At 39.9% G+C, this 72,089-nt stretch overlaps 4 protein-coding genes and 1 long non-coding RNA gene across 5 annotated transcripts; 1 reads left to right on the forward strand and 4 right to left on the reverse strand.

The window, feature by feature from the left end:
• Positions 1–10,410: 10,410 nt before the first annotated feature.
• LOC123038050 lies at positions 10,411–13,534 on the reverse strand. Its single transcript, XM_044461509.1, has 2 exons — positions 10,766–13,534; positions 10,411–10,735 (listed from the first exon to the last, which is right to left on the reverse strand). Exons 1-2 carry the CDS (start codon positions 13,505–13,507, stop codon positions 10,679–10,681), a joined length of 2,799 nt encoding a protein of 932 aa, XP_044317444.1. The 5' UTR covers positions 13,508–13,534; the 3' UTR covers positions 10,411–10,678.
• Positions 13,535–13,552: 18 nt separating this feature from the next.
• On the reverse strand, positions 13,553–14,182 carry LOC123038060. The gene has a single exon (XM_044461519.1). It carries the CDS (start codon positions 14,180–14,182, stop codon positions 13,553–13,555), a length of 630 nt encoding a protein of 209 aa, XP_044317454.1.
• Positions 14,183–34,091: 19,909 nt separating this feature from the next.
• Positions 34,092–34,697, reverse strand: LOC123038051. Its single transcript, XR_006417736.1, has 3 exons — positions 34,423–34,697; positions 34,184–34,358; positions 34,092–34,127 (listed from the first exon to the last, which is right to left on the reverse strand). It is a non-coding gene; the product is annotated as an uncharacterized LOC123038051 (long non-coding RNA).
• Positions 34,698–39,205: 4,508 nt separating this feature from the next.
• LOC123038061 lies at positions 39,206–44,480 on the reverse strand. The gene is made up of 9 exons (XM_044461520.1): positions 44,162–44,480; positions 43,675–43,858; positions 42,610–43,044; positions 42,316–42,525; positions 42,045–42,257; positions 41,266–42,003; positions 40,337–41,091; positions 39,984–40,258; positions 39,206–39,361 (listed from the first exon to the last, which is right to left on the reverse strand). Exons 1-9 carry the CDS (start codon positions 44,478–44,480, stop codon positions 39,206–39,208), a joined length of 3,285 nt encoding a protein of 1,094 aa, XP_044317455.1.
• An 11,108-nt stretch (positions 44,481–55,588) lies between these two features.
• On the forward strand, positions 55,589–56,044 carry LOC123038062. The gene has a single exon (XM_044461521.1). The coding sequence runs from the start codon at positions 55,589–55,591 to the stop codon at positions 56,042–56,044; it is 456 nt and encodes a 151-aa protein (XP_044317456.1).
• Positions 56,045–72,089: the final 16,045 nt, after the last annotated feature.

The following is a 72,089-nucleotide window of genomic DNA, read 5'->3' on the forward strand; positions in this document are numbered from 1 at the left end:
TCGTCAGAGAAGAGATAGCGCAAATCACAACAAAGTACTACAACAGGCTATCAGTACATCCAAATCATCCCGCGAGAGACATCACGCGAGTTTCCAGCAGTTCTCGTCTTCGCCGCAACGACCTTCCAATCCAGCGCTAATTATTAGGTCCATGTAGTCTCTATTCAGTTAAAATTTAACTGTTATGTATTATTTTAAGATATGCAACTTTATTGTTAGACTCATAAAGAGAAGATGCAATAAATAAAACCAAGCTTTAATTAAAAAAAAAAAAAAAAATCATTTAAATCAGCTATTATCTTGGGTGTTTTAATGAATTATGCGCCTTATGAAGTTTGACAGGATATTTAAGGTATACTTCTAGCATGTACCTATCGTCCCCGTTTGCTGGCATATTTTTTATATCTAACTACATAATTTCCTGTTCATCTAAAAATTTAAATTCTGATAAGGGAAAGGGTTGACTCCTGGCCCATATTCAATTGGAGTAAGTTCTGTTTCATTAAATTTCTCAAAGCTATCAAAAAATCATAAGGGAATACCCCCTTTCACATACTTTGGTTGAATTTCTCCTCTTGAAATTTAGTTTTTAATAGGCTGAAATTTGGCAGTTTTCCTAATCTTGAATTTAAGAAACAATTTCTATAAATTTAATTTTATATCGACAAGTAGCATTTATTCTAAAAGTTTGGGTGAGGGCAATATACAATTCTTGATTGCAAGGTATTGGTTTTAAATTATCTACTAATTCTCCTCATCCTATTTGTGAACTGCAGAAGCACCCATCTGAGCACCCATCAACACTTTAAAAGCATTTTTAGGTGCGAGACACCTTTTATAATGCTTACTAAATTTTCCCCTATCAACGGACATAAAACACAAATCACAAATAATTTGGTTTTTTGATGCACTTGTATTACAAGGCATTGAACAATCCTCGTAATGCGTTTTAAGGACTGAAAGATTAATAACTTTGATGCAAACATCACACTGAACTAAAGCCATGGTGATAGTTTTTTTTTAGTAAGCAGCAAATATAAACAAAAAGAGAGTTTACAAAATTGAGCGTAGAAAACCGACGATGTCTATACCTTCCTAAATACAGAAAAACTAACTTTACACCTTATTCATAAATTTGAATAAAACATTTTAAACCTGTAGTATAGGAAGGGGATGGGGAATTGCATGCAAATTAAATTTATTAGTTGATTGATTTTTGAAAAAAATAATTTTTATTTCATTATGGAATTCACTTTCACAAGTCACTTATATTTTAACATATGTAGATTTTCGCGACCGATCGTGTCGTCTCCAAAAAAGAACTGCCCTTGGTTTGATAAGAGAGAATCTTGCTGAGAAGAGATTAGGCAAAGTTAAGAGAGTAGGACAATTGGCTGATCAAATAATTTAGAGGTAATTGAAACTCAATAAATCGATTATTTGACAAAATTTTGGTTAGCAACTGGCTCGGACTAGATCGGACCCTAAGTGGAAAATTTGGAAGCTTTGTTTATGACTGGAGTCATTTGTTTACAGTAGCCCGGATGTGGTTCTCACAGAGCTCGGTTTGAGTGAGGGGAGATTCTGTTAACGAAGCTAGAATTTTCAGCTCTTGCTAGGATTGGAAAAGGTCAATTGTTTACAATAGCCCGAATGTGGCCGGTTTGAGTGAGGGGAGATTTTGCTAGCGAAGCTTAGATTTTTCAGCGATTGCTACGATTGAAAAATAGTTTATAAAACTTATAAACTGAGAGTATGGGTTGAATAACATGCATACAATATATATAGAATATTGTGTCTGTGTATGTCTATATATATATATCTATAAAGACAAGGTCGCCAAACACTTGTGATGGCGACTGAATTGTTGTACGTATATATATGTATATTTCTTTACTTGGGTGTGATCAAACCGCTAGAGATCAGATGGATGTGGGTATGTTCTAGAGATTTCATACCATTAATTAAATGACTTTACAACCTCAAGTCTCGGGTATGAATACAACTGCAGCTTAAAGTAGCTACAACTAATGCATTCGACCTATTTTATAGGTTTTAAAGAGGCATTTGCGCAAGCAATGGGCGGAACGTTTATTTGTTCTGTATCCCAGATTTCGGTCTACAAAAAAGATAAAAGCAGTGAATTCGTTTAAAAGACTTTTCGTATTTTTTATTTAGCTCCGTTCTCGCATCCACAGTCATTTCTAGAGTTGGGTGATAGGGATCCTCCGCGTGTTTAAGTGGTGATGTCCTTAATAGACAAACGCCTTCTGGATTTGAAAAAAACACAAGTTCAGTAAACCTCCTAAGGAGTTTTTAACATGGTTAAAAGTCATGCTGCGCTAAAAAAAGTAAAATATAAGAGTTTTCGTCTGGTGACCATGTCGAGTTATATTGAAATATTATATATTATTCTGACAGTTTTTTGGAAATGGACTGGACTTTCGTCTTTGATTTTCAAAGTGAACGGTCGTGTTCTTTTTTTTTGCGCCCAATTTTGTGTTCGTTTAATCCCATCGGTGGGTTGTATTAAAACGATTTAAATTTACATTTAAATTCCGTTCGCTTCGCGAGTGATCATTGAATCTTTGTGCACTAATAACAATCAAAAATTGTTTCAATTTCGTAATTCTATTCTGTGTTTTCTTTTCTTGTAACCCCGTCGTTTCTCTTTTGTGCGTTGTTCGTCGTAAGTCGTAGTGCTGTTTCTAGTGCTGCTTTTGCGTGCACTTAACCTAAATTACGCTCCCGCGCTCTCGCTTTCTTTGTTTTGAAAGTTCTAAGCGTGCAGTTTCTGCGCTCTTGCGGTACTAACAATTGCTCGCTTATAAATTTCAATTCGTTTTTTTGGTACAGTGGTTTCAATAGGTAAAATGAGTAGCAATAATTTAGTCTGCTTCTGCAAAAAATGCAGCCTCGTAATCAGGGCTGACCAATCTATTATGACTTGCTAGCTGTGTGAAAACATGGTGCACCCAAGTGCGCCGGTTTCACTGGCCGGACAAGTGATGACCCTTCAAAAGGGCCTAATTTGCAGTTATGTTGTTATGCTTGTGTTGAGGTTGCGAACGAGATGAAATCGTTCATGCGCCAAACTAAAGGCGGCCTGATGGGGCTGATTAGCTGTCTCGGAGTTGCTAGAGATAGTTTTCGCCGAGCAAAAAGGCCGCTGGTGGTAAGAAGCAAAAGGGGAACACTCCGCAACCGAAATTAAAAGAACAACAGAGCATGCCGGCGGATCAGACGCTGACTGCAGCAAATCCACAAATGTTGCTAAGATCAGCAGATAAAAAGGATTCGGTATCCGAACAATCCGTAACAATCCTCAAGGCAGCGTGTTAGGACCAACACTCTACCTTATCTACACTGCGGACATCCCAACGAGCATGCAACTAACCACATCCACTTTTGCTGATGACACAGCGATCCTAAGCCGCTCGAGATGCTAAACACCTAGTGGCAGTGGAGAAATGGCTATCCGACTGGCGAATAAAAGTTAACAAACAAAAATGCAAACGTTCACACTTAACAGGCAAGACTGCCCTCCACTTACACAAATCACAACAAAGTACTACAACAGGCTATCAGTACATCCAAATCATCTCGCGAGAGCCCTCACGCGAGTTTCCAGCAGTTCTCGTCTTCGCCGCAACGACCTTCCAATCCAGCGCTAATTACTAGGACCATGTAGTCTCTATTCAGTTAAAATTAAACTGTTAGATAATGTATTATTTTAAGATATGCAACTTTATTGTTAGACTCATAAAGAGAAGATGCAATAAATAAAACCAAGCTTTAATTAAAAAAAAAAAAAAAAAATCATTTAAATCAGCTATTATTTTGGGTGTTTTAATGAATTATGCGCCTTATGAAGTTTGACAGGATATTTAAGGTATACTTCTAGCATGTACCTATCGTCCCCGTTTGCTGGCATATTTTTTATATCTAACTACATAATTTCCTGTTCATCTAAAAATTTAAATTCTGATAAGGGAAGGGGTTGACTCATGGCCCATATTCAATTGGAGTAAGTTCTGTTTCATTAAATTTCTCAAAGCTATCAAAAAATCATAAGGGAATACCCCCTTTCACATACTTTGGTTGAATTTCTCCTCTAGAAATTTAGTTTTTAATAGGCTGAAATTTGGCATTTTTCCTAAGCTTGAATTTAAGAAACAATTTCTATAAATTTAATTTTATATCGACAAGTAGCATTTATTCTAAAAGTTTGGGTGAGGGCAATATACAATTCTTGATTGCAAGGTATTGGTTTTAAATTATCTACTAATTCTCCTCCTCTTATTTGTGAACCGCAGAAAATGAATCCGCGCAAGCAATATGCTTTTGCGAATAGCAAAGAGTTCTTATACAGGTAATGTATGAGAATTTTCATTTTCAATTAACAACAAATTTATATGTGAGGGCCTGGACTTAAAATCAGTCCTGTGGGGCCCGTTGCCCTACAATTTGTTTTCCTGTTAAGTCAATTTCATACACATTTACGCTGAAATTGGGAATTAATTTGTAGAACATCTCCCTTTTTTTGTTATAGGAAACTCTGTTCCAGAACAAATTATTGTGGCTTCCATGTATTTAATAATTTCTTGTGAAATATTACAATTTCTATAGAAGGCAGAAAATTGTTGTTTTTCTCTAGCAGCCCTTATTTGTCTTGGAGTTGGAAATTGATTAAAGCAATAGAAGCCAGTCAACTCCACTTAAAACAATAGTCATCATTGTTTTTAACATTAATAAAGCATTTTTAGCTTTATTTGTCGGGAATGTGTTCCAGTTTGATTACTGTAATATCGAAATATTTAAATGCTTTTATAGCCCATTCTGAGTCTCTATCCTGAAACTCGCTACTAGCATTAGCTTAATAATCAATATCTTCCTCAATTCAAGGAAGTAAGTAATCAACATCATAAACTGAAAGGTATGCAGTCCCAAAATGTTTAAATGTTTCAATACAATCTCCATCATCGGTGTATTTTACATATTTACATAAATTTGAATACTACATTTTATAGTTTTAAATTGCTCCATCCCAAGAGTAAGAATTTGTAAAATGTTGCCTTGACATTGTTTTTAAAATTCTTTGATGTCTAAAATCTTTTGTTTTGGAGGATTGTATCTGATCTAATTGGGAATTCTGTTTCCGACGACAGGTGATTAACTTCAACATTTTGGATTTTTCCTGCAATTGCATTCTTGTGCTTTTAGACTTAATATGTTTTATTTTTCCTGTTTGCAGGTAAGTTTCTCCACACAGTTTACAATTAATTTCAATCGAAGTCTTCATCTTTTTTACATGGGTATCTTGCGTGGAAATACCTTCAGTCCTAATCCGTTTAATTGCAACTCCCGATGTAGAGGGTTGGTCATCATAATTTTGGCATTCAGAAATAGGCTGATAAATAGATCAACTTCGGCTGCGTGCAGACGTGTTTTCTTAACGCTCCGGAAAAACAATTAGTCAATCAGTCGAAAACATTCGAAAAATTAATAAACGCGAGGTTTTGCGTTTCGCTATGCAAATCGCATATCGTAAACTAAAGCTTTAATTAATTAAATGACTAATCTTTACGCGCTAACTATAAACAAATGAGTATGAACGTGGATCAGCGCACTCAACGACAAAAACAACAAGACGAAGCCCGTGAAAAATTTCAGAGAGAGCAAGACAAACGTCGTCTTTCTTTGGCCCTTAACAATGCTTATTTTACGGTGACGAGTAATACTCTAGAACCGAAAGTGCTTGAACGTGCAAGTTTACTGACCGCCGAAAACCAGAGAGCTAGCTCTTGCTCTCCCGCCCTGCTCTTCACCGCTCAAACGCCATGGAGTAAGCAATGCAAGACTCCAACAGAGCTTGTGCCGCCTAGCGCAACAACAACAGCAACTACTACGACTACTACAACGGTCGCCAATAATACTATAACGACTCCACCCTCTTCTTGTGCTGCAGGTAAAGCAACAACACAACCAAGTGCAAAAATCGGTGCAAACGGCAAAAACAAAGCTACGGTAGAAGAAATTACAATTCTGCGGGTTCGGCCATGGAGACAGGCATGGATCGCTACATTAATGTCTCCAAGCGCAAGCTAACACCCCCAAAAAACTCGCACGGCAATAAGCCTAAAATAAATCGTTCCAACAAAGGCCCTGTAAGTCCCGGGCCATTAGATGAAAATAGATTTTCCATTCTGGCGGAGCCTGAAACAGAACAATTAGCCCCAAGGAAACTAAAGCCCCCACCTATTTTTATTCGTGAGAAGATCTCGAATGCCCTAGTCAACAAAATAGTTGAGCTTGTCGGAAAGGATAACTTTTATGTTATTCCGATTATGAAAGGGAATAGTCAACAAAATAGTTGAGCTTGTCGGAAAGGATAACTTTTATGTTATTCCGATTATGAAAGGGAATATAAGCGAAACTAAACTCCAAACCAAAACCGAAGACTATTTCCGAGCAGTGTTGAAGTACTTAAACGATGCCAAAAAGAATTATTACACGTACCAGCTGAAAAGTAGTAAAGGTTTGCAAGTTGTGCTCAAGGGAATAGAACCCGATGTGACGCCCTCCGAAATTACAGAAGCCTTAAAAGAAAACGGTTTTTGCGCAAAAAATGTTATAAACATTATGAACAAAAACAAGAAGCCGCAACCACTCTTCAAGGTCGAGCTGGAGCCAGACAGCAAAACTTTTGAAAAAAAAAACGCAGTGCACCCGATCTACAATTTCAGTACCTTTTGCACCGTAGGATCACAGTGGAAGAGCCGCACAAACGAACTGGGCCAGTGCAATGCACAAATTGCCAGGAATACGGTCATACCAGGGCTTACTGCACCCTCAGGTCAGTATGTGTAGCTTGTGGAAACTGCCACGGCTCCGAACCCTGCCTTGCCAACAAGGAAGACTCTCTCACTAAAAAGTGTGTAAACTGCCAAGGAAACCACACCGCAAGCTGCAGAGGCTGTCCAGTCTACAAGATGATGAAAAGTCAGATGCAACGAGCGACAACGGCACGCTCCCTGAACACACAAAACACTTACATGAGATCACAAACGACACCGGAAGTTTTCTTCGCAAAAGCAGCCAGATCATCATTTGGCTCTTCAATTACCACCAACGGAATGTCTTACGCCAGTGCTTTAAGATCAGGCATAGCTTACATAGAGCCGAAAATTGATAACATCCAGCAGACCATGGGAAAGCCACAAAGTAACATAGAATCTATGATGATTACTTTGCAACATTCCTTCATGAAAACCACAATGCAAACCCTTATGCAAAACCAAAATATCTTGTTACAAATGCTTGCAGCTCAGCAGTCCAAATAAACCATGCCTAGCCTTCGAATAACTCTGTGGAACGCCAACGGTGTTTCACGGCATAAACCTGATATAAGTCAATTTCTGAACGAAAACCACATCAACGTTTTGTTGCTGGCAGAAACGCATCTCACCAGCAAATATAACTTTAAAATACGGGGATACACGTTCTACGGCACCGATCATCCAGATGGTAAAGCGCATGGCGGAACTGGCATCTTAATAAGAGACCGCGTCAAACACCACTTTCACCAACGGTTTGCAAAAAATCATCTACAAGCTACTTCGATAAAATTACAGTTGGGCAACTGCAACCTTGCCATTGCCGCTGTCTACTGCCCACCCCGCTTTACAGTCTCCGAAGACCAATTCATGGACTTCTACAATTCATTTGGTGAGCGATTCATAGCAGCAGGAGATTACAACGCCAAGCACACGCACTGGGGATCCCACCTTGTGACCGCCAAAGGAAGGCAATTATATAATGCACTCATTAAAAATTACAACAAACTGGACTACGTTTCACCAGACAGCCCTACATACTGGCCTACAGAATCTAGAAAACTACCTGATTCAATTGATTTTGCTGTGACAAAAAACATTTCTCGTAATCTAATATCAGCAAAATCGCTTTTGGATCTATCATCGGACCACTCACCTGTGCTAATAACTCTTCTTCAAAGCCCGGAATTAATCGAGCACCCTCGCAGGCTGACGTCGCATCGAACCAACTGGCTGCAGTTCAAAAAGTACGTAAGTTCCCACATTGAACTAACTCCACAGCTCAACATCAAGGAGGACATCGACTGCTGTGCCGATGCACTGGAGTCTATACTCGACGCAGCAGCCAAAGTCTAAACACTGCAAGGGTAGGATATGCACACACACCAACACAAAACTAACCTTGAAATCGAACAGCTTGTTCTGGAGAAAAGACGTTTGAGACGTGCTTGGCAAACCAGAAGATCGCCATCCTCTAAACAAAGTCTTAAGGAAGCTGGTCGCAGACTGACCAGGGCTCTAAGGCAAGAAGAAGTAAAAGCAAAACTTTCACCCACCAGCACTAAGCATCCCTTGTGGAGGGCCCACCCAAATCTAAGTGCGCCGGCCGAAACAGTAATTCCCATAAGAGACTCTTCAGGCAGCTGGGCCAGAAGCGACTAAGACAGAGCTTGTACATTTGCTTTACACCTTCGAAATGTTTTCCAGCCAAACCCTGCAACTAATTCATTCGCACTACCGTCGCCGTCAATTCGATTCGAATCTGAGGCGGAGCCAATTTCGTTTCAACCAAATGAAGTTGCCAAAGTAATCAGCGAGCAATTGAAACCAAAAAAGGCTCCAGGCGGTGATCAAATAACTCCCAAAATGTTAATCGAACTTCAGAACTGTGCAGTTGAGGTTATTTGTAAACTCTTTAACGGGATTACACGACTTGGCTATTTTCCAAAAAAATGGGAAACATCGGTAATCATAATGATCCCAAAGCCAGAAAAAGATCACACAATACCAGCTTTGCACAGACCGATAAGTTTACTCTCGTGTCTGTCAAAACTGCTCAAAAAATGCCTTTTGACGCGCATAATCCCATATCTGAAAGAGCACAACGTTATTCCAGCACACCAATTTGGCTTTCGAGAAAGCCATGGAACAATACAGCAAGTCAAAAGACTAACAACAGAAATACGGTCTGCATTCGAGCTTCGGGAATACTGCAGTGCGGTATTCCTCGACGTTGCACAGGCTTTCGACCGAGTCTGGCTTGATGGCCTTATGCATAAAATCAGAACGATCCTGCCGGGAAACACTCACAGGATACTTGAATCGTACCTTTACAACAGAGCCTTCGTCGTGAGATGCAACACTACAACATCCGACGACTACGCTATAGAGGCTGGAGTTCGCCAAGGTAGCGCCCTTGGTCCAACTCTATTTCTCCTCTACACCGCAGATATCCCCACGAACGAGCGGCTAACTACTTCTACATTCGCAGACGATACCGCGATCATAAGTCGGTCCAAATCCCCAATTAAGGCAACAGCACTACTAGCTGATCATCTCGTTGTAGTGGAGAGGTGGTTATCAGACTGGCGTATAAAAATAAATGCGCAAAAGTGTAAAAACATAACGTTACTCTTAACAGACAAACGTGTCCCCCGCTAACCCTGAATAACACGCCACTTCCACAAGCTGACGATGTAACGTACCTTGGCTTCCACGTAGACTGGAGACTTACATGGTGGAGACATATCGAAGCTTAGAAAGTTCACCTAAAACTAAAATCAAACAGTCTCCATTGGCTTATAAACGCGCGCTCCCCCCTCTGCCTGAACTTCAAGGTCCTGCTCTACAATTCAACGCTTAAGCCAGTCTGGACCTACGGCTCCCAATTGTGGGGAAACGCGATCAGCAGCAACATCGACATTATTCAGCGAGCATAATCAAAAATCCTGAGAACTATCACTGGGGCACCTTGGTATGTTCGGAACGAACATCCAACATCCACAGAGATCTTGGCATTCTACCCGTAAAAGATGAAATATCAAAACAAAAAGCGTCCTACCACACCAAGCTAACTTCTCATCCAAACCAGCTCGCCAGGGGCCCAGCCAGGGTTTCCAACCGGACCCGGTTACAACGCAATGACCTTCCAGCTCAGCCATAGTTATTAGAGCCCCTAAATCTCGCGCCAGTCACCTTGACTGTCAGATAGTTTTTTTTAATTTAAGATTCTATATACTTATTATTAGTCTCAATTCAGAGAAGATCCAATAAATAAAATGCTTATTTTTGATCTGAGCACCCATCAACACTTTAAAAGCATTTTTAGGTGCGAGACACCTTTTATAATGCTTACTAAATTTTCCCCTATCAACGGACATAAAACACAAATCACAAATAATTTTGTATTTTGATGCACTTGTATTACAAGGTGTTGGGTCAGTGAGCTTTTTCACTAACGCTAACCTTTGATGGTGCCCAATTAAAACAAAACCGCACAAGATTTCAATTAAATATGCACTAATTTTATTCTAAATGACACCAAGTCCTTAATTACAAAGTTTAATGTTTATGTTTAAGATTATTTGGTTGGGCAGGCAGACCGATTTGTCTGTGCCTTTTAACAGCGAAAGTATAAACGAAGAGAATGGGCAGGCGATCTGCGACCGTGCCTTCAGCGAGCGAGTACAAAATCGAAACTAAACTTAAGTAGATGCTTGCCGTGGACAAAGGGCCAGGCAGCGATCGGCGAAGGAATTCAAAAGGAGTAGCAATTACAGTAATTGAAAGAGATGCCACGCAGGGCAAATAGAAAAGGCAAAAACAAACATCGAGAATTCAATTTACGTTAAGATTAGAAACTTTAAGAATTTATTTAGGCTGCGGCATGACCGAACATTCTCCCCCGTTGGAAGACCAGGGCTTTCAACCAGATCTTGCTTCGGCAGGACGCACAACTTGCGGACAGCTCTTCGAGTGGTTCCAGTTGATGTTCGTATTACTGCCACACGAGCAACTCCATCAGATCCAGGCACCAATTCCATGACCCTGGCTAATGGCCATTTAAGAGGAGGCAAGTTCTCGTTTTGAACCAGGACGACATCGTTGACTTGTAGCGCAGGTTTGGGGATGCGCCACTTTGACCGTTGCTGCAACAGGGTCAGATACTCTTCACGCCACCGTGACCAGAAGATTTGTTGAAAATAAGCAATTCTCTGCCAGCGGTCCAAACGGTTGAAATTTAGCTTTGTGACGTCAGGCTCAGAGTACAACACCAGCGGAACTGTGCCAAGAAAGTGTGCAGGAGTTAGCACCTCAAGGTCTGCTGGATTCTCTGAAAGAGGTAGTAAAGGTCGTGAGTTGATAATTGCTGCAATGTGGCAAACGAGTGTACGCAATTCATCGAATGATAATAGAGATGGGCCAACCGAACGATAAAAATGAAATTTGGCCGTTTTTACTGCAGCCTCCCAGAGGCCTCCAAAGTGAGGCGAACGTGGGGGAATAAAACGCCACTCAATTGAATCTTCTAGGCAGAATTCCTCTATAGCTCGAATGTGTGGGCCAGACAGGAATAGATTCTTCAGCTCAGCCAGTTCGTTTTTAGCTCCAACGAAGTTCGTAGCATTATCTGACCATATCCGGGCAGGTTTGCCTCTGGTGAGAATAAACCGCTTCAATGCTCCCAAGAACGCTTGTGTTGAAAGATCCTGAACAAGCTCCAGGTGGATCGCTTTCGTCGCGAAACAGATGAAAACGCAGACGTACGTTTTCACAGGCACCTTGCTTCGAACTCCGGTTTTGTAGCAAAATGGCCCGCAGAAATCCAGACCAGTAACCATGAACGTTGATGTTGCATTTACACGATCCTTAGGTAGGTCAGCCATTAAATGCTGAGATAATTGTGGTTTAGCTCGGAAGCATATGACGCACTTGGACGTTGCAGATGATACTGTTTTTCGGCCACCTATCGGCCAAAATTGAAGACGCATGTTAGCGAGCAGCGCTCGCGGACCAGAATGCAAGTTTTTTCGATGCAAGTCCAGTATGATAGCACTTGTAACTGGATGCTGGCGTGGTAGTATGACAGGATGCTGCGCATTGTAATCCAAGGACGAATTTTGTAGTCTGCCACCAACTCGCATCAGCCCAAAGCTATCGATGAATGGAGAAAGTGAGGCCAACGGGCTGGATGATGTAATTTGTCGCTTAGAATGCAGCCTCCAGTAGTCATCAGCCAGGCTGCTCATTTGGATGCATCTGATAAGCATCTGAGTGCCCATTTTTACATCTTCGACATCGAGACCAGGACGTCTTATGCGGTGAACAAATTTGTATACGTATCCAAAAGTGTGGGGGATCTTTTGCCAAGAATTCACGAACTTGCATTTTGAAGATAGGTCCACTTCTTTAGCGACGCCGACCAAAATGCGCTTTCTGAGGTCGGGAAGAGTCTTCACTGGCATACAAGATTCAGGCCAACCGCGCTGATCCTTAAGAAGAAATTCTGGGCCTCTGAACCAAAGGGCAGATTCCAGAAGCTCGCTCGGGGAAGCACCTCTTGACAAGATGTCGGCTGGATTGCAGTCGGTCGGTACATAGCGCCAATTCATGCCACTGGATAGCTCTTGAATTAAAGATATTCGATTAGCAATAAAAACTTGAAAACGTGAAGGTTCATCGCTTATCCATGATAAAGCTACAGCAGAATCTGACCAGCAAAAAAACGGGCAATCGAAGAGCTTCATGTTGCGTACGTCCCGCATCAGTTGAGCCAGTAAGAAAGCAGCGCACAACTCTAATTTGGGAACAGTGAGAGTCTTCAAAGGTGCCACACGAGATTTTGAGCAAAATAGATGCACTTCTCGTTTGCCATCAGCTATTGAAACGAGATAGATACATCCTCCATATGCGTCGATGCTAGCGTCACAGAATCCGTGGATCTCAATAGCACCATTTGGATGCAGCGCACGTCGAGGAAACTTCATTTGCTGAGTATGACCCATGTCAGATGACAACTTCAGCCATGATGTGTTGAGTGCCTCAGGAAGGCTCTCGTCCCACTCCAACTTCTCTCTCCAGACCTGTTGCAGGAAGATCTTGGCCTTGGCAACCACAGGACCAATGAGGCCAAGCGGATCATACACGCGAGTAATTGTGGAAAGCACCAGCCGTTTACATGGCTTTGGAGAGACCTGTATGGGAGAAAAAGAAAAACGAAAGACATCCGCTGCAGGATCCCAAGCAAGACCCAGTGTCTTGGTAAAGTCGCTGCCATCGTCAAACTTCAGGAATGTTTCCTTTTCCGAGTCAGGAACTTTATCAAGGACATCGCGCTCGTTGGAACACCATTTCCTGAGCTTAAAGCCACCTCGTGCAAGCAAGTTTGTTGTTTGAGTCATGATTTCGAGGACTTCCTGTGTTGATTGGCCTCCTGTGATCAGATCATCAACGTAAAAGTCCCGCAAAATGATTTTAGAACCGATTGAAAATGTGCTCTTCTCATCATTCGCCAGTTGATGCATCGCGCGAACGGATGAAAAGGCTGCAGGCTTAGTTCCATAGGTCACGGTATCAAGCTTGAATACCTGCACCTCCTGGTCCGGTGAGTCACGCCAAAGAATACATTGAAGATAGCTATCGGGTTCAGCCACGCGAACACACCGATACATCTTGCAGATGTCACCAGTCAATGCAACAGGGAAAGTCCGAAACTGTTACAGCGTGTTGAACAGCTTCTGTTGAATTCGCTTCAGCGAATATCCACTTGACGTTTTGGCAGACCCATCAAAAACGACTCGCAATTTAGTCGTGGTGCTGTCTTCTTTGAAAATGCAGTGGTGGGGCAGAAAATATTTGCAAAGACTCAAGAAGTTTCTGGGCACGACCGACATGTGCTTCAAATGCAAATATTCACGAAAGAATGCCGAATATTGGACCTTGACTTCTGGCTTGCGCTCTAGCTTGCTCTCCAAATTGAGAAATCGACGATAAGCTTGATTGTACGATTCACCCAGTAATTCTAGAGTGTTCTTCGCAGGTAATCGTACGGAATATTCACCAGAGTCTAAACGACGAAAGTTGGTCTTGAAATGAGCTTCGCACTCCAGTTCTTCTTTGGTGGCTGTGACCACGCCTTCACCACAGCTCTCAACTTCCCAAAAGCGACGGACTAATTCATCCATATGAACTTCAATAGCAACCAATTCACGGTGCACAGCTTGGCCGTGTAATGCAGTTGCCTTGAGAGTAGAAGATCCACCTCCTGTAACGATCCAACCAAGCCTTGTTTTCTGCAACCCAGCAGCCAACTTAATCTGCCCTACAGACAATAGCTCGAAGAACATGCTTGCGCCAAATAAGGAGATCTATTCGCCGAGATCTATAGAAATCCGGATCGGCCAGCTGAATATTCGAGGGAATTTTCCAACCATCGGGCTTAACGGTCAAATTGGGTTGATTGCCGGTAATCGCTGGAGCAACAAGAGCAGATAGGCATGCGAAGTAATCAGAATTGTGCGACTTTAACTTAACGCAAACGGAAACTCCTTCAAAGTCAAATCGAGCATCTCCAAGTCCTGCAACTGATACGGTAGACTTCGTTTTATGCAACTGCAACTGGTGAGCGAGTCTGGAAGTCACAATGTGGACTTGAGATCCCGAGTCTAGCAGCGCACGGCATGGGATCCAAGCACCTGATCGACTTTGAACGCTTATGACTGCAGTTGCAAGAAAGACAATGTCAGAATCCACATTCTGAGCCAGCAAAGAGGTAGAAGGGCTTGAAGTAATTGCAATTGGCGTACTTTGTTCTGCAGCTGGAGCTCGCATAACCTGGGTCGAAGACTGAGTGCCAAGGTGCAAAAGGGTGTGATGCTTGGACCTGCAAGTTCGACAGCAGCCTGACTTACAATTGCGCATTTGATAACCCTTCTTTAAGCAATTAAGACAGAGCGCTAATTCCTTCACCTTTCGAATACGCTCTTGCACTGACAAATTGGCGAATTGACCACAGCTATAAATTGAATGGCCACTGTTGTCGCACACAACACATCCATTTTCTAAAGTGTTAGTGGCAATTAAAATGCTTTTGTTGCGGCTTCTTCCTGATTGTGAACTATATGAGTACGATGCTGCAGTATGCTCTACATTTTCCAATTTTTGACAACGCTTGGACAAAAATGTAGTAAATTGATCAATCGAAGGAATTTCATCAATAGCCGCAGATTCTTCCCAATTGGCCTGAGTTTTGCTATCTAATTTTTGGAGTAAAACATGAACCAGAATGCAATTTGAGATTTGCTCAGGCAAATGAGATCTTTTAACCGGCACAGAATGGAAATCCAGAGATGGCTCTGGCCTGAGCGTAGAACTTCGAAGTGCCGGACGTTGACGCTTACCCAATTCTCGATTTAGCATGATATGATGAGCTCTTCAAAATCATCGCGAACCTGGCTGCCGATTTCATTAAAATCCAGTTCCTCAAGACTGTCATGGACCTGGGCAAATGCAGCCTTATTCTCCTCTGAGAGCTTAACACGAAGCTCTTATTCTTCCTTACTCATCGCCTGGAGCTTCTCAACAGTCAAGGCCTTCTCAGAGGATTTCGCCTTAGAAAGCATTGATTCAGCCTTCAATTTGAGATGCTTCACTTCCTGAACTGAAGCAGCTAAAGTTGTTTCGGTTGACATTTTAATAAATTTATTTTATTATTTTCAGCTTTTATCACTCGCAAAATAATTAAATTCCACTGTCCAGTGCGTGCTGTACCAAAACTCTTGACCACCGGAAAACCAACGGAATGTATGTGCGTCTATTTGCACATAAACGGCAATATAGCGGTGGAAGGGAGTGCAACGAACTCACGAACAAAAACGTTTGTTCGCCGCTGTAAACGTTTCAAAGCGGGAACGAAGGCACAAAGAGGAAACCAAAATGTTTTCTATGAAGCGCGGGGCGGGTGCGATGTGAGTTTCTAGCGGTGTTTATGTATTACCGCTTGCGCTTGCATATGTACATAGAACTTGCAGGTTATGTATATGCGCGATCAATCAAACGAACGAAAATTAAATTATTTGTTTGGTTGCACTTTAGTTTTTATTGTTTTTAGATCACGTCGGGGTCACCAAAATGTTGGGTCAGTGAGCTTTTTCACTAACGCTAACCTTTGATGGTGCCCAATTAAAACAAAACCGCACAAGATTTCAATTAAATATGCACTAATTTTATTCTAAATGACACCAAGTCCTTAATTACAAAGTTTAATGTTTATGTTTAAGATTATTTGGTTGGGCAGGCAGACCGATTTGTCTGTGCCTTTTTACAGCGAAAGTATAAACGAAGAGAATGGGCAGGCGATCTGCGACCGTGCCTTCAGCGAGCAAATACAAAATCGAAACTAAACTTAAGTAGATGCTTGCCGTGGACAAAAGGCCAGGCAGCGATCGGCGAAGGAATTCAAAAGGAGTAGCAATTACAGTAATTGAAAGAGATGCCACGCAGGGCAAATAGAAAAAGCAAAAACAAACATCGAGAATTAAATTTACCTTAAGATTAGAAACTTTAAGAATTTATTTAGGCTGCGGCATGACCGAACACAAGGCATTGAACACTCCTCGTAATACGTTTTAAAGACCGAAAGATTAATAACTTTGATGCAAACATCACACTGAACTAAAGACATGGTTATAGTTTTTTTTTAGTTAGCAGCAAATATAAACAAAAAGAGAGTTTACAAAATCTGACCTTAGGAAGGTATAGACATCATCGGTTTTCTACGCTCAATTTTGTAAACTCTCTTTTCGTTTATATTTGCTGCTAAATAAAAAAAACTATAACAGAGTTTACAAAATTGAGCGTAGAAAACTGACGATGTCTATACCTTCCTAAGTACAGAATAACTAACTTTACACCTTATTCATACATTTGAATAATACATTTTTAACCTGTAGTATAGGAAGGGGATGGGGGATTGCATGCAAATTAAATTTATTAGTTGATTGATTTTTAAAAAAATAATTTATTTTATTATGGAATTCACTTTCACAAGTCACTTATATTTTAACATAGATTTTCGCGACCGATCGTGTCGTCTCCAAAAAAGAACTGCCCTTGGTTTGATAAGTTATTAATCATGAAACCTCGGCTTAAGAGAATCTTGCTGAAAAGAGATTAGGCAAAGTTAAGAGAGTAGGACAACAAAAATTTGGTTAGCAACTGGCTCGGACTAGATCGGACCCTAAGTGGAAAATTTGGAAGCTTTGTTTATGACTGGAGTCATTTGTTTACAGTAGCCCGGATGTGGTTCTCACAGAGCTCGGTTTGAGTGAGGGGAGATTCTGTTAACGAAGCTAGAATTTTCAGCTCTTGCTAAGATTGGAAAAGGTCAATTGTTTACAATAGCCCGAATGTGGCCGGTTTGAGTGAGGGGAGATTTTGCTAGCGAAGCTTAGATTTTTCAGCGATTGCTACGATTGAAAAGTAGTTTATAAAACTTATAAACTGAGAGTATTCATGGGTTGAATAACATGCATACAATATACATAGAATATTGTGTCTGTGTATGTCTTTGATATATCTATAAAGACAAGGTCGCCAAACACTTGTGATGGCGACTGAATTGTTGTACGTATATATATGTATATTTCTTTACTTGGGTGTGATCAAACCGCTAGAGATCAGATGGATGTGGGTATGTTCTAGAGATTTCATACCATTAATTAAATGACTTTACAACCTCAAGTCTCGGGTATGAATACAACTGCAGCTTAAAGTAGCTACAACTAATGCATTCGACCTATTTTATAGGTTTTAAAGAGGCATTTGCGCAAGCAATGGGCGGAACGTTTATTTGTTCTGTATCCCAGATTTCGGTCTACAAAAAAGACAAAGGCAGTGAATTCGTTTAAAAGACTTTTCTGATTTTTAATTTAGCTCCGTTCTCGCATCCACAGTCATCTCTAGAGTTGGGTGATAGGGATCCTCCGCGTGTTTAAGTGGTGATGTCCTTAATAGACAAACGCCTTCTGGATTTGAAAAAAACACAAGTTCAGTAAACCTCCTAAGGAGTTTTTAACATGGTTAAAAGTCATGCTGCGCTAAAAAAAGTAAAATATAAGAGTTTTCGTCTGGTGACCATGTCGAGTTATATTGAAATATTATATTATTCTGACAGTTTTTTGGAAATGGACTGGACTTTGATTTTCAAAGTGAACGGTCGTGTTTTTTTTTCTGCGCCCAATTTTGTTTTCGTTTAATCCCATCCCATGTATTAAAACGATTTTCATTTTCAGATCTTTAAATTTACATTTAAATTCCGTTCGCTTCGCGAGTGATCTTTGAATCTTTGTGCACTAATAACAATCAAAAATTGTTTTAATTTCGTAATTCTATTCTGTGTTTTCTTTTCTTGTAACCCCGTCGTTTCTCTTTTGTGCGTTGTTCGTCGTAAGTCGTAGTGCTGTTTTTAGTATTGCTTTTGCGTGCACTTAACCTAAATTACGCTCCCGTTCTCTCGTTTTCTTTGTTTTGAAAGTTCTAAGCGTGCAGTTTCTGCGCTCTTGCGGTACTAATAACTGCTCGCTTATAAATTTCAATTCGTTTTTTTGGTACAGTGGTTTCAATAGGTAAAATGAGTAGCAATAATTTAGTCTGCTTCTGCAAAAAATGCAGCCTCGTAATCAGGGCTGACCATTCTAATATGACTTGCTGGCTGTGTGAAAACATGGTGCACCCAAGTGTGCCGGTTTCACTGTCCGGACAAGTGATGACCCTTCAAAAGGGCCTAATTTTCAGTTATGTTGTTATGCTTGTGTTGAGGTTGCGGACGAGATGAAATCGTTCATGCGCCAAACTAAAGGCGGCCTGATGGGGTTTAGTTTTCGACGAGCTGATGATCTCCTCTCTGCGCTGGATTCGCAATTTAATAGTTGTAAGCTATTAGAAGAGTCCCCTAAGCGCAAAAAGGCCGCTGGTGGTAAGCAGCAAAAGGGGAACACTCCGAAACCGAAATTAAAAGAACAACAGAACATGCCGGCGGATCAGACGCCTACTGCAGCAAATCCTCAAATGTTGCTAAAAAAGATTCTGTATCCGAACAATCCGTAACCAGGGACTTCGAAGAATTCCGATTAGTGGTTTCACAATTAGTGGATCCTCAAAATGTAGCTTCACCAGCATAAGGGACTACTGAGTCCGGACAACCGGCTCAAGTTGGTTTTGCAGAAACAATGTCTGCTCCACCAAAATCCCTTTCAGTGGTTCAACTAAAGAAACAAATTTTCGTTTCTCGGCTTTCCCCTAATCAAACATCTTCTGATGTATTGTCTTATATACAAGACAAAACTAAACCCGATTGTAATTGTGTAAAGGTGGAAAAGTTAAGGTTTTCTTATGCTAGAGACATTTCATCTTTCAAGATAACTTTCCCTAACGAGCTTTTTGTAGCCATATGCTCGGGCTACTTTTGGACGGATAATATGGTTGTAAAATAGTTCGAGGCTAAGATAAAGAAGAAGGGGCCCGTGGGAGTCAAACTTCCTAGTCGAGGCCAAGCCAGTGTACCCATTTCCAAAAACCAACTTCTCACCTCCTTTTTTCCTATCAGAAAGCAAGAGGCTTGCGTAGCAAGCTCATTAAATTGTATTCTGAAAGCCTTTCCTTTGCATCTCATATTTTTGTTTTTACAGAAACCTGGTTAAAGCCGGAGATCTTTAGCTCCGAAGTTTTTCCAGGTAAGTACACAATATACAGGTATGACCGTCCCTCTAGACGAGGAGGTGGAGTTTTAATTGGAGTTGATTCAAACTTCCCGTCAGAGGCGTTATTTTTATGGAATTTTATTTGTGTAAAGTTATCACTACCTGGTAACTCAATATACATAACTTGCTCATATATTCTGAACATTCTGATTATTCAAATCACCTCTCCGTTATTAAGTCGGTTGCAAAAAAGCTTTCCGATAGGGATCAGTTGGTGGTTCTAGGTGATTTTAATATACCTGGAGTTACCTGGTCCACTGAGGATGGATCGAATGTCTTACTACCTAAGGCACAGCATGATTTTATTGACGGCCTGCTTGACATATCCTTATCTCAAGTAAACCATGTTCGAAATTCATTAGGTCGCCTACTTGATTTGTGTTTTGTATCAAATCCTGAAGGTGTGTTTCTGTCCAGAGTAGCACCACTCACGCAACCGGAAGATCCATATCACCCTACCATTGAACTTACATTTGCCACGGGTTTTCGCAAGGCAGACTTTCTGAGGCTAAATAATTTTATTTCTGGCTTTAATTGATCTGATCTTTACTTATGCAATAATATGTCCGATGCAGTTAATGTTTTTTACACTGCAATGAACTCATTTTTTAATTCCTGTGTTCCGTGGTACTATCCGTCAATTTCCAATAAATCACCTTGGTTTAGCAAAGAGTTGACACACTTTAAAAATGTAAAGTCCAGACTTTTTAGGAAATATAAAAATACCGGTTCTCAATCTGTTTTAACTAGATATTTAAGTGCTCGGTCAAGATTTACCGTGCTTAATGCTCAGTGTTATAATAGTTACTTAAACTGTTGTTAGGTCCAGTTCTCTCAAGACCCGAAACAGTTTTATAATTTCGTTAACACCAACCGTAAATCTAATTCAAAAACTTGACAGCAACCACAGATCAGGCAATAGCCGATTTATTTGCCCAATTTTTTCAAACGACATACTCTACTTAAGATTTTTCATCACAGCTTTATTCTTACACCATGTCCAAGTCAAACCTCATATTCTGTCCCACTTTGACAGAAAGTTCTCTTCTTTTGGATCTTCTTCGTATTAAGCCTGTTTATTCGCCAGGGCCCGATGGTATTCCTGGGTGCGTGCTTAGGTATTGCGTTAAGGCCCTGTGCAAACGTATTCACAAGTTGTTTACCTTATTTCTAGAAACTTCCCAATTCCCAAATATTTGAAAGGAATCATTTGTTATTCCTCTTTTCAAAAAAGGTAACAAGTTAATAGCCAGTAACTACAGAGGTATTTCTAAGTTGTCAGCTATTCCTAAGCTTTTTGAAAAAATCATTACTTCTCATTTGCAGCACCTTTGTAGATCAATCATTTCTCCATGTCAACACGGATTTATTAAACGTAGATCCACAATCACAAACCTTCTAGAGCTTACTACATTTGTTATAAAGGGCTTCAATAGTAGTTTTCAAACAGACGTCATTTACACTGACTTTAGTAAAGCATTTGACTCTGTAAATCACTTACTTCTAGTTCAAAAACTTGACTTGTTAGGTTTTCCAGTTGATCTTCTTAGATGGATCTCAAGTTATCTGAATGGCAGGTCACAAAGGGTCCTTTTTAAAAATTAAATTTTTACATTATTTGTTAACGATCTTCCATCAATTAGAAGTCAGTTTCGCGTACTTATGTACGCAGATGATGTTAAGTTATGCCTGCAGTATAAGTACATTTCCTGCCATTTAGACTTAAAATACGATCTAGATAATTTTAAAAACTGGGCCGATATAATTTACTAAATTTAAACGGTACCAAGTGCAAGCTGATGACTTTTTATCGGGTCAATCCGATATACGCGACTTACACATTAAGTTGCAGCTCTTTGGATAGAATAACTCTTGTAAACGATCTGGGCGTTCCCTTGGGCCCTAAATTAAACTTTCGTCCATGGTTAATAAAGCCAGAGGAGTGCTTGGATTTATTAAAAGGCAGTCAAAAGAATTCGATGATCCGATAGTCCGTCCGATTCTGGAATATGGGTCTCCCGTCTGGCGTCCACAATACGGAATACATATTGGTCGTATTAAATCAGTACAAAACAACTTTCTTCTTTTTGTTTTACGGCGCCTAATCTGGGATGCAAATCTTAACTTACCTTCTTATTCTAGTAGACTTCTGTTGATTAATTTACCCTCCCTAGCCAACCGTAGAACGATGCTTGATACTTTCTTTATTTATAACCTTGTACATGGCGATATTGACTGCCCCAACTTAATAAGTCGGCTAAACTTTTCTGTGCTAAGTAGATTAACTAGAAATTATATTCCCCTAATTTTAAATCATTGTAGATCTAACTATGCCTTGCATGAGCCTTTCAGAGTATTATGTTCTGACTATAATAGACTTTTTCCTATAATCTCAAATCTTGACTCTCTGCCGCTCCTAAAACGAGTAATACTAGCTTCATTGGCACAAGATTGATCTTAGAATTACTTTTTTCTCCGGACCTTATTTTCTTATCTCGCGTCTATCCTCTCGCGAATCGTGTCGTACGATAAACGGCTGCGTCCCTCCGTCGGTTGGGCGGGTAAGTGAACCGTGGGACTCCGCGCGAAAAAAAAAAAAAATAACGGAAAGGTGATGAGCGTAAATTGGGAACTCAGATGATATGAACAAGTAATATATATGAAACTACCGGGAAAGTATAATTTTATACCTATGAATTCGATGTCATTGAATTCTTCGAAAGTTAGTAATTCAGTCGATAGCAATCAAGACTCCAACTCCCCGTCTGGACTGACGATCAAGCCTAAAAATTGTGTACTTATCTGGGAAATTTTCGGAGCTAAGAATATCCGGCCTTAGCCAAGTTTCTGTACATACAATACTATTATATGTAAAGGAAAAACTATCCGAGTACAATTTAGTCAGCTTATCAAGTAAGCCTCTTGAATTCTGATAAGAAAGAAGAGTAGCTACAACTAATGCATTCAACCTATTTTATGGGTTTTAAAATGGGACTTGAGCTTTCATCGTTTAAATACTTTTATTTCGGGCTATGACCTGTCCGAACTTTATTCATGCACTAACATGGCTAAGGGCGTTTATTTCTTTTGTATTGCATTGAACTCTTTCTTTTACCTGTGTGTTCCGTGCAAGAGTTCAAATAAACCTCCATGGTTTAATAAGGAAAGTGAAATTGTGTGGTGGAAAATAAAAATGCATAACTAATATCATCCACTCATTGTAAACTAATTTTGGGGGGTTCCCCTGTTCGCCAAACAGTCCGCCGCTATCGCGCTGTCCGCTGTCCAACATATAGGAACTAACCTACGCACAGTTAATACCAAGCCAAAGGAAATTAAAGCGAGACAAAATGGCAACATTAAATATAAAATATGGTATTTGGCAATAGCAAATCTACCAGGTAGGATTGCTCGCAGGGTTCCTTTGATTCGATCGGCAAATTTACAGATGAGGAACAAATTTGCATTAGATCGTAGAACCTGTTGATGACCGGGGGATGAGAAAAAAGTGCGTAATATCCTCTAGAGGGACGAAACCAAAAAAAAAAATCATTTGGAAAAGATTTGGAAGGACTGTTCGTCGTCCGAAATGCAAAAAATTTGATCCCAAGTACACATATAAAACTGTGAAACTGTGCCTAATGGCACGGGCCTGCTTTTCATGGCATGGTTTTGGTCCGATTCATCGTATTGACGGAATAATGGACAGATTCGAGTACAAATATCTATTGGAGACTGTGATGCTACCATATGCCCAGGACAATATACCATTTTTATGGAAGTTTCAGCAGGATAATGACCCGAAGCACGCCTCTCGAGTAGTAGTAGTAGTAGTAGTAGTCTTGCAAAATAACGGCGGATATACCGATTATTAGCTCCCAGATACTTAGTTCAATATATAAAAAGACCAAACATAGTGAAATATAAATTTAATTTAAACATTTATCATTGTACACCTATTATTGTGTCCAGACAAAATCCGCCAATTTTGAAAAGAAAATATTTAATTTAGTGTTATATAAAAGGATTTGTGAATCAGTTTTTACATTTTTCTTAAAGACAATTAATATAAGTTATGAAAAAAAATTGATTTGTTGAGACTAGAGAAGATATGAACTAGAAACAGAAAGTTAAAAAAGAAAAAAAACACACCTATTATTTTGTCCATGAGTGTAAATAGAAAAATTTATATATTTGCACCAGACCAAAAAAAAATCAAATCAAAACAAATAAAAAGAAAAAATAAAAATATATACTTTTTAGACATCGTTTTTATTAAGGAGCACGCCTCTCGAGTTGTAAAGGATTGGTTCCGAGGACAAAATGTGGATGTTCTTGAGTGGCCAAGTCAATCCCCGTACCTCAATCCCATCAAATATCTTTGCGGTGAACTCAAAAGAGACGTCGGAAACACTTTTTGTCAAAAAAAAAAATAAACTTTGGGATAATGTCCAAAAAGCAGGGTACAACATTCCAAGACGAATAGTGAAAGTCTTGCAGAATAACGGCGGATATACCGGTTATTAGCTCCCAGATACTTAGTTCAATATATTAAAAGACCAAACATAGTGAAATATTAATTTAATTCAAACATTTATCTTTGAAAAAAAATTATTTGTTGAGTTCAGAAAAGATATGAATTAGAAATAGAAAGTTAAAAAAGGAAAAAAACACACCTATTACTTTGTCCATGGGTGTAAGTATGACATTACAATGGTCATACTAATTAGTAAAAATGGTTGATTTGAAAATATAAGAATATAAAATGTCAATAAAAAATGTAACAAAATTTGATAAAAATTATAAAATTGTAGTTAAAAGTAAAATACGAAATATGAATTGGAAATGTGGTTGTAAAGTTCCTTCTTCTTTTTTTTTTGTACCAGTATGGTTGATCAGGCCATACGAGATAACAAAGTATTTATACAGGAAAAATTTTAAGCCTATCTCTTGAACAACTTCTTTTCTATTTTTATCGCTCATTACTACTATGTTTTCATTTTCTTTTATTTCTACCACTTTGTAAGGGCCTAAATATTTGTTATCTAATTTATGACCGGTTTCATTTCTCAATAAAACTTGGTCTCCTATCTCTAACTTAAAATCCATAGTGTTTTGGTCGTAATTCGATTTTTCTTTTTGCTTATTTTTATCTATCATAATTCTTGCTCTTTTGTAAGCATTTTCTAGTCTACAATTTGCTTCTTTAGTATAATCATCTATGTTATATAAAGGGTCTATTCTATCTGTTGAATTAAAAGATTTACTTAAATTTGAATGTTTGCTAAAAACTAATTCATTGGGGCAATAGTTGTATGTCATAGAAGGTGTTGTATTGAAGCAATAGACGAAGTATTGTAGCCATATGTCCCAATCTGTTTTATCAACGGATATATCGAATGTATTCGTTAAGTGTTCGGTGACTACGTTCTATTGTTCCTGGTCTGGTGGTGATGCTTTGTAGATGTTATGTTTTTTATACCTAGTTATTTACATAAATCTTCAATTATTGAATTTTTATATTCAGTTCCCATGTCCGATATGAACGTCTTCATTGAACCGTACTTTAGAATACAATTTTCAAATATAGTTTTAGCTACTGATTTTGCTTGGTATTGGTATGTCAATTAAATATTTTGTTAAGTCGCTTATCAAAGTTACTGCGTACTCATTGCCCTGATCCGATTTTGGTAATCGACCTATTGTATCAAAAATTACTCTGTCAAATGCAATAGTTTGAGTCTCTGTTAAAGTTAATGGAGTTTTAGTATGTTTAGTTATTTTGGATTGTTTGGATTGACCATAGAAAAGAGGAATGTTAATGGTCTATGGTCTGTTCTAACTAGGAAATGTCGCCCATAAACGAAAGGTCTAAAATGGTTAATTGCCCAATGTATGGCTAATAGTTCTTGTTCCGTTGTGTTATTATTGGATTCTCCTTTAGTAAGTGATCTCGATGCGTAAGATACAGGAAGCTGTAGGCCATTATGTTCTTGTGTAAGGACTGCTCCGCAAGCTTGTTTACTTGCGTCCGTGATAATGCAAAATTCTTTAGAAAAATCGGGGTAATGAAGTAATGTTAGACTCATTAATTTTTTCTTTAAGTAATCAAAAGCATTTTGGTACTCTGGTGTCCATTCAAATTTAACATCTTTTTTGCATAATTTAGTTGCGTGACGGGAATAATCTGCGATGTTTTTAATGAATCGACGATAATAATTGTAAAATGCAATAAATCTTCGAGCGCTATCAGCGTCCGTAGGGACTTGGTATTTTTCAATGACTTCATATTTTTGGTCATCTGGCATTATAAGGCAAGAAAGGTCACTTCATTTATGAAAAATGAGCAATTCTCCGTATGTAGTTTAAGATTATTTTTTAGCAAAGGTCAAAGACGTTTGTTAAGTTTTTCAGCATATGATTTTATGAACATCCTATAACTATTAGGTGGTCCATGTAGAGGAATGCCTGGGATGGCTCCAAAAAATATGCGATTGTCATCATACGCTGAAAAGAATTTGCGGCTATTTTCAAACCATAAGGTAAGGTAAAACGATAAGAGCCATTGCTCGTTGAAAATTAAGTTATATTTCTGGATGATTCGTCAATTTGGTGGAATCCGGACATAAGATCTAAACAAGAGAAATATTTTGCTCGGCCCAATTAATCGAGTATATCATCGATTTTAGGTAGTGGAAATCTATCTGCTAAAAGATTTTTATTAATTTGACGAAAATCAATTACTAAACGCGATCTTTTCTACTTTGAGTCAGGTAATGATTTTTTTTGGAACAAGTAACAGAGGGCTATTATATTCTGATATTGAAGGTTTACGATTTTATCTTTTATAAGTTTGTCCACTTCCTTAGTAATTTTCTATAGTTTTTTTTATACACGTATTCATCATCTTTTACTCTTAATTTTTGCTTGTAGAAATTATTAGTAGATATCGATTCGGTTTCAAGACCGAATAGGTCACTATATTTTGAACAAAGATTTGTTAAGACATTTTAATATTGATTCGGAAAATTTTGTTTTAGTTTATTAATGATTTTAATACCCTTACAGAGGGTATTATAATTTCAGTAAAAAGTTTCCAACGCAGTGTTTTTGTATGGTTGTTCCCTGAACATTTCGGTTTTGCGAAAGACATTTGTAGGAATTGTCGAAATTTGTTCTTATTTCTTTTAATTTATCAGAAATAGTTTTCCAATCCATTAGGATTTAATTTAGAATAATTTTAAATATTATTACATTGCCAAGCAATGAATTTTTATCAATGACAGAAAAAACCTTACAGTTTTCTATTGTTGATAATACTATAGCTTTTTGCGTATTATTGCAATGTATTAATGGGGAATTACTTAGATTGAATTTCACCGTACACTGAGATGGGTTTCCTATGTTTTTCGAGGATAGATTTACTCTATAATTCCCTTTCCCGTGTTTTTTCTATACATCTGTTTGTAACCATAATAAAAAACAGATTTGTAAATGTATAGATTTTTTTTATTAGTCTTTTTTAGGCTTGTGTCTGCCGGGCATTTCTTCTTAAGCACTGGAAACAATTTCTCTTTCGGAGGAGATTTTTTGTCAACAGTTTCCCCGATGATTCCAATATTTTTGTAACATTGTTCTTGACTTTTGTTTACCTTAGTGCTTACAAATTTTTTTAGGGAGTCAAGCTCTGCGTGAAGTTCACATGCTTATTCCCATGATGGCTTATCAATAGCTATTAATTCTTGTCGAAGGGCGGCTATTCGAAAAAGTCGTTTGCTCTGCTAATATAACGTTTTTTAATTATTTTATTATGTTTAACATATATGAATTGAGCAACGCTGCTAATTGTCAAGATCAAAAGTAGTATCCACATTGACTTAATAGCATCCATATGGTCAACTACTTGAACATTATTGCCAACAACTGGGTGTCGTCTGAGCCGAACCAACCCATTGTAATTTTAATCTTGCATCGGGGGAAAAAGAAGGAGAAAATACTAATTTTGTTATTAAAATTTTTTATACCCTTGCAGAGGGTATTATAATTTTGGTCAAAAGTGTGCAACGCAGTGAAGGAGACATCTCCGACCCTATAAAGTATATATATTCTTGATCAGGATCACCTCCTGAGTTGATATAGCCATGTCCGTCTGTCCGTCTGTCCGTCTGTCTGTCCGTCTGTCTGTCCGTCTGTCTGTTTCTACGCGAACTAGTCTCTCAGTTTTAAAGATATCGAATTGAAACTTTGCACACACCCTTCTTTCCTTTGCACGCAGTATATAAGTCGGAACGGCCGGGATCGGCCGACTATATCCTATAGCTGCCATATAACTGAACGATCGGAAATGCCATAACTTTGGTGTTTGTTAAGTTAGGAAGTTGGGATTTTCTATGGGTTTTGTATTTGGCTAATCAATCCGACATGCCGAGTTTCATAAGGATCGGCCGACTATATCCTATAGCTTCCATATAACTGATTGATCGGAAATGCCATAACTTTGGTGTTTGTAAAGTTAGAATGTTGGGATTTTCTATGGGTTTTATATTTGGCTAATCAATCCGAAATGCCGAATTTCATAAGGATCGGCCGACTATATCCTATAGCTGCCATACAACTGATTGATCGGAAATGCCACAACTTTGGTGTTTGTAAAGTTAGGAAGTTGGCATTTTCTATGGGTGTTATATTTGGCCAGCCAATCCGACCTACCAAATTTCATAAGGATCGGCCGACTATATCCTATAGCTGCCATATAACTGAACGATTGGAAATGTCATAACTTAGGTGTTTTTAAAGTTAGGAAGTTGGGATTTTTTATGAGTATTAAGAATGCATCATATGAATAATTTTGGAGAATATAATTTACAGAGTATTCTGCAAGGGTATATCAACTTCGGCTCCGCCCGAAGTTAGCTTTCCTTTCTTGTTTTAAAATGTTAAAGTTTTAGCTTTTTATACCCTTGCAGAGGGTATTATAATTTTGGTCAAAATTGTGCAACGCAGTGAAGGAGACATCTCCGACCCTATAAAGTATATATATTCTTGATCAGGATCAACTCCTGAGTTGATATAGCCATGTCCGTCTGTCCGTCTGTCTGTTTCTACGCAAACTAGTCTCTCAGTTTTAAAGCTATCGTTCTATTGTTCCTAATGTCTGGTGGTGATGCTTTGTAGATGTTATGTTTTTTATACCTAGTTATTTACATAAATCTTCAATTATTGAATTTTTATATTCAGTTCCCATGTCCGATATGAACGTCTTCATTGAACCGTACTTTAGAATACAATTTTCAAATATAGTTTTAGCTACTGATTTTGCTTGGTATTGGTATGTCAATTAAATATTTTGTTAAGTCGCATATCAAAGTTACTGCGTACTCATTGCCCTGATCCGATTTTGGTAATCGACCTATTGTATCAAAAATTACTCTGTCAAATGCAATAGTTTGAGTCTCTGTTAAAGTTAATGGAGTTTTAGTATGTTTAGTTATTTTGGATTGTTTGGATTGACCATAGAAAAGAGGAATGTTAATGGTCTATGGTCTGTTCTAACTAGGAAATGTCGCCCATAAACGAAAGGTCTAAAATGGTTAATTGCCCAATGTATGGCTAATAGTTCTTGTTCCGTTGTGTTATTATTGGGTTCTCCTTTAGTAAGTGATCTCGATGCGTAAGATACAGGAAGCTGTAGGCCATTATGTTCTTGTGTAAGGACTGCTCCGCAAGCTTGTTTACTTGCGTCCGTGATAATGCAAAATTCTTTAGAAAAATCGGGGTAATGAAGTAATGTTAGACTCATTAATTTTTTCTTTAAGTAATCAAAAGCATTTTGGTACTCTGGTGTCCATTCAAATTTAACATCTTTTTTGCATAATTTAGTTGCGTGACGGGAATAATCTGCGATGTTTTTAATGAATCGACGATAATAATTGTAAAATGCAATAAATCTTCGAGCGCTATCAGCGTCCGTAGGGACTTGGTATTTTTCAATGACTTCATATTTTTGGTCATCTGGCATTATAAGGCAAGAAAGGTCACTTCATTTATGAAAAATGAGCAATTCTCCGTATGTAGTTTAAGATTATTTTTTAGCAAAGGTCAAAGACGTTTGTTAAGTTTTTCAGCATATGATTTTATGAACATCCTATAACTATTAGGTGGTCCATGTAGAGGAATGCCTGGGATGGCTCCAAAAAATATGCGATTGTCATCATACGCTGAAAAGAATTTGCGGCTATTTTCAAACCATAAGGTAAGGTAAAACGATAAGAGCCATTGCTCGTTGAAAATTAAGTTATATTTCTGGATGATTCGTCAATTTGGTGGAATCCGGACATAAGATCTAAACAAGAGAAATATTTTGCTCGGCCCAATTAATCGAGTATATCATCGATTTTAGGTAGTGGAAATCTATCTGCTAAAAGATTTTTATTAATTTGACGAAAATCAATTACTAAACGCGATCTTTTCTACTTTGAGTCAGGTAATGATTTTTTTGGAACAAGTAACAGAGGGCTATTATATTCTGATATTGAAGGTTTACGATTTTATCTTTTATAAGTTTGTCCACTTCCTTAGTAATTTTCTATAGTTTTTTTTATACACGTATTCATCATCTTTTACTCTTAATTTTTGCTTGTAGAAATTATTAGTAGATATCGATTCGGTTTCAAGACCGAATAGGTCACTATATTTTGAACAAAGATTTGTTAAGACATTTTAATATTGATTCGGAAAATTTTGTTTTAGTTTATTAATGATTTTAATACCCTTACAGAGGGTATTATAATTTCAGTAAAAAGTTGGCATTTTCTATGGGTGTTATATTTGGCCAGCCAATCCGACCTACCAAATTTCATAAGGATCGGCCGACTATATCCTATAGCTGCCATATAACTGAACGATTGGAAATGTCATAACTTAGGTGTTTTTAAAGTTAGGAAGTTGGGATTTTTTATGAGTATTAAGAATGCATCATATGAATAATTTTGGAGAATATAATTTACAGAGTATTCTGCAAGGGTATATCAACTTCGGCTCCCGTAGTTAGCTTTCCTTTCTTGTTTTTTTTAATTTTTATGTTCTGGTTACTGATTTTACATTTTTTTTACCGTGCTGGTACCGGGCACCGGGTGGTGCCGGTGCTGGTCCTCGCACTGGCTATTCTCATTAGATGATTTTTTCGTACTTATTATTTTTTATTATTAATTTTATTGTTTTGTAACAGTGCTATTATTTTTTTTTTTTTTGATTATTTTATATATATTTTCTGTTCCGGTGCATTACTTTTTGCCTTTTACTTTGGACTATTTAACATAAATCCATGTCACGGTCGCCATGTTATGATGACATTAATGTTTCACAGTTTTTTATTTATTAATAAAACGCACTGGTTATATTTTATATATTAATATATGTTTATTCAATTACTGGTTTAGTTCACAGTTGTCTCTAGACTGCTAGCCTATATTCTTGGCTTAGCTTAGCTCTATGCTGCACAGTCGGCGCTGTCGTTCAAGCCGGCAGCGACGCAACAGCCTTATATGTTAGCTTATGTTTATCTCTGAGAGCGGTGCCCAGAGAGAGGGAATGGAATGTTATGTGCATACATGGATATATTTGTTGCAGTCGCCAAGCTTTGGGAATAAGCTGGCGCGACTTATCACTCGCTGAAGGCGTGTGTGGTCAAATTTAATTACGTTTGCACTTGAAGAGTGCCGATGGACTGAACTCCTCGAGTTCAATGATTAATAATAAAACCTCGGCTTAAGAGATTTATCTCAAAAAATTGATAAAGAGAATGACTCAAGAGAGTCGGAAAATAGGATGATGCAATTTACCAATTAAATTTTAAATCTAAATTTGGCCGAAAATTGGTGTTTACATTAGCGGACTTTAGGGATCGCTTTGGAAATCTTTTGTTTGCGTTAGCGGACTCGGGATCGCTTTGGGGCTCCGATGTTTACAATATTTTTTTATTTTATGGTTATAATTTTGCTTTATGGTTTGATTTCTATATGAATTTGCCATGGTTTGAATATTAAAAATTTTCTGTATTTGATTATAACCATATTAATTAAATATACAACAGTAAATATGATTAATATTAACGTAACTGGTATTTGAGTTTGTTTAATTAGAATAAAAGGATTTAGTATGTTAATATTATCAAATGAGAGTTCCGAATCATTGGATATAATATATTTGGATAGTAAAAAATCTGTATATTTTCGAGCGGTGATGTATTCCAATATCTTATTGTCTACATGGGTGTAAGATATATTATTAATTTTAGAGGTGCCATTAAAGGTTATTAAATATGACCCATTTAAATAAGTGTCATTAACTATATTTTGTCCATTTACAAAAATGGCTCCATCTTGGATTACATCTATATTTTTATTTTTTCTCGGATTTTGTTGATTAATTTTTCCCCATTTAGTAATCTTGTAAAACAAGAACCTTCAGGGTTAAGTGTGCAATAATTATTGAACATTTCTGTCTTAAAAATTGAGTTGTAAATTTTACAACGATCGGTAATAATAGGCTATTTTATGTAAATTATAATAAGATCTTGGTGCAAAGCGATTTTAGATTCAGATATATCTAATAGGTCTGTTATAATTACAGGTCTACTTTCGTGTTTATAAATTTCTTGTATATCATTATTATTTAGAATTTTAGTATTAAATACATCAATTTTTGCGAGTGAAATTCTGTCCATTAAATTCATAAGATCGTAAAGCCTAGTATCCTGATCGACAAACGATTATGCTAGCGTAAAAACTTTAACCTTTCCAGTGCGACCAAAGTTTCGAGAGTTCATCCGAACTGAGCTTACTACGGTCTTACTGTCAATCAGCTGGGATTGTTGACAAAAAAGCAAACAAAGTTAAATGAAACGAAAATGGCGAGTTCAAAAAACACAAGCGGCATGTATTGTAGCATTAGAGGAAGAGGTCAAAAGACAGCGGCCGATATATTGGGTGAGCCCATATCTGCAGGAAAGGGCCCTTAAAGGCCGATATGCTTCGGACGTAAGTAATACTGTTCAATAATGTATTAATATTCGTGCACTAAAAAATATTTTCTTATCATTTTAAAGTTTCAAAGCTTGTTGCAGACTCCCTCAATGTTTTTCGAAAACTTCCATTTTTGGAATGGTGGAGCAGTACCTTATACCGAAACGGAACACTCGCCCAGATGCTATATTAATAAAAGCCAAGTTGGCCATCGTTTTAGAGTAATTAGATTTTAAATATTCTTAGATAACAATATATTTATATTTTGTATCCTTTTATTTAGATTTCTTGCCTCTGCAGACCTGCAACGCCACATTGGATCAACTTATCGGATCAGAAAGCAACATTTTGGAGTGATTCTCCTCCAGGTGTCTATTGTCATTTGGACTGCTTCGAAGACGAATGGAACTAAATGCATTGGAGCAGTCGACGGAAAGCATGTGGCGATAAAAGGGCCGCCAAATAGCGGAAGCCTTTTTTACAATTATAAGGTAGGTACTTTTTAAATGCCAATAGAATTTAATAACAAAATCGTAATGTAGGGCTTTCATTCGATTGTGCTTATGGCAATCTGCAACGCTCACTATCGCTTCACCTACATTGATGTGGGGGCTTTTGGTAGCGAAGGAGACATGAATGCCTTCTCCCATAGCGATCTTGGCAAACAGTTGCTCTTAGACCAGCTGCCCTTTCCGGAGTACAATGTTATAAACGGCCATCGAACCCCTTATTACATTGTTGGTAATGATGCATTCCCCCTTCATAAGCGCATCATGAAGCCGTATAGTGGCACGGATCTGCATAGGGAGGAGCGGATTTTTAACTACAGGCTAAGTCGGACTCGTCGTTGCATTGAGAACGCATTTGGGATTCTCAGCGCTAGGTGGATGGCTGTACAACGAACTTTGTTAAGAAATCCATGCAAAGCTCAAGAAGAATATTTAAACGGAAGTGCTGGATATTCTCAAGTACCTTGGCAAGTCTGCCGGTGTGCAAAGAAATTAAAAAAACAATAAAAGTTATTTTGCAATGTTAAATTTGTTTTCTTTTTATTGAATTATTGACTGGCGTCTTTCTCCTCCCACAGAAGCCAGGTCATCTTCCTTTCGCCTTCGGCAGCACGTTCCGGAGGAAACGTGCTTAGAATCGACTCCCAGTAGGCATATACCGGCCTTGGAGGAGTGGGAAGGGGAGCCTTTTGTTGTTGCTCCAGAAAGTTGCACAGCATGTCGCACATTTTGGCTGCTGGTGTTTCCTCCACCTTTCGCTTCTTGGCGGTCCTTCTTCTTCCACCCTTTGAAAGTATAGGAATATTTTATAAGAAATTATATTATTTAATAGAAATTGGGCAACTTACATGGGAATACAATTCCTTTTGGACCTCAGACAGCCCGACCTCCAGCTCCGCTTCCGCTTCCAAAAAGCCAACTTCGATAGGGTCTTGAGTTTCCTCCATGGAGTAGTCCATTGCTTGGGCTCCGTCGCTCTCCGAAAACACAGATTGGGTTGTTCTGTTAAAAATATATTATATTAGTATAATGTAAAAAAATTTTTGGCCAGAACCTACTGCCTCTGCGTGGATAAGTCCGGCAGGAAGCCCATGTAGGGAGCGAAATCCCACTCTGCAGCACCTGTTGGCTTCTCCAGTGGGTCTCCTCCAGCACTTCCACTCTTTGGCTGCTTGCACTTGTGTTACTTGTAGCTGTCCCGTAGAGACTTCCACGCCAGCTTGCAACTATTATCTAAACATAAATATTGTATATGTCCACGTTAACAAATATTTAGTAATGTACAATTATAACTTACCATCTTTGTCCATTTCCCAGGCTATTTCCTCCCACGATCTTTTTATGAATGTTGCATTAAAATGCTTTTTATTGGAAAGGTCCCACAATTCTGGGCGCGACTCCATGCATCGTATCAATGCTATTTTTTCCTCACTATTGAACTCCAGCAACCGACTTTTCCGGGTTTTCTGATTTTTTCCCTCCATTTTTTTAAATTTTCGACAAAAGATTACATTTTTTATTCTTTTTGCCAGGGTTCACCCAAAGTTCATTTCAGGGTGTTGGCAACGCGATGCAATTCTGGTATTTTTTTCGTCGAACTGGAGACCTAAGTCAAAAAAAAGCTTCACGAAAAGTGAACGCCAGCTGTTTGCCTCTCGCTCTCTCTCACGACTGGCGTACGGTTTTCGTCGATCAGGATACTAGGCCTAAGAAAGCAAGCGCAGACGATATTTTCTGAGTGGAACTTCTTGATCCTTAAAGACTGTTTTGAATTCCTCAGATAAAGATTTTATTTCTTTAAATATTTTAGAATTCATAACAAATTGATCGTTATTATTTTGTATTAAATCATCTATTTTATTTTGGACTGTTATGAAATCATCATGATCTGGTGTTCCGCGCTATCCATTTCCAAATGGTGCCTAATTCATTAATGCCTCTTTTCGATCTACTGGGTATTATTTGAGAGATAAGTATTTTTTTTATAATTTTTAAATCGTGGTATATTTCCCAAAGAAAATTCTTGCTGTTATGATTCTTTAGAAATTCTGCTTCAATATTAATTATATCTCTATAAAAACTTATATTAGTTATATGAAATAAGTCTGCGCATGATTCATAAATAAGAACATCTTTGGTATCCTTGTAAAGAAGAAAATCGTGGTTCGTGTAATCCAATATTTCGGATTTGGTTGTACCTACCAGCAATAATAAGTACATTATTGAAAACATTATCTGGAATTTGAAACAAATTATTTTATATTATCATTATGAATCGTACGGTTTCTCTTATTTATAATAAATCTATTAGGGAGATTTTCCTTAACTACTTGTTATTTATATCTAGTTAAGCTTGTTTCTTTCCCCGTGTTTATTTTCGTAAATTACCTCTCCTACTTGATAATTCTTATTTTGTCTATCTTATTGTAAAAATGCAACGATTTCTCTTGAGCTTGTTGCAGTAATTTGGGAGTTTCCTTATTATTTTTATTAAATTATTAAATTATTTAAATATTATTAAATAATATATCAAAAGGTCGTTGATTGGTTATTGAGTGAATTGGTAAATTATATTTTTGGGCTGCTCTAATTATGATTTCGGAATAATCATTTAAATTAAGTTCATCTTTAATGGAGCGAGCAATTTCTGTTAAGGTAGAGTGTGCCCTTTCTATTTGTCCGTTGGACGTACTATGTCGTGGATCTGCAAAGTATAATGATATCCCATTTCTTTGTGCAAAGGATTTAAATTGGGATGAAGAAAAACTTGGTTCGTTATCTATCATCAAAGTTTTGGCTAATATGGACATTGTTGTAAAATTTCTGAAACTTTATTTTCTATATTTAGTTTATTAGGAATTTCTTTTACTACTAAGTATTTGGAATAAGAATCTATACAAGTAATGAATATAAGATTTTGGGCGTAATATATTTTGTATTTTATAAAAATCTTCTAGAGTACAGTGAACTCCTATTGTTATATTGGGTGGAATGAATTCTCTTAAGATGGATACTAAATTTTCAGGAGTGTCATACTCTATTATGTGTCTAGTATTTCCGAATACATTAATCGACTCATGTATTGTATACCTCCCCGTTGCTATTAGCAATTGTTGCTTAAACTGGTTTAAGGGTTTTCGGGTTTCTTGTATAACATTCTCAAAACTACTCTCTGCTGAATGCTGAGTATTTTGATCTGAAACCGATTCATTACTTTCCGTTAGGTTATTTATTTGGATCCTTGATAAGGCGTCCGCAACAACATTTGTTGCTCCAGGCTTATAAATAATTTTGTGTGAATAGCTTTCAATAAAGGAATACCATCTTTTCATTTCGATATTTGGATTTTTTTGAGAAATGGAGAACGAAAGAGGTTGATGATCGGTATAGATCTCGATGTCGTTAACCCCATATAAGTAATTTCGAAGATTTTTAAAAACCCATTCTTTTTTATTTGTTGCTTATAATTGTTCAGTTTTGGTTAGAGTTCTGAAATTGGTTTTCCTTCCTGAGAAAGAAAAGCACCAATAGCTAAGTCAGACGCATCGGTTGTTAGGGTACATTTTTTATTATAATCTGGTTGTACTAGTTCTACCTGTGCAATTAAATTTTCTTTAAGCTCGTTAAAAGCTCTTACAGCTGAATCATCAAGCTGTGTTAAAGTTTTACGTGATGTTTTTTTTAAATACCTTGCCAATTTGTTCTTCTAAATATTTTGTTAAAGGTTTAGCTATCTTTGCGTAATTTTGCACAAATATTCTCTCGAATATTTTTAGGGATCGGATATTTTACAATTGTAAAAATTTTTTCGGGATCGGTTTTGATCACATTGTGAGAAACAACGTAACCTAGAAAGTTTGTTTCTAATTTAAAGAACTTTTATTTTTCAATCGAAATTTTCATGTTTGCGTTTAGCAAAATTTTTATAAAGACAATTAAATCTTTGTAATGTTGTTCAACTGTTTTTGAAAAAATAATAATGTCATCCATATAAACATGACATGTTTTACCCACTTGTTCTCTTAAAATCTCATCCATCGCTCGCTGGAATATTCTAGGAGCGTTTGTCAAATCGAAAGGCGTTCTTAGGAATTCGTATTTCCCATTGTTTATTGAAAATGAGGTTTTCTGTATGTCTGGTTCACTCATGAGAATCTGATGAAATCCAGATTCCAAGTCAATTGTTGAGAAATATTTGGCTTTTCCAAGATTTGATAAAATCACTGAAGGGTCCTGCATTGGATATCTATCCAGTATAGTATTTTCGTTAAGTTTTTTATAATCTATTACGAGTCTGAGCTTTGGAGTTCCATCTTCATTGAAACTCTTTTTTGGAACCACTAGTACAGGTGAATTATATGGACTTCTACTTGACCTTATAATTTCTTCTTTTAGCATTCGACTTATTTCAGAATTTACAAAATCTGAAGCTTATAGAGCATAATGGTATTGTTTACTGTAAATGGCCCTATCATTTACGGTGTTTATTTCACCGCGTATATCTCTCCTAAAAGGAATCTGCATATTTATTTTCGAATGTTCTTCATTGATAATATTTAATATTTCGTTCTCCAAATCTTTTCTTTGATCTGCAGATGATATTTTTATGTTGTTTAATTTTTTATTGTCGGATTTTTCAACGACGGCGTGTTCAGGATTTTTAATTCCCAAACTTTTATTTTTGTCGGATTTTTCAACGACGGCGTGTTCAGGATTTTTAATTCCGAAACTTTTATTTTTGTCGGATTTTTCAACGACGGCGTGTTCAGGATTTTTAATTCCGAAACTTTTATTTTTGTCGGATTTTTCAACGACGGCGTGTTCAGGATTTCTATATCCCAAACTAAATTCGCTGTGATTACCCATTTCAGATTCGGATCTGATTTGAGTCTTTTCATCAAAGTATTTTTTAATATAAATTCTTTTAATGGAAGAATAATGTTTTCTTCTGTTAAAGAAAGTTGGTTTAAGATTTTTCCGTTATCATAATTTAATTTTTCTTCTTTTCCATTATATTTGTTGGGGCGGGTCCGTGCCAAGAACAATTCCAGAGTTTTTCCCGAAGAAATATATGCAAATGCGGGGTTGTGTGGAGCTTCGTTTTCACATGTGATTCGTTTCACCTTTTATTTCGTAATGACTTCAATATATATCGTAAGTTTAGTCTAAGAGGCCACCGATTCGGTTGCCAGTGATGCCGAACCAGCGATCTTTCTTCTTGTTCGACATGAACATTCTCCCCCCTCGCAATGGGGAGAGTGGCAGGTTACGAAAGGGAACAAGTGCCTGAAAGGAGCCACCCCAATGCTGAGTTTTGCGCCATGGACAGTCCGTTTTGACTTGGGAGGATTGGCAGAACATTCTCCCCCCTCGCAATGGGGAGAGTGGCAGGTTACGAAAGGGAACAAGTGCCTGAAAGGAGCCACCCCAATGCTGAGTTTTTCGCCATGGACAGTCCGTTTTGACTTGGGAGGATTGGCAGAATTAATTCCCCGTATACGTCAGCCCCCAAAACGGCAGACACTAGGGAAGGGTAGAACCATCTATCATCAGGCAAAGTGATGTTTGGGAAGGCATCCCGGACCTTCGGATCCAGGGGCTTGGCCGGAGTTCGGGTCTGCATCTGGTCATCAACCAGCATTAGCAGCTTCGGGTCATCTTCGACGACTTTGAGCGGATTTCGGTGGTGCACACCCGCTCATCGCCCACGCGGGTGACGGAAAGGTTGAGGGCCTTTGTCAAGGAAACGTGAATGCGACTCACGGGGCAGCAAGGATCCACCAAAGCTCGGACGTCAAACCGTTTCTCCTCAGACCCCACCAAAATGGATACTCATGCGCTGCAGGATAGCGGCAGGGCTTCGGGTCGGGGAGATCTCCTTCGGTGACGATGAGCGCAACGACGTCGTCTACGACGTTCTCGTCTGCTGCCGTCGGTCTTGGGGTCGTGACGAGCGTGCCAATGTGGACTCTTGGAAGTGCAAGAGGGTGTGGTGATTTCCACTGCAGACGTGGCACTTGGCATTACTGCGGCAGGATTGACCCGAATGCTCGTGAGCAAGGCAGTTCGCACAGTACTGATTAATGAGGACCGCGCGGAGCCGCTTCACCGCCGGGAGCCGAAGGAACCGTTGGCATTTCCTCAGCGCGTGCACCCCTCGGCAAACTCGGCACCTGTACCCGTTGGTTGCGCGTGGCCGAGCGTGCTGGATTGTAGTTGGCGCCATCGTGAACAATCTGTGGAAGCCAGTAAACAAAGGTTAAAGGTTATGGATGATGCGAATGATCGTGACATGTATGAGGACTGACGACACAGAATGACATGAGTTTAGGACTAGTAGGATTGGCTGTTAGTCGCTAACTCAGGAAAAAAGGGAAAAGGCAGAATCACTCGGAGCAGGAGGCCTCCATCGGAAGGCGGATTATCTTTGCGATTGGTCATCGGATAATGCCACGTGCGGTAAGAACATCTGCCACTCGGGTCTTGCCATCCGCGCCTGGGCACACCAGTTGGATCCGCCCAAGCCGCCATTCATTTGGTGGTAAATTTTCCTCATTTAGCACCACCATGTCCCCCGTCTGAATGTCTGGCGTTGGAAATTGCCATTTAGTCCTTTTATCGAGCTCCTTTAGGTACTCTTCTCTCCAACATAAGCAAAATTGCTGATGCAGGGCCTTTGGCCGCTGCCATCGGTTTAAAATGGAAATCGGGTTTTCTTTAATCTCGGGCTCAGTCACGGAAAGGAGTTGCCCACCGACTAGGAAGTGTCCGGGGCTAAGAGCTACGAGGTCTGTGGGGTCTTCGGACATTGGAGAAATGGGCCTCGAGTTTAAACAGGCCTTTCGATAGGAGGGTAACTAACTCTTCAAAGCTGTACTTCCCGCCAGCTGTTTGCTTGTAGAAGTGTGTCTTAAAGCTTTTGACACCGGCCTCCCATAGCGCTCCCATATGAGGCGCGCCAGGAGGGTTGAAGTGCCAGGTCACATTTTGAAGACTGTACTTGGACAGGATCAAAGACCTCGTAGCTTCAATGAAATCCTTGGATAAGGACGTGGAGGCTCCAACAAACGTTTTCCCGTTGTCAGAGTATATGTGGTGCGGACAGCCACGTCGTGCGGAGAAACGCGAGAAGGCTGCCAGAAACTTTGAGTTTAGATGGATGGCTCGGGTACTAAAACACACAAAAACGCAGACATACCCCTTATACCCACCGACATAGTTTTTTATATCAAATGGACCCGCAAAGTCAACGCCCGTGTGGGTAAAAGCCCTGGAAAATGTAGATCTTGCGCAGGGCAAGTCTCCCATCAGCTGAGTTTGCAGCTTCTGTCTGTGAATGGTGCACACTCGACAGGAATGAATGGTGTCTTTTACAAGATTTCTCAGCTTTATCCATATATCCCCGTGCAAGGATATGCGATGGGTAAAGAGGGCCAAAAGTTTGGCAAAAGTGCACCTTGCCGGAATGATGCTTGGATGTTTCTCATCATAGCTTAGCATCTCAGATGCTCGTAGACGACCGCTGGCTCTTAAGACACCGTGGCTGTCGATAAAGGGGTTTAGATTGGAGATCGTGCTGGAGACTGGAATATGTTGCTTTTTGCCTAAGGCCTTGTATTCTATTGGATACTCATTGAGTTGGGTGAGCACAATCAGCCTCTCTTGGACATCAGACAACTCTGCGGCAGTGAGTTCTGCCTTAATGTTTACGTTTTGCTTGCGACACATTCTTGCAAACCAGAATACGTAAGCGAGAACGCGTAAAGCCCTCTCGAATGCCGAAAAACGCTCCAGAATGTCATTTTTCGGGGGCGCTGTGGCGACGTTACACCTTATTGGGCGCTTTTCGAGCTCGATTTCGAGCGGGACCGACGAATTGAGTGGCCACTGCTCCTGGTTGTGACGCAGCCACTCAGGTCCATGCCACCAGAGGTTGCTGTCCTTGAGCTCATGGACTGAGACGCCCCTGCTTGCCAGTTCAGCTGGGTTATCTTCCGATTTCACATGAAACCACTGTTCTCTGTTGGTGAGCTAATCAACTTTCGCGACTCTGTTGGCAACGAATGTAGTCCAAGTGCATGCTGGCTTGCTTAGCCATGCAAGCACTATCGTGGAGTCTGTCCAATAATATGTATCATACTGAGTAGGAGTCATTTCGGAGAGAACTGCTGCGGCGAGTTCGGAGAGAAGCACCGCACCGCACAGCTCTAATCGCGGTATAGAAAGGGACTTTACTGGAGCAACTCGGGTTTTGGACAAAAGCAAGTGGGTGAAGCAGCCATCAGTCGTTTCGACGCGAACAAAGATGGCAGCACCATAGGCGCTCTGCAATGCATCGCAAAACCCGTGGAACTGCAGTTTTGCTGCTGGATGAAATCTAACCCATCTTGGGATGCGAACTTCTTTCAAAGTCTGATACCCCTCAAGAAAATTACGCCACTTTGTGACAAGATCAGTCGGAAGGGGCTGGTCCCAGCTTAACTCCCGCAACCAAATTTCTTGCAAGAGCTTTTTTTCCCGAACAATAAATGGCGATAACCATCCTGCTGGGTCAAACAGTTTGGCTATCTGGGATAAAACCTCTCGTTTGGTGTAGGTTGTTTGGAGAGAAATATCCATCGGCAGGAAGAGGAAACTGTCCGATGTCGCATGCCAACGGATTCCCAGAGTTTTTGAAATACTGGCGTCTTCCAACTCCAGAAAGTCGGCCCTAATCAAGTGTTCCTTTGGAATGCCCTGTAAAAGTTTCTTCTCGTTTGAGGTCCACTTGCGCAGTGGAAAGCCCGCGCTCTCTAGGGCACCGCGGAGCTCTTTGATGGCTGAAACAGCGGACTGCTGCGTGTGGGTGCCGGCTAAAACATCATCGACATACATAAATCTAGAAATTATGTCACTTGCCAAAGGATATTGGTCACGTACATCGTGAACCAGTTGTTGAAGCACGCGTATGGCAAAAAAGTGGCACAGTTAACGCCGAAAGTGACAGTGTTCAGCTCATAATCACAGAGTTTTCCCTCTTTATCGCGGAACAGGATTCTTTGGAAACGTGTATGATCGGAATGGACGAGAATCTGCCGATACATCTTAGTGATGTCAGCATTGAAGACGTATTTAAAAACGCCATTTGAGGATCTGGATGGTCAAATCAGATTGCAGTACCGAAGTATGAAGGATATCATTTAGGCTGTACCCGTTTGACGATTTATTGGAGGCGTTAAACACCACGCGAACCTTTGTGGTGGTACTGTCTGGCTTGAAAACCGCGTGGTGTGGCAAGTAAAAATTGCTGGAGTCGTCATTTGGAGAGACTTTGTGCATATGACCCAAATCTAAATATTCCTGAATAACTGAGTTATACTGCTCTCTCAAAGGAGCGTTTTTATTCAGCCGTACTTCATTCCTAAGGAATTGCGCCAGTGCGGTGGACCATGAATGCCCCATGTTTATTTTGTTAGGTTCTTTAAAGGGCAAAGAAACAACATACCATCCTTCTTTACCCCTTGTGGTGGTTTGCTGGAAATTATTTTCACACACCGAGCTGGATTCCTTACCCGGCTTCACTGGAACATCCTCTACCTCCAAGAACTTGGTGACGATACCGTCTAGTTGAGATTCGGTGACAGACAACCGTGCTGAGAAGGAAGATATTCTGTTAGTGGGATTCTTCGCAATTGGGCCGCAAATAATCCACCCGAATATGGTCTCTTGGCCAAGGAGTGTTCCGAAAACATTTGAATGGAAGCCGCCTAAAATGATCGACGGAAGGATATCGGCGCCTATGAGCACGTCAATTTTTGAACTCTGGTAGAAATTCGGATCTGCTAATTGGATGGGAGGAAGGTCCCTCAACGACCCTTCGGGTATCGTATAGGATGGAAGATTTCCGGCTAAATGCGGTAGCACATATGCAGACGCTTCGCTTTGGATTTGTGGCTTAATGGGGGAGCCTATATGGAATTGGCAGCGCTTACGTGGTTGAGCAACAGTTTGATTTACTCCCGAAACTTGAGCTTGTATGGATTCGTAGGGGAACTTAATTAGGTTGAATAACCGTTCTGAAATAAAGGTCGCCTCGGATCCGGAGTCATGAGCGCCTTACTCAGGATGACCCCTTGCGTGTTCACGGCGATGTACGTTTAGACGTTCGACGGAGTGGACTGTATTTCTGGCTGGAGGTCAGGTTCGGATGCTGACTGGAGTTGTGGAGCGCCGCCGCGATGGAGGAGAGTATTGTGGCGACCTTTGCACGTGTAGCAATTATGCGTACTCGTGCAGTCTCTCAACATGTGGCTTCTTACAAAACAGTTCAGACAGAGTTTCTGTTGTTTAATACACTGTTCCCTGCCGACAACAGACATATTTAAAAACTGGGGACACAGACGGATCGGATAGTTCTCCCTTGGACAAAGTTTACACGACTGTGGATTTACGGTGACCCTATTTTCAAAGTTATGGATAATTGGATTGAGTGGTCAAAGTAGTTTTAAATTCTTCAATTGCCTCCAGGGTTCGATGACGACCTTGTAAGAAGGTCTTGAATTTTTCCCACCCTGGAATCTCGGATGGGTTGAGGAGGGACTGTTCCCACAGAGCCAACGTCAGCTTCGTCAGCTTTGAGGAGCACAGGAAGACGAGAAGATAGTCCCAGTTTGTTATGTCTACTTTTGCTATTTTCAGGGCTGTCAAACAGCCTTGGACAGTGCTCTTCAGGTGCTTAAGGGAATTGCCACACTCTTGGGAATGAGTGGGGAGATTAAATAGGATCTTTAGCTACCTGTCGACGAGCAGTCGCTTGGTTTCGAAACGAGTCTGCAGATATTCCCATGCGGGCGCAACACCTTCGTTAGTCAATGGTGATAATGTCACAATAGACTTTGCTTCTCCACTCGTTTTCGAGTTGAGGTGGAACAACTTTTCAACGCCTGAAAGCCTCGGATTTTGGACATAGATGGCGGAAAAAAGGTCTCGAAACGTCGGCCAATGAACATATTCGCCACTGAACATTTCACAGTCTATTGGAGGGACGCGGCATCCACTAGGCAGAGGCACCGGTGTGGGCGGTTCATGAATTGGTTGAACGCTAGCTCTTTCAATCGTTTCGTTTAGTGTTGCAGCGCATCTTTCAAAGACTTCCATTGTGTCTGTACTATTTACTAAGGAAAGATCCTCAGAGCACGTCTCGTACTCTTTCTCTACCTTGTCCCAAAGAGCTTGTATCTGCTGAAGTCTGACCTTGTTAGTGTGAACAGACGGAGGTGGGTCTGTTGGGATGTTGACCCTGGCTTCGAACTGACTGACCCTATCGGTCACAGCCACAAACTTTGTCAAGGCAGTTTTAGCTTCACCGTCAGCCATTTTCGCAGTTGATCTCGTGACTTGTAGGGACAAAACTGACTGTGACGCAGTTGTTTTCACGGTTTTTAAAGGGGTTAAGGACTTTTCGCTTGTTGTCCTGGAAGTATGGCTGATCCTCATGAATGGAGTTAAGCTTGTACTAGGTCCTGCCTTTTTTGGTGGGTAGTGACGACTCGCTTTTAGCTCTGGACCGGCTGGGTGTTCTGACTGATGGGACGGTTAACTGAACTTTAGGTTCCTCATCTTCACCAATCGGCATAGTAGGCTCGAGTAGGAGCCTAAACTTACACTGACGGGACAAGAATAGTGACGTGGAAGCTGTCGCTGTTTAATGCGTCTCGGCTTAACGATTTGGAAGCTGGTCAGAGAACCATTCCACGGATCAATATAACACAAATATAATTTGGATGGAATGTGAAATGGGTGTATGTCTTGGAGAATATATGACTGCACCAGAAGGAATGGATGCGGAACTCGTGGAATCGGATCGCTGTGAAGGACTAACTTTATTTTTGGATGAAATTTACTATTATATATTTATTTTATTTTTTATTTCTAATTTTGGAAAGCTTATCGAATTTATTGCTACGTCCCAAATGCAATGCAGTGTGAACGGCCTATTATGCGATGCGTTGCAGTACGGAATGCCCTGAACACCCTGTGTGACGGCACACACACCAATATGCAATGTAAATGAGAGAAAAACAACCACCCAATAATTAAAATAAAACTACTGAAATATCAGTTATGTAGATATTTATTGGGTTGTGGTTTTTATTCGGGATGCCGCGGAGATCAGGAACCCAAAAAAACGGTTGCCGCCACCCTTAGATTCGCCCGTCCGAAAAGTATGCCAAGTAGGTGGTTCTGCAGCAGTGTTCGTAAGCCGGGTTTGTTATTGTTTTGTGTGTTTTAGTTTAAAATAATGCTGGTACAACTGGATTTTGGATGCTGCAAAGTGTTTTAGTTTAAAGACCAATGTGAAAAAATGGGTATTTGCACGGTGTATGGACTCTGAGTGTATATGGGTATGCGTATGGATATGTGTGATTTTATTTAATTTTTTTGTGTTTTAATTGGTTTGGAGTTGCAAAGGAGATAAATAAATATAAATATTTTCTTAGACCTTAACGGTGGAGCGGGGTTGTGTGGAAAAAAAATATATATATATATTGCTACCGAAAAAAAACTTTGGAACTACTTAGCTTGCGGAGAACGACGAAAATAAATCCGGCTTCGATTGGATAAAATGTTGGGGCGGGTCCGTGCCAAGAAAAAATTCCAGAGTTTTTCCCAACGAAATATATGCAAATGCGGGGTTGTGTGGAGCTTCGTTTTCACTTGTGATTCATTTCACCTTTTATTTCGTAATGACTTCAATATATATCGTAAGCTTAGTCTAAGAGGCCACCGATTCGGTTGCCAGTGATGCCGAACCAGCGATCTTTCTTCTTGTTCGACATGAACAACATTTAATTACTCCCTTTGCTGTAACGATTACAGCTCCTATTTTTTTAAAGGTTAAAGCCGACCAGCAAATCTGAGTCCAGGCCTTCTATTTCATAAAAAGTATATCGCGTATCAAAAATAGTTATCATGTGATAGTATTTTATTATTGAATATCCATTCCCTGTGGATACTCTTTTATATATGGGAAGCTCATTTTTATTTTTAAAAATTCCTGTTCTAATATAACAAGCGGTTGCTCCAGTGTCAATTAATATTTTTAATTTTTTATTTATTTTTTTTGTCATTTCTAATTAAGTAGGGTAAGCCTACTCCTGACCTTTGTCTAAAAAATGGTCCTCCTCAATATTATTTAATCTCATGGTCTTGTTAGCCGGTTGGTTAACAGTTCCAGTTTGTAACCTTTTATTTTGGACTTGGCCTTGCGGAGTGTTCTGGTTATTATATTTATTATAGGTTTGATTGAATCCGTTATTAGGCCTGTTCTGAATCTGTATAGACCCGTCTATTTCCATTGGTTCTGGCTTATTTTGTGGCTGTCTATAAGTATTCCACTGATTTTGTTGATTATTATTAAATTTACCCTGGTTCCAAGAAATATTTGTATTCTGATTATTTTAACCATAATTATTTCTGTTCTAATTGTTGTCTTGATTGAACCTTAGATTATTATTGTTCCGCTGAATATTATAATTATTGTTTTGTTGTATTGGCTTTTGATTGAAATATGTTTGTACATTACCACCAGAGTTTGGCTCACTATGTTTTTTCTGAGTAGTTGAGAAACTATTTGCGAAATGAACTCTCATGTTGTTGCTTTCTAATTCCTGAACTATGACCATTGCCTTTGGTAGGTCAGGTGGATTCATTGCGAAAATGGTATCTGAAATTTGGCCGTTGAGGCCGGTGATGAAAACTCTAAGAGCTGTCTTCCTATGTTTTTCATTAATTTCCGCTGTGATTGGTTTGTTTCTACCGTAGGTCAAATAGTTTTGTTAATTAGTAGAGTTAATTTTCTATTAACTGTGCCATAATAATCCATTATGGATAATTTTCCTTGACTCAATACACTTAGTTCCTGTTCGATAATATGAATTGGACGTTTGTCGCTAAAGACAAAGTCAAGTCTGGCCATTATGGCATCGAAATTTAACACCGTACCATTACGGGTTAAGGCATCGTTTGCCATTCCTGTTATTTTATTTCTTAATATAGATAAGGCAGAATAAAACCTTTCCCTCCCTATGGCATACTGACCCATGGCTATTTCAGCTGATTCTCTCCAGCTTACATATTTATCTTCTTCACCTTTATATTCCCTAACAGATTTGATGATCTCATAAGATGTTTCGCACTTAATATTTGGATCTACAATCTCTATCTGATAATCTTCAATCGTCTTTATTTTATGAGAAAGCCGCGATCTTAAATTCACGATCTCCTCCTTTAATGGATTTAATTCAAAATTAACAATTTGTTTTATTAAATCTCCTACATTTAGCATTGTATTGTTTTTAACCGCCGGATAGTATTTTCTTGAGGCGTATTCATGTGGAGTCTTTTATTTACTCCAGCCTGACTGGTTGAAGGTTCCGACATTTTGAGAACTTTTTTTGAAATCAGAAATTAAGTCTTCCACTTTGTTTTCTAATTTCGTCCTCCTTATTTTTCTTATCGTTGCTTGCTGATCCTGTTGGGGTCGTCCTTCTCTTTTTTGTTGATCCTGCTTGGGGTCGTCCTTCTTTATTGGTTTTGTAACTTTGGGTCTTCCTTCCTTTTTAATGATTATTTTTGGCGAGGGATTGCCCTTCAGCCTGTTTTCTTTGAATGTTTTTTTTTTTTTTTGTATGATGGCTTTGATGATTTTTTTGTAAATATTTTTAAATTAAATTGTTTTTCCGGTGATGATTTTTTTGTCACTTTTTATTTTTTATAATGTCTGAGCAGTGAATTTCTTGTTACGATCACTATTTTGTAATTTGAGATTTAAGGAGATTTTTTCATTAATTATTTTCTACCTTAGTTTTTTTGATCAACACAAACTTTTTTATTGTTGGCCGGTTGTATCGATTTTAAGGGGATTATTGCGTTTATTAATTTCCACCTTATTTTTTGATCAACACAAGCTTTATATTTCGTCGGTTGTTTCGGGTTTTTGGACGCGCTAAATTCCTTTTTTACTTTAAAACTTTTTAACTTTTATTTTAAAGCTTTGTTTAAGAATTCTTTTAATCGAACGGGCCCACGTTGTGCGCCAATTAACTTTCTCACTAGTGAATTAGTTAAAAAAATGTATTTTTATTTTTTATTATCACTTATTCACTATTAAAATTTTTCAATAGGTCAAACTTATTTAATTCAATGCTCTTTTACTTTCACTTGATTATTCTTTGGTGCTCGGTTCGGATCTCAAAAACGGACTGGACTCCTCGAGTTCAATGATTAATAATCAAACCTCGTCTCAAAAAATTGATAAAGAGAATGACTCAAGAGAGTCGGAAAATAGGATGATGCAATTTGCCAATTAAATTTGAAATCTAAATTTGGCCGAAAATTGGTGTTTACATTAGCGGACTTTAGGGATCGCTTTGGAAATCTTTTGTTTGCGCTAGCGGACTCAGGGCTCGCTTTGAGGCTCCGATGTTTACAATATCGGCTTGGATGTTTACAGCATCCGTTTGATGCGGACTGCGTGAAATTAATCTGGGTAGGAATAATTTAGAGGCGTAATTGACAGAAATAGGTGACCACGGATTTATCTCGGGTCTTGTCAGAGTTAATTGGAAATTGGCTCTCGGCTCAAAGTTGTTTATAAATTGGGTAAGTAATGTGTCATATAACTTGCACACTACAATAGTCATTAATTAATTAATTTTTGTTTTTTTGCGGATTTCCTGATTTTTTTGAGATCGAAAATATTTCCCAACCCCCAAAAAATAAATAATCACAATTAAATTATTTGGCAATCAATAACAAAGGTAATAATTAAAATAAACCAAAAAAATCAGAAGTCGACAGGGGGAGTAACAAGTTAAAAAAATACATTTTCAACGATTTCTAAATATTTGTGCCGATTATTCTTTTTTTACGGAACTGTGCCGTCTACTCCGCACAAATTAACAGTGTGCCCGTTCTCTGTGTTATTTTCCATTTGTGGTAGCGTTTTAAGTTCTGTTTTCATACTAAAAAGAAATAAAATTGAACAATTCAAAATTCAATTCAGCTACGCCGAATAGCTCCTCCTGTAGCAGCATTCGACTTGGGTTTTTTTTCTCGTTTGTTCATTTGCAGCGACGACCAACTCGCTGCCGACTCAGATCGCACGGAGGGCTTAGCTGTGAATATCCTCACGTTCCGAACGAAACGCTCCTTGCTCAGGTCAGTCGAGAATGCCCATCTACCCGTTTGGACAGGTCCCAATCCGCGTCTCCGTGACCGTTTCAATTAACGCCAAAAGCGACGACAAAAAGTTTATTTAACAGACCGGGTCAGCCAATATCAAGCGGATATTCATACTCCGAGCGCCGTTGAACCAGAACGACTTTTCCCTGGCATGTGCAAATAACGACTTTCCCCAGCTCGCCGACGACGAAGAGTCGAGGTATCCGCAGGCGAGTCGGATTATCCGACAGTACATGTACGTCGATGACGTACTTGCGGGGGCAGACTCCAAAACCGAAGCGCAAGCGGCTATCCGTGAGCTCCAAGGGGCCCTGGGTTCGGCAGGATTCCCCCTTAAAAAATGGACATCCAATAGCAAGGCGATTTTGCCACTGATTTCCTTGAAATCGACGCAGAGAGCACGGCTAAAACTCTCGGCGTGCGGTGAAAGGCGAGGTCTGATGAGTTTTTTTGGGTTCATCGTTCACGAAGCGTGAAGTCCTATCCCAAAGTGCCAAACTATTTGATTCAGCGGGCTGTCTCGCCCCATTCATAGTCCGGGCAAAGATGTTCATGCCGGACATTTGGCTCTAGAATCTAGGATGGGACGATGCTCTCCCTCGGGATTTTTGCCAAAGATGGGTTGACTTCCTGGAAAATTACTCCGCTCTTGATCAGATCCCAGATGGGTCGCATCATGGGTTCTGCCATTTACCTCCGAGTTGAGGCTGGGTCCGCGGTAGTGGTGAACTTGCTAACGGCAAAGACGCGGGTGGCCCCAGTAAAAACGGTGTCGCTCCCGCGGCTCGAGCTGTGCGGAGCCTTGTTATTGTCCGAAATGGCCAACGCCGTTCTTTCGAAGATGAACGGGCCGTCTTCCGCCCTGCACTGTTGGACGAACGCGACGATTGTTCTCGCCTGGTTGCATAAGCCGGCGTGCCACTGGACAATGTTCGTGGCAAATCTTGTGACCAAGATCACCCAGTTCACAAAAGTGGAGAAATGGGCACACGTCCGCTCCGAGCATAAAGCGGCAGATCTCGCTAGCCGGGGGCTAGCGCTTCACGACCTAGCAGACAGCCAGCTGTGGTGGCATGGTCCTGCCTGGCTGCAAAGGCCTCGCTGCGAATGCCCCATTCAAGGCTATGACCCCCTGTGACTGAACTCGAGAAGCGAGCAGTTAAGGTCCATGTTGCGAAGGCTCCCCCTGAAGACATTATTGAGCGTTTTTCCACACTCGACAAGGCTTTGCGAGTCTTCGCTTAGGCTCATTGATTCATCCAGCGCTCGCGAAAGCTCATGTCTCCGTTCGAGGATCTCTTGACACCGAGCGTCTCCTGATTTCCGTCACGCAACGCAGACTGGCTGCTTAAGCCAAAAACGGCCAGTACCAGCATCCAGCCTTGTCCAAAATCTGAACCTGTTCCTAGATTCCCAAGGGCTCATGAGAGCTGTGAGGAGTCTTAAACTACCCACAAATCTCGATGTAGGAGCTCGGCCTAGCAACAGCGGAGGAGGCGAGAAAGCCGGAAAAATGAAGGGCATCCAGGTCAAACGGGAAATATTCGGAGCTGGACCCTCATATGGCAAGGGCAGCGAGGTCATACGGTAAATTGGTGGACTTCGGACCCGCCTAAAGAGGACACATCGTGAATTTACGGTACCTCGATGGAACTTGGACCCGCGCCCGGCAAGAAATAACGGCACCTACAGCGCCTATAAAAGGACGGCGCAAGCGCAGCTCGGGACAGTACAAGTGCGAGAATCAGAGGGAATGCGTGACGCGGAATAAGTACAAATCGAAACCGAAGTGCCCAAGGATCAAGATCGCAAAGTCGAGACGTCGAACGACGACAAGTCTACAAGGCTGAGGCTACAACGCTGAGATCCAACGGTGCTATGTCGTGGTAAAATCAAACTTAGTGAGTTCTTGCGCGGTGTCATATAAAGGTGGCTGGGCGATAAGGGAGAACTTTGTTCTACCTGCTAGGCGATACACCTTGCCGACAAAGTCCAGGCTGAACTCCGGAAGCCAGGCGTTAAAGGTGGCTAGGCGATAAGGCGAAACTTCGGTTCACCTGCTAGGCGATACACCTTGCCGGCCCCGGTAGGGAAGCTCGCATAACATCCAGGGTTTTTGGTGGAGCCGTCCCGATCTCAGTCACCCGGAGCAGCAAGCCGAAGCAACGCAGTAGCAGGCCAGGAGCGACGCAGCAGTAAGCCAGAAGCGACGCAGCGGCACACCAATAGCAGCGCAGCAACGAGCCAGGAGCAACGCAGCAGAAGACAGCGACATCGGGTAGCAAAACAATAGCAATAAGGCTACATTTAGAGAATCAATAAACCAGCACCAATCTAGTCACTCAATATAAATTTGGTGGAACGAACTCACAACCTCTCTGAGCTAGCCGCACGTTTACATTGCGAGCAGAAAATAAAGAAACAGGTCGTTACATCTGGCGCCGAATAGTAATTGTCCTGACCAAGGAAACAAAAGTTCCGAGATGGGGATGTCCTGGATTTATAATCTCAGGAAGAAGGACTTTGATGAGGTGAGCCAAGTTCAGGGAATAGAACTGGAGGGCTCCGTCGAGTCGATGAGGAAGACTCTGGGAGACTTCGTCGACCAGACGGCAGAGGAGCCGGACATCGCCGATTTGGTAACGGGCCTGGAGAAGAAATTCCGGAAAATGCCCACTCCAAAATTCAAGCTCACAACCGGAAGTGCCAAAGGCCTGATAGCGAGCTTGGATGTGTCGAGCATCGCAAGCTACGCCCGGCAGCGGGAGAGTAGCCGGGAAAGAAAGGAGAGTTCCAGGACGCACACGCAGGACTACGCGAAGGTGGTCAAGCAGGTCCGGGAGTGGAATTTCCGCTACGACGGAAACGACAAGCCGCTGGAATTTGTGGAGCAAGTAGAGTGGTAAGTCGTGACTTACGGTCTCGACCTAAACCAGATCCCACGAGCAATGCCGGAGCTTCTACAAGGCAGAGCCTTAAAGTGGCTCATCGCCAACAATCAACACTGGTAGACCTGGGGAGACTTTATCTACAGTTTCCAAAACTACTTCCTTCCCCGAGGATACATGGAGAAGCTGGCGGACCAGGTCAGACAAAGAAAGCAAGCCTCCCCCCGAAAGCTTTAAAGATTTCATGGTGGACATGCAGACCCTGATGCGGCCACTAAATCTGTCGACCAAAGAAACGCTGGAGAGAATAAAAGAGAACAGCACGCAGGCACTCCTAATGTTCATTCGCCCATACGAATGTCGAAATTTGGATACCTTGATGGCGCTGGCAGACGAGTTTGAGGAGCTCGACCAGCAACGGGAGAAGTTTGAGCTGGAAAACAATCCCCGTAAGCAGCAAGGGCAGAGCAATCAAGTACCAAGACCAAGAACAGACCAGGGTGCAGTGTGCAGGCGGTGCCAGGAGGACCCGGACGCACAACCACGAAATATACCGCGCGGCCACGAACCAGCAAACAATAGCGGCGGATACGTAGCAAATCCTACCCAGGCCTGCCGCAGATGCGGGGGTCCAGACCACTGGGTTAAGGAATGCTGGAACCAACGGCTTACGTTCTGCTGGCGATGCGGAAAAATAGGAGTTCGGACGGTTCAGTGCTGTTCCGGGTCGGGAAACGCCCAACGACCCCAGCCTCCGAGGGGCGGCCAGTGATCGCGAGGTGCTGCCTCTCGAAATTAATGGGCGACCTGCAGGCGGATGAAATGCAACTGTCCGCCACGGTGCTCATAGGTGAAAATAAAATTAAGGCCACGATGGATACCGGTGCCACGACGAGCTTCATCAGCGAAGAGCTGGCGGACAGGCTGCAGGCGGCAGGAAGGGTCGGACCCACAAGAAGGCAAGTACGGATGGACTTGGCACGAAAACAGTGTCAATGGAGCTGCTGATTTTACCAGGACTGATCGACGCCCTGGTGTTGGAAATTTTCCTCACCAGAATCGGGGCCGAAGTCGAGTGCGCAGGACACAGCGCGTCAATACCGGCAAGGTATAGACGAGAAGGGTCGCTGGAAGAGAAACTGTCTTTGGCAATAGTTGAAACACCCAAAAGATTTGCGGAAAAGGATGTGGAGGGGTTTCTAAAAGCCGAGTTGGACGAACTGGAAGGCATAAAGGGAACATCCAACGTGGCCGTACATAGGATCACCATGAAGGACGACCAACCAGTCAAAAAGCGGTACTACCCTAAAAATTCAATGCCAAGGTAGACGAGCTGCTGGAAAAAGGATGCATCGAGCCTTCGAGGAGTCCCTACAGCTCACCAATAGTCATGGTGAGGAAGAAGACTGGAAAGTGGAGACTGTGTGTAGATTTCCGGCAAATAAACGCGAGGTCCGTAAAGGACGCATACCCAATGCCGATGATAAACTACATCCTGGACCAGCTGCGGGAGGCGAAGTACATCAGCAGTCTCGACTTAAAGCACGGTTACTGGCAGATCCCTTTGGAGGCAGAGAGCAGGCAGTACACGGCGTTTACTGTACCAGGGAAGGGCCTGTTCCAATGGAAGATGATGCTATTTGGCCTACACTCCGCGTCGGCAACATTCCAGCGGGCATTGGATCAGGTCATTGGACCAGAAATGATACTGCACGCTTTCGCGTATCAGGACGACATTCTCGTCATCGAACGGACGCTAGAAGAGCATATGGAAAACCTGAAGGAAGTGTTTAGGAGACTACGGGCTGCCAACCTAAAAGTAAATGCGGAATAATCCAAGTTTTTCAGAAAGGAGCTGCAATACTTGGGCATCGCATAACAGACCAAGGCATCGGAACAGACCCAGAAAAGGTATCGGCAATTGCCTTAATAAAACCCCCGGCCAACTTTAAGGAGTTGCGACAATACTTGGGAGTGGCGTCGTGGTACAGGCGTTTTGTGCCAGATTTTGCAACGTTGGTGCATCCGTTGAATAGCCTCTCCGAAAAAGCACAAAATGGGAGTGGACAGATGACCATCAACAGGCTTTTGAAGCTGTCAAGGCCAGGCTAATCGCAGACCCAATCTTAGCATGCCCAGATTTTACAAAGACGTTTGTGCTTCAGACCAACGCCCGCGATTACGGGCTCGGTTCTATTCACACACAGAATTCCGACCAAGGCGAGAGGGTGATCTCGTATTCCAGCAGGTCCCTGAATGGATCGGAGAGAAATTTCTCAGCTACTGAGAAGGAATGCCTGGCCGTTGTGTGGGCCATACGCAAGTTAAGGCCTTACTTGGAGGGCTACAACTTCAAAGTGATCACGGATCACATGGCACTGAAGTGGTTGAACGCACTAGTGGTTGACAGACGCACTATCGCGACAGCCACTGCCAGAACACAAGAACAGCATAAGGAAAAAGGCAAGTGTAACTGGATAAAGGATATGCGGGGCAACATAGCCCAAAATCCCCAAAAATATCCAGACTACATGACGGAAGCCGACCAGCTATTTCGCCACATACCGCACAGAGCGGGCAACGAGGATGTCACATCATGGAAGCTATGCGTGCCAACGGGGTCCAGGCGGCGGGTAATGTCGGAGAACCACGACTTACCGACAGCTGGCCACATGGGCAGTCGGAAGACGATTGCCAGAGTCGCAGCAAGATACCATTGGCCGGGAATGCGTCGTAAGGAAATATGTGCAAAACTGCGAGAGCTGCCTGCGGTATAAGCCAAGCCAACTTCAGGCGGCCGGAAAAATGCTGAACCAAGTACCGGAAGAGCCGTGGGCCACTGTATGCGCAGATTTCGTCGGACCACTGCCCCGCTCCAAACACGGGAATTCTATGCTACTAGTGCTGGCAGCAAGATACCATTGGCCGGGAATGCACCGCAACATAAGGAAATATGTGCAAAACTGCTAGAGCTGCCTGCGGTATAAGCCAAGCCAACTACAGACGGCCGGAAAAATGCTGAACCAAGTACCGGAAGAGCAGTGGGCCACTGTATGCGCAGATTTCGTCGGACCACTGCCCCGCTCCAAACACGGGAATTCTATGCTTCTAGTGCTGGTAGATAGGTTCTCCAAGTGGACCGAAATGGTGCCAATGCGTAGGGCAACGACGGAAACTCTGGAAAAGGCGATCCGTAAGCGGATCCGGATACGGCGTACCCAAGGCGCTGATCACGGACAATGGCGTTCAATTCACCAGCAGGGCGTTTAAAAAATTCCTTGGTGAGTTAGGTGTCCGACACCAGTTCACGGCCCTATACACGCCCCAAGAGCCAATAGGACGGTAAAAACGATGATCGCCCAGTTCACCTGGGCAGACCAGAGGACTTGGGACGAAAAGTGGCCGGAATTGCAGTTGGCCGTGAACACAAGCGTGGCTGAAACCATGGGATATTCGCCAGCTTTTGTTAAGCAAGGAAAAGAGCCCAGGTTACCCAACGCATTGTACGACGAAGAGACAATCAGCACCGGAAGGCAAACTCAAACTCCTGTCGAAAACGCACAGAAGCTGAAGGAAGTCTTCGAGCTGGTGAGGCGAAATATGAAAAAGGCAGCGCAGGATCAGGCATGCCACTACAATCTCTGTAGACGCCAATGGAAACCAAACATCGGGAACACAGTCTGGGCCAAGGAACACCATCTGTCCAAAGCTGCAGAAGGCTTCGCTGCGAAATTGGCACTAAAGTACGAAGGGCCGTTTAAAATAATACATTTTAATTCGCCGGTGATATACAATTGCGGCATGTAAATACTGGCAAAGGAAAAACCGCCCACATTAGCCAGTTAAAACCACAAAGCATTGGTGGCCAGAACCAAGAAGCCAAGTCGGACTTAGCGGGGGCACACTGTAACTCATCCAAAGAGAGGGAGAGGATGATACTCGGTATCGAACGCACACAAATGCGTTAGGAGCGCGAGAGTGGGAGAGGGAGGGTGGAGTCGGAGGATGATGCCGGCAGGGCAGGAGGCCAATGCAACGGTCATCGACCTGTCCTCGTCGGAGGAGGAGGCCAACGAGGAGGACACCGGGACGGAGAAGGTGAGTCCGAAGTCTCCTCGGACGAGGATGACGAGCCACGTCGGGCGCCACGACGGGCGAAGGCCCGGATGGCGTTCAGGAGGATCCGGAGGGCCGCAGCCGGATTCGGACGGATCCGGTTGGGCGATGCAGAGCCATCGGGCCGCCCGGAAGAATTGCAGCGGATCTTCGCAGCACGGGCCGGACGTGGTGCGAAAGGTGTTCGCCCAGCGGGCGGTGGCAGATGATGTTAAGTTATGCCTGCAGTATAAGTACATTTCCTGCCATTTAGACTTAAAATACGATCTAGATAATTTTCAAAACTGGGCCGAGATAATTTACTAAATTTAAACGGTTCCAAGTGCAAGCTGATGACTTTTTATCGGGTCAATCCGATATACGCGACTTACACATTAAGTGGCAGCTCTTTGGATAGAATGACTCTTGTAAACGATCTGGGCGTTCTCTTGGGCCCTAAATTAAACTTTCGTCCATGGTTAATAAAGCCAGAGGAGTGCTTGGATTTATTAAAAGGCAGTCAAAAGAATTCGATGATCCGATAGTCCGTCCGATTCTGGAATATGGGTCTCCCGTCTGGCGTCCACAATACGGAATACATATTGGTCGTATTGAATCAGTACAAAACAACTTTCTTCTTTTTGTTTTACGGCGCCTAATCTGGGATGCAAATCTTAACTTACCTTCTTATTCTAGTAGACTTCTGTTGATTAATTTACCCTCCCTAGCCAACCGTAGAACGATGCTTGATACTTTCTTTATTTATAACCTTATACATGGCGATATTGACTGCCCCAACTTAATAAGTCGGCTAAACTTTTCTGTGCTAAGTAGATTAACTAGAAGTTATATTCCCCTAATTTTAAATCATTGTAGATCTAACTATGCCTTGCATGAGCCTTTTAGAGTATTATGTTCTGACTATAATAGACTTTTTCCTATAATCTCAAATCTTGACTCTCTGCCGCTCCTAAAACGAGTAATACTAGCTTCATTGGCACAAGATTGATCTTAGTATTACTTTTTTCCCCGGACCTTATTTTCTTATCTCGCGTCTATCCTCTCGCGAATCGTGCCGTACGATACACGGCTGCGTCCCTCCGTCGGTTGGGCGGGTAAGTGAGCCGTGGGACTCCGCGCGAAAAAAAAAAGAAAAAAATAACGGAAAGGTGATGAGCGTAAATTGGGAACTCAGATGATGGTGGGATATATGAACAAGTAATATATATGAAACTACCGGGGAACTATAATTTTATACCTAGGAATTCGATGTCATTAAATTCTTCGAAAGTTAGTAATTCAGACGAAAGGGTTGAGTCGATAGCAATCAAGACTCCAACTCCCCGTCTGGACTGACGATCAAGCCTATAAATTGTGTACTTATCTGGGAAATTTTCGGAGCTAAGAATATCCGGCCTTAGCCACGTTTCTGTACATACAATACTATTATATGTAAAGGAAAAACTATCCTCTTGAATTCTGATAAGAAAGAAGAGTAGCTACAACTAATGCATTCAACCTATTTTATGGGTTTTAAAATGGGACTTGAGCGTTCATCGTTTAAATACTTTTATTTCCGGCTATGACCTGTCCGAACTTTATTCATGCACTAACATGGCTAAGGGCGTTTATTTCTTTTGTATTGCATTGAACTCTTTCTTTTATCTGTGTGTTCCGTGCAAGAGTTCAAATAAACCTCCATGGTTTAATAAGAAAAGTGAAATTGTATGGTGGAAAATAAAAATGCATAACTAATATCAGCCACTCGGTGTAAACTAATTTTGGGGGGTTTCCCTGTTCGCCAAACAGTCCGCCGCTGTCGCGATATATTTTTTTTGTCTTTTGTTTTTTCTCTCCACATAATTTTCTCTGTTTCGTCACTTCAAATACAGTTCACTCCTCGACGCTCTACTGTACCGATACACTTACACATACACACATATATCCATAAATGCATGCATGCCCATATCTACATAGATATATTTTCTGCCTCCATAAATATTTTGTATGCCATCACAACTATAGTCCACTTATCGGGTTTGCACTGTATGACAAAAAGCAGCATCTAACACATACGCTTACGCATATATATCGTGCATGCTCATCCAACATATATATATTTTCTGCCTCCACATACAGGAATTAACCAACGCACAGTCAATACCAAGCCAAAGGAAATTAAAGCGAGACAAAATAGTAACATTAAATATAAAATATGGTAATTGGCAATAGCAACCAGGTAGGATTGCTCGCAGGGTTCCTTTGCTTCGATCGGCAAATTAACAGATGAGGAACAAATTTGCATTAGATCGTAGAACCTGTTGAGGACCGGGGGGTGAGAAAAAAGTGCGTAATATCCTCTAGAGGGACGAAACCAAAAAAAAAAAATCATTTGGAAAAGATTTGGAATGACTGTTCGTCGTCCGAAAAGCAAAAAATTTGATCCCAAGTACATATATAAAACTGTGAAACATGGAGGTAGTAGCCTAATGGCACGGGCCTGCTTTTCATGGCATGGTTTTGGTCCGATTCAACGTATTGACGGAATAATGGAAAGATTCGAGTACAAATATCTATTGGAGACTGTGATGCTATCATATGCCCAGGATAATTTACCATTTTTATGGAAGTTTCAGCAGGATAATGACCCGAAGCACGCCTTTCGAGTAGTAAAGGATTGGTTCCGAGACCCAAATGTGGATGTTCTTGAGTGGCGAAGTCAATCCCCGGACCTCAATCCCATCGAGTATCTTTGCGGCGAACTCAAAAGAGACGTCGTAAACACTTTTTGTCAAAAAAAAAAATCAAGTTTGGGATAATGACCAAAAAGCAGGGTACAACATTCCAATTGGAACATGTCATAATTTAATGTCCTTCATGCCAAGACGAATAGAGAAAGTCTTGCAAAATAACGGCGGATATACCGATTATTAACTCCCAGATACTTAGTTCAATATATAAAAAGACCAAACATAGTGAAATATTAATTTAATTTAAACATTTATCTTTGTACACCACTTATTTTGTCCAGCCAAAATTGGCGGATTTAAGAAAATATTTAATTTGGTGTTATATAAAAGGATTTGTGATTCAGTTTTTACATTTTTTTTTAAAGACAATTAATAGAAGTTATGAAAAAAAATTGATTTGTTGAGACTAGAGAAGATATGAATTAGAAACAGAAAGTTAAAAAAGAAAAAAAACACACCTATTATTTTGTCCATGAGTGTAAATAGAAAAAAATTATATATATTCGCACCAAACAAAAAAAAAATCAAATCAAAACAAATAAAAAGGAAAAATAAAAATATATACATTTTTAGACATCGTTTTTATTAAGGAGCACGCCTCTCGAGGAGTAAAGGATTGGTTCCGAGAACAAAATGTGGATGTTCTTGAGTGGCCAAGTCAATCCCCGTACCTCAATCCCATCAAATATCTTTGCGGTGAACTCAAAAGAGACGTCGGAAACACTTTTTGTCAAAAAAAAAATAAACTTTGGGATAATGTCCAAAAAGCAGGGTACAACATTCCAAGACGAATAGTGAAAGTCTTTCAGAATAATGGCGGATATACCGGTAATTCGCTCCCAGATACTTAGTTCAATATATAACGAGGACGGAAGCTAACTTCGGCAAGCCGAAGCTTTAATACCCTTGCAGACTTTGCCGAAATTGCTAAAAATGAAAAAGTAGCGAATAGAATAAGGTATATTGTTCCTATGGGAGCTATAAAGATATAGACGTCCGATCGTCACGCGCTTTTACCCTAATCAAGGTATGCATAAAAAATACGATTTGAAAAGATTCATGACAATAGCTTATATACTGCGCGAAATATCCTAAAAATCATTAAATTTTAACCGATTTTACCCTATTGTTCCTATGGGAGCTATAGGATATAGACGTCCGATCGCCACGCGCTTTTACCCTGATCTAGGTATGCATAAAAAAATACGATTTGGAAAGATTCATGTCAATAGCTTTTACACTGCGCGAAATATCATCAATTCTTGCAAGATATATCCGATTGTTCGTATGGGAGCTATAGGATATAGACGTCCGATCGGGGCGATTTTCAAACTTGATCTGCGTACACATGTTTTAGGACGAGTGTGAAAGTTTCAGATCGCTAGCTTTTAAACTGAGCTCGCAAACGGTACTGAAAATTATAATACCCTCTGCAAGGCCAAACAAAGACCAAACATGGGGAAATATTAATTTAATTCAAACATTTGTCTTTGAAAAAAATTTATTTGTTGAGTTTAGAGAAGATATGAATTAGAAATAGAAAGTTAAAAAAGGAAAAAAAAACACACCTAGTATGACATTACAATGGTCATACTAATTAGTAAAAATGTTTGATTTGAAAATATAAGAATATAAAATGTCAATATAAAATGTAACAAAATTTGATAAAAATTATAAAATTGTAGTTAAAAGTAAAATTACGAAATATGAATTGGTAATGTTGTTGTAAAGTTCCTTCTTCTTTTTTTTTTGTACCCGTATGGTTGATCAGGCCATACGAGATAACAAAGTATTTATACAGGAAAAATTTTAAGCCTATCTTTATGAACAACTTGTTTTTTATTTTTATCGCTCATTACCACTTTGTAAGGGCCTAAATATTTGTTATCTAATGTATGACCGGTTTCATTTCTCAATAAAACTTGGTCTCCTATCTCTAACTTAAAATCCATATTGTTTTGGTCGTAATTCGAATATTCTTTTTGCTTATTTTTATCTATCATAATTCTTGCTCTTTTGTAAGCATTTTCTAGTCTACAATTTGCTTCCTTAGTCATCTATTTTATATAAAGGGTCTATTCTATCTGTTGAATTAAAAGATTTACTTAAATTTGAATGTTTGCTAAAAACTAATTCATTGGGGCAATAGTTGTATGTCATAGAAGGTGTTGTATTGAAGCAATAGACGAAGTATTGTAGCCATATGTCCCAATCTGTTTTATCAACGGATATATCGAATGTATTCGTTAAGTGTTCGGTGACTACGTTCTATTGTTCCTAATGTCTGGTGGTGATGCTTTGTAGATGTTATGTTTTTTATACCTAGTTATTTACATAAATCTTCAATTATTGAATTTTTATATTCAGTTCCCATGTCCGATATGAACGTCTTCATTGAACCGTACTTTAGAATACAATTTTCAAATATAGTTTTAGCTACTGATTTTGCTTGGTATTGGTATGTCAATTAAATATTTTGTTAAGTCGCTTATCAAAGTTACTGCGTACTCATTGCCCTGATCCGATTTTGGTAATCGACCTATTGTATCAAAAATTACTCTGTCAAATGCAATAGTTTGAGTCTCTGTTAAAGTTAATGGAGTTTTAGTATGTTTAGTTATTTTGGATTGTTTGGATTGACCATAGAAAAGAGGAATGTTAATGGTCTATGGTCTGTTCTAACTAGGAAATGTCGCCCATAAACGAAAGGTCTAAAATGGTTAATTGCCCAATGTATGGCTAATAGTTCTTGTTCCGTTGTGTTATTATTGGATTCTCCTTTAGTAAGTGATCTCGATGCGTAAGATACAGGAAGCTGTAGGCCATTATGTTCTTGTGTAAGGACTGCTCCGCAAGCTTGTTTACTTGCGTCCGTGATAATGCAAAATTCTTTAGAAAAATCGGGGTAATGAAGTAATGTTAGACTCATTAATTTTTTCTTTAAGTAATCAAAAGCATTTTGGTACTCTGGTGTCCATTCAAATTTAACATCTTTTTTGCATAATTTAGTTGCGTGACGGGAATAATCTGCGATGTTTTTAATGAATCGACGATAATAATTGTAAAATGCAATAAATCTTCGAGCGCTATCAGCGTCCGTAGGGACTTGGTATTTTTCAATGACTTCATATTTTTGGTCATCTGGCATTATAAGGCAAGAAAGGTCACTTCATTTATGAAAAATGAGCAATTCTCCGTATGTAGTTTAAGATTATTTTTTAGCAAAGGTCAAAGACGTTTGTTAAGTTTTTCAGCATATGATTTTATGAACATCCTATAACTATTAGGTGGTCCATGTAGAGGAATGCCTGGGATGGCTCCAAAAAATATGCGATTGTCATCATACGCTGAAAAGAATTTGCGGCTATTTTCAAACCATAAGGTAAGGTAAAACGATAAGAGCCATTGCTCGTTGAAAATTAAGTTATATTTCTGGATGATTCGTCAATTTGGTGGAATCCGGACATAAGATCTAAACAAGAGAAATATTTTGCTCGGCCAAATTAATCGAGTATATCATCGATTTTAGGTAGTGGAAATCTATCTGCTAAAAGATTTTTATTAATTTGACAAAAATCAATTACTAAACGCGATATTTTCTGCTTTGAGTCAGGTAATGATTTTTTTTGGAACAAGTAACAGAGGGCTATTATATTCTGATATTGAAGGCTCTACGATTTTATCTTTTATAAGTTTGTCCACTTCCTTAGTAATTTTCTCTTTATGATATTGTGGGCTTCTATAGTTTTTTTTATACACGGATTCATCATCTTTTACTCTTAATTTTTGCTTGTAGAAATTATTAGTAGATATCGATTCGGTTTCAAGACCGAATATGTCACTATATTTTGAACAAAGATTTGTTAAGACATTTTAATATTGATTCGGAAAATTTTGTTTTAATTTATTAATGATTTTTTCGTTTATATTTGTGCCATTTAAGTTGACAATATTATTGTCAATATATTCGTGTTTAATGTTCTTAAGGTTTACTATTTTGTTCTCATTTGTAGTGTTTAAAATTTGGACAAATGTGGTTTGGGGATCTGAAATTGTATTTCCTATGAATATACCATCTTCAATTTCTTGATTTGGTATTAGGAGGGTTTTGTTGTTATACCCTTGCAGAGGGTATTATAATTTTGGTCAAAATTGTGCAACGCATTGAAGGAGACATCTCCGACCCTATAAAGTATATATATTCTTGATCAGGATCACCTCCTGAGTTGATATAAGCATGTCCGTCTGTCTGTTTCTGCGCAAACTAGTCTCTCAGTTTTAAAGATATCGAACTAAAACTGTGCACTCACCTTTCTTTCCTTTGCACGCAGTATATATGTTGGGATCGGCCGACTATATCCCATAGCTGCCATATAACTGAACGATTGGAAATGCCATAACTTTGGTGTTTTTAAAGTTAGGAAGTTGGGATTCTTTATGAGTATTAAAAATGCATCATATGAATAATTTTGGAGAATATTATTTACAGAGTATTCTGCAAGGGTATATCAACTTCGCCACCGCCCAAAGTTAGATTTCCTGTCTTGTTTTTGGTTAAATTTATTTTTCTAATTACTTAGGAGCGAGCTGGTATAATTATTTCGTTATTTTCTATGTTATGAAGGATTTTAATTTTAATCGAAAATTTTAAATTATCTGGTCTTAAAATGAAATGGTCATTATCTTGATTGAAGTCTATTCCAATTATTCCGTCTACCGTTATTGAAAAGCTATGAGGAACTATATGAATGTTATTTCTGTCATTTTGATTGGTGTAATTTGTGTTGTTGTCTTGTTGGCCTCTATTACCGTGGTTTCGACCTCGATAGTTTCCTCGGCCTCGGTTATTATAGTTATTGTCAAAATTATTATAGTTATTATAATTATAAAGTATAAAGCGTGCTTCATTAAAGCTGTCTACTAGAACTTTAGCGTGTTTTTGTATGGTTGTTCCCTGAACATTTCGGTTTTGCGAAAGACATTTGTAGGAATTGTCGAAATTTGTTCTTATTTCTTTTAATTTATCAGAAATAGTTTTCCAATCCATTGGGATTTAATTTAGAATAATTTTAAATATTATTACATTGCCAAGCAATGAATTTTTATCAATGACAGAAAAAACCTTACAGTTTTCTATTGTTGATAATACTATAGCTTTTTGCGTATTATTGCAATGTATTAATGGGGAATTACTTAGATTGAATTTCTCCGTACACTGAGATGGGTTTCCTATGTTTTTCGAGGATAGATTTACTCTATAATTCCCTTTAACGTGTTTTTTCTATACATCTGTTTGTAACCATAATAAAAAACAGATTTGTAAATGTATAGATTTTTTTTATTAGTCTTTTTTAGGCTTGTGTCTGCCGGGCATTTCTTCTTAAGCACTGGCAAAAATTTCTTTTTCGGAGGAGATTTTTTGTCAACAGTTTCCCCGATGATTCCAATATTTTTGTAACCTTGTTCGGGTTCTTGACTTTTGTTTAGCTTAGTGCTTACAAATATTTTTAGGGAGTCAAGCTCTGCGTGAAGTTCACATGCTTGTTTTCATGATGGCTTATCAATAGCTGTTAATTCTTCTCGAAGGGCGGCTATTCGAAAAAGTCGTTTGCTCTGCTAATATAACGTTTTTTAATTATTTTATTATGTTTAACATGTATGAATTGAGCAACGCTGCTAATTGTCAGGATCAAAAGTAGTATCCACATTGACTTAATAGCATCCATATGGTCAACTACTTGAACATTATTGCCAACAACTGGGTGTCGTCTGAGCCGAACCAACCCATTGTAATTTTAATCTTGCATCGGGGGAAAAAGGAGGAGAAAATACTAATTTTGTAATTTAAATTTTTTTTAAAATGTTAAAGTTTTAGCTTTTTATACCCTTAATTTTTTGGTCAAAATTGTGCAACGCAGTGAAGGAGACATCTCCGACCCTATAAAGTATATATATTCTTGATCAGGATCAACTCCTGAGTTGATATAGCCATGTCCGTCTGTCTGTTTCTACGCAAACTAGTCTCTCAGTTTTAAAGCTATCGAGTTGAAACTTTGCACACAGCCTTCTTTCCTTTGCACGCAGTATATATGTCGGAACGACATATATCCTATAGCTGCCATATAACTGATTGATCGGAAATGCCATAACTTTGGTGTTTGTAAAGTTAGGAAGTTGGAATTTTCTATGGGTTTTATATTTGGCCAATCAATCCGACCTACCAAATTTCATAAGGATCGGCCGAGTATATCTTATAGCTGCCATATAACTGATTGGTGTTTGTAAAGTTAGGAAGTTGGGATTTTCTATCGGTTTTATATTTGGACAATCAATCCGACCTACCAAATTTCATAAGGATCGGCCGACTATATCCTATAGCCGCCTTATAACTGAACGATTGGAAATGCTATAACTTTGGTGTTTTTAAAGTTAGGAAGTTGGGATTTTTTATGAGTATTAAGAATGCATCATATGAATAATTTTGGAGAATATAATTTACAGAGTATTCTGCGAGGGTATATCAACTTCGGCTCCCGAAGTTAGCTTTCCTTTCTTGTTTTTTTTTAATTTTTATGTTCTGGTTACTGATCTTACATTTTTTTACCGTGCTGGTACCGGGCACCGGGTGGTGCCGGTGCTGGTCCTCGCACTGGCTTTTCTCATTAGATGATTTTTTCGTACTTATTATTTTTTATTATTAATTTTATTGTTTTGTAACAGTGCTATTATTTTTTTTTTTTTTATTATTTTATATATATTTTCTGTTCCGGTGCATTACTTTTTGCCTTTTACTTTGGACTATTTAACATAAATCCATGTCACGGTCGCCATGTTATGATGACATTAATGTTTCACAGTTTTTTATTAATTAATAAAACGCACTGGTTATATTTTATATATTAATATATGTTTATTCAATTACTGGTTTAGTTCACAGTTGTCTCTAGACTGCTAGCCTATATTCTTGGCTTAGCTTAGCTCTACAGTCGGCGCTGTCGTTCAAGCTTATGTTTATCTCTGAGAGCGGTGCCCAGAGAGAGGGAATGGAATGTTATGTGCATACATGGATATATTTGTTGCAGTCGCCAAGCTTTGGGAATAAGCTGGCGCGACTTATCACTCGCTGAAGGCGTGTGTGGTCAAATTACGTTTGCACTTGAAGAGTGCCGATCCTACAGATTTGGCTAACATTGTTGCAGTACAGAGTGGTACAGTGTGAACTCTGTATGTATGCAAATTAACTTTCTCACTTGTGAATTAGTTAAAAAAATGTATTTTTATTTTTTATTATCACTTATTCACTAGTACAATTTTTCAATAGGTCGAACTTCTTTTATTCACTGCTCTTTTACTTTCACTTGATATTTCTTTGGTGCTCGGTTCGGATCTCAAAAATGGACTGAACTCCTCGAGTTCAATGATTAATAATAAAACCTCGGCTTAAGAGATTTATCTCAAAAAATTGATAAAGAGAATGACTCAAGAGAGTCGGAAAATAGGATGATGCAATTTGCCAATTAAATTTTAAATCTAAATTTGGCCGAAAATTGGTGTTTACATTAGCGGACTTTAGGGATCGCTTTGGAAATCTTTTGTTTGCGTTAGCGGACTCGGGATCGCTTTGGGGCTCCGATGTTTACAATATCGGCTTGGATGTTTACAGCATCCGTTTGATGCGGACTGCGTGAAATTGATCTGGGTGGGAATAGTTTAGAGGCGTAGTTGACAGAAATAGGTGACCACGGATTTATCTCGGATCTTGTCAGAGTTAATTGGAAATTGGCTCTCGGCTCAAAGTTGTTTATAAATTGGGTAAGAGCCCCTAAGTAATGTGTCATATAACTCCCCCCTTTCTAAATTGAATCGTCCCGATTCATTGGAACTGATGGGTATATTGAATGTATTTGGGTGGTTAATTCAACAGTGATATTTTCTTCTAGGGTATTTTCATTGACGGTTATATTATTTATTTCATTATCGGAAATTTTGCTTTCTGGTTTGATTTCTATATGAATTTGCCATGGTTTGAATATTAAAAATTTTCTGTATTTGATTACAACCATAATAATTAAATATATAACTGTAAATATGATTAATATTAACGTAACTGGTATTTGAGTTTGTTTAATTAGAATAAAAGGATTTAGTATGTTAATATTATTAAATGAGAGTTCCGAATCATTGGATATAATATATTTGGATACTAAAAAATCTGTACATTTTCGAGCGGTGATGTATTCCAATATCTTATTGTCTACATGGGTGTAAGATATATTATTAATTTTAGAGGTGCCATTAAAGGTTATTAAATATGACCCATTTAAATAAGTGTCATTAACTATATTTTGTCCATTTACAAAAATGGCTCCATCTTGGATTACATCTATATTTTTATTTTTTCTCGGATTTTGTTACAAATTGATTTTTTCCCATTTAGTAATCTGGTAAAACAAGAACCTTCAGGCTTAAGTGTGCAATAATTATTGAATATTTCTGTCTTAAAATTAGACATTACATGGTACTTATTTCGACATTTTGCGACGTGATTGTCTATTAATAATTTTCCATCATTATGTGAAATGGATCTTGAATTGTAAATTTCACAACGATCGGTAATAGTAGGTATTGTTTATACTCTATATTGTCAACACGAGAACTTGCAGTGTAAGTGACGTCACACAGTAAGCTCTCTAGTTACAGAAAATCTTCTTTGCCTTTTATTCGTAGTCTTGTTGGAAAGACCGAACCAGATCACAGTTAATTTGTTCATAAGTACATACATAATTTGGAGAGCTGCAGCTTCGGTGAAAATGAAATGTAAAACCGACAAGAAATCTGCGAACGACAGTCGATCTATTCAGAAGCACCCTCTGTGCTCTTCTCTTTTTTGTTTCCTTACATAACCTAACTAAATCGAACGCACATTTTTGGAACCTTTCGACTTCTTATTTGGGACCTTGGGAAACAGACCGCCACTCCGAGGAACTTCCAACGCCGCCACAGGGTGACAATCACTCTGTGCGCCGCATCATATTTTGCTGAAGATTGGGGCTCCGTCGGTACGCAGCCACAGCCAACACATTTTGGTGCCGAAACCCGGGAAGACTTCTCTTGGACTGAGTGGAATATCTGTGGGTCACTACTTGGACTACGCTGGAGCACGAAGAGGTTATTGTAAAAGGTTAGTGCACTGTGTTTTGTTGTGAGAAAGAGGGTCAAGGTCATGGCTGAGACATTTGAGGAATTAATTGCGGAACAATCAGCTTTGATTGATTCTGTACGCCGCATGTTAGAGAACTTTCGGAAAGCTGGCACTAATAATTTGGAAGAGCATATGGAGACTAGATTAGAATCTCTGCCCAATATTCGCATGGAGTTCCGAGAGAACTATCGAAAATTGGTGCGTTCGGATGACGAAATGGTTCAGCACGATTATATGGAGTTAGATCTTGAAGGAAAGTTCCAAGAAGCGTATATTGATAGTGTGGCGCAGATTAGAACTGACCTAAATGAGAGTAAGGATCGACATCTTGCATCAACAGGAATTAACAATCTTGATTTTCAGGATGGGCATCGCAACGCGCCACCGTCAGGGTTTATAGCACCAGACCAAAACACGATCGATGAGGTAAAACTTCCAACGGTTAAATTGCCTATATTTAGCGGTGAATTTGTAAATTGGCCGGCATTTAAGGAAATATTTGAAGCGCGAGTTCATAATAGCCCTAGACTCACTGATCTACATCGATTCCATTACCTCAAAGATTCTTTGTCAGGGGAAGCTATCAAAGATATCCAACATCTAACACTGATCGAAACAAATTATCATGTAGCTTGGCAAATGTTATTAAACTTATATGATAATAAGCGTGTTCTGTTTCAACATTATAGGGAACTCCACAGTTACACATGTTCTGCGACGCGTCAGGGTACGCGTGCGGTGCGGCTTATAACTAATTTTAGCGAAATGCAAGGTAGCGCCTATCAAGCCGCAGCTTACGATTCCAAGAGCGGAATTGTGTGCAGTTGTCATTGCTGCGAAAATATTGAAGTATTTAAGAGATCACTTAACTATTCATATTGATTTTGCAGAGACTGTCTTTTGGTCAGATTCGATGATCGTTTTGAGCTGGATCCAAGGAGGTGCTGCGAGGTGGAAGGTTTTCGTTGCCAACCGCATAAGCAAAATTTTGGAGCTATGCGATGTGAAACACGACATATAGCATCTGAGGATAATCCTGCCGATCTTCTAAGTCGAGTTATCAGTGTTACTAAATTAGCATCGTGCCAATTATGGTGGAATGCACCACCGTGGCTGAGATTTAAAGATTGTGAGTGGCCATCGACAAAACTAGATTCTGGAACCGATATGCGAGTCACCAGCGAACAGAAGCAGATGCACTACAACGCTTTTTCTGTGGAAAAAGAGAACGGATCCGATATATTAGGAAGGTTTTCATCGTACACAGTTCTCATTCGCATCCTGGCCTATATTCATAGATTTATAAGGAATTGCAAGATATCGAAATCTGCTCGAATAGTAGATTCTCCCACGGTAAGCGAACTTTCTGAAGGGTTTTTGTGTGCGGTTCGTATGTGCCAAAGGAAGGCTTTGCAGGCGATTGGAAACTATTATCGGAAGGGAAAATGTTACACAAGCAAAGTCCGCGATTACCACTCAATCCGTATTTTGATGAATCGGAAAAAATCATTCGACTTGGAGGACGCTTGAGGGACGCACTGCTGCAGATGGCGGAAAAACACCCATACATTCTACCTTATCAGCATTCATTTACAAGCTTGGTCATTCGTTATAGCCATGTCAGTACCTTACATGGAGGTGCGGCCCTTACACTCAATCATATCAGGAAAAAATGTTGGATCATCAACGCACGTAACGCCGTACGAAGAGAAATCCATAAATGTATTGTTTGCTATAAATTTAACCTAGTGTTACAAGCCAAAAGATGGGTAATCTGCCACCGGCCAGGATTCGGCCACAGAAGGCTTTTACGTCAGTTGGGATTGACTACGCGGGACCGTTCAACATATCGCCATCTAAAGGAAGAGGACGGACTTCGGTTAAAGGCAATATCGCTGTTTTTGTATGTCTTGTAACAAAGGCTATCCACCTAGAACCAGTGGGAGCTCTTCAACGCTTCGTCGGCCGACGTGGAAAATGTGTTCACATTTATAGCGACTCTCCCTCCGCTCCACATTTTGGAGGTCTATGGGAGGCGGGTGTTAAGTCAATGAAACACCCCTTAAAAAGGACAGTTGGTGATCGTACGCTTACATACAAGGAATTGGCCACTGTATTAGCTCAAATTGAAGTGTGCTTAAACTCTCGACCGTTGTGCCCGCTAAGCAATGACCCGGAAGATTTGATGGTCCTAACTCCAGGCCATTTCTTAGTTGGGGATGCTCTACTCGCTATGCCAACAGAGCAAGCCGATAAACTAAGTGCCACCGAGAGATGGAGGAACCAAAGACCAATATAAACTCAAAGATGCGTAACGCCCATACATTGGTTTTGCAATATGCAGCTCGTTTTTTGGTGGCGACGAAAATTCCGCTCTCTCCGCTCGCACAAAGTTGAGAGCGTAAAAATCTAAAAATATAATTGCACGAATAAGGATGTGCGTATGTGTGCGTATTTGTTTGAGAAGACGATTTTCGTCCAGAAAACATTTCTGGACTAAGAATCTAATTGTGTGTCAAAAGAACTTCTGTGATTGAACAGGATGTTTATTTAAATTGAATTTATGTATGTATATATGGCAATGAAGCTTGATGTAAAACTTTTTTATATATCTTAAAAATAAATATCTGCATATTTAATTCATAGTTTCGTTTTACATATTTAAATTAAAGCTAAAAACATAATTTTTAATACAAAACATATAAAACTGCTTGATTAAATTTAAAAATATTTCAATTAAGTTTAATATTGTAACGATTTTGCCTCCTCTTTTTAGATCGGTGTGCGGTCACGATCCCGTCAATGCCCACTCCCTTGCCTAAGCTCAACAAAAACACACGCGTAGTTCTTAATTATTTCGCTGCTTTATTGGGTCTTCTACTCACAGAGCGCACGAGGTGCCATGTGCTTTTCTCTGATCTCGTTTTTAGAAGAAGGAAGAAGGAATCAAGGAATAAGGGAACAGAGAGAAAAAATAAAGAGACCAGGCAGCCGGGCTGTCAAAGTCTCATTTTGACGCTGCTCTTCTCCACATCGAGGAGGCGTAGGCAAGCTTGGAGTACCTCTGATTCGAAGTTGCGGCCTTGGTCCGAGTGAAGGATAAATGGGGCACCAAAACGGCAAAACACTTCTTGGATGAGTGCTCGTGCTACCGTTTCGGCGGTTTGGTTGGGAAGAGCTATGCACTCCAGCCATTTGGTGAAGTAGCCCATCACCACAGCGATGTAGCGATTTCCGTGAGTGGTAAATGACAGAGGGCCGAGTATGTCGATCGCAAGTCGTTCAAATTGAGCACCTAGGACGTGGGGTTGTAGTTGGCCCACTGTACGGCGAGTAGGTCCTTTTCTGGCGTTGAATTCGATACAGCGTGCGCACCAAAGGGCTACGTCAGCAGTCTGTCCGATCCAAAAGTAACGTTGCTTGAGCTTGGCGACTGTCTTCTTAATTCCGAAGTGTCCGCCTGTGGAAGAGTTGTGAGAAGCTCTGCGTTCTTCCTGAAGAGAGCGAGGCAGTACCAAGGCTTCGTCCGCTGTTTTGGTTTTAATCATTAGAAGACCCCTTTCCATGAAAAGGTGTTCGAACAAGTGCCAATACGCTTTTGTCTCGGGGCTGTCACTCCATGTTGTGGATTTAGTTGGTCGTTCTCCTGTTTTTAACCACTGCCGGATCAACGACAAAGTGGGATCTTTTTCCTGGCTGATAGCAATGTCGACTGGTTGGGCCTGTAAGAACAAAATCCCTTGACCATCGTTTTGTTCTGCCTTAGTGCAGCTTGCCACTGTGGAGGCGTTCAATCCAGCGAGCG

This window comes from Drosophila rhopaloa, unplaced genomic scaffold (assembly GCF_018152115.1).
Source record: "Drosophila rhopaloa isolate 14029-0021.01 unplaced genomic scaffold, ASM1815211v1 contig_4, whole genome shotgun sequence".
In the NCBI taxonomy this organism is placed as follows: Eukaryota; Metazoa; Arthropoda; class Insecta; order Diptera; family Drosophilidae; genus Drosophila; species Drosophila rhopaloa.

Excerpts from the sequence above, each read along its gene's own strand:
- LOC123038050 (XM_044461509.1), bottom strand. The coding sequence starts at position 13,507 with ATGTATCGGTGTGTTCGCGTGGCTGAACCCGATAGCTATCTTCAATGT. Across the intron at positions 10,736-10,765 it reads TCCTGCCGAAGCAAGATCTG|AATGTTCGGTCATGCCGCAG; the intron begins GTTGAAAGCCCT and ends CCAACGGGGGAG.
- LOC123038060 (XM_044461519.1), bottom strand. The coding sequence starts at position 14,182 with ATGTTCTTCGAGCTATTGTCTGTAGGGCAGATTAAGTTGGCTGCTGGG.
- LOC123038061 (XM_044461520.1), bottom strand. The coding sequence starts at position 44,480 with ATGGCTGACGGTGAAGCTAAAACTGCCTTGACAAAGTTTGTGGCTGTG. Across the intron at positions 43,045-43,674 it reads AACCCATCCGAGATTCCAGG|CGAAGCGTCTGCATATGTGC; the intron begins GTGGGAAAAATT and ends ACAAATCCAAAG. Across the intron at positions 41,092-41,265 it reads TCCGAAATGACTCCTACTCA|GGGCGTCTCAGTCCATGAGC; the intron begins GTATGATACATA and ends ACTGGCAAGCAG.
- LOC123038062 (XM_044461521.1), top strand. The coding sequence starts at position 55,589 with ATGATCGCCCAGTTCACCTGGGCAGACCAGAGGACTTGGGACGAAAAG.